This window comes from Xiphophorus hellerii, chromosome 4 (assembly GCF_003331165.1).
Source record: "Xiphophorus hellerii strain 12219 chromosome 4, Xiphophorus_hellerii-4.1, whole genome shotgun sequence".
Lineage (NCBI taxonomy): Eukaryota > Metazoa > Chordata > Actinopteri > Cyprinodontiformes > Poeciliidae > Xiphophorus > Xiphophorus hellerii.
The window spans coordinates 12,481,263-12,552,804 of NC_045675.1; the positions used below are offsets into that span (position 1 = coordinate 12,481,263).

A 71,542-nucleotide genomic window follows, 5' to 3' on the forward strand; every position below is an offset into this window, starting at 1 on the left:
CTGTTGGAAAGAAAGCCACCAATCACAGAACAGACAACCATCTGCGCTGTCATCTGCATACAGAGAAACTTTAACATCTCATCATTCTAAAGAAACTTGAATAAAGTTTTTGTTGCATTGACAGATTATTTCACTACCAAAACATTTCCCCCTCTACTGGGGAAACCAAATCAATGAAACCAAACGTTTTCATCAATATTAAGTAATTGACTCAAAATAAGCAGCTCCTATATTTTGCCTCAAACTTACTTGTATATTAGTTTTGCTTTATCTCAAGTGAACTGAGAGATTTGCAGTAGAAAATAGACTAAAATTGATTGGTAAATTTCTGCTTTTTGCAGTGCACAAGCTTGCAGTGAGTTTTGCTCAAGGGAAAACTTGATTGTAAACTTGATGAAATAAAACTAATTTTCTGAAGAAAGGGCAACTTGTCCTTGTTTTCAGTTTTTGTTTTTAAGAAAAAACTGTTTGGTATCCAATCTACAAGAATTCACATCTGCCTTTGCTCCCAAAAGTAGAATCATTTTGTTTATTGATGAGCTGTGAAAATGACCCTGTACAATCAGATTGTTTTGTTTTGAAAAAGAACAATATTACAGTGTTGGGTGGTGAAGAGCTTTTGCATTTGTTGTAAATGCAAAATTACAACAAAAGATTAAAACTCACAGAAATTCCCCCAATGAAATGAAAACAATTCAGATTTTTAAAACACATTTAAGAGAAACCTATGGTAAAATTTTAACCAATGTGATTCTTTTTATTAAAGACACAGACCTCAAACATCATTCATGATTCTCTGCTTTCACTGTTTTTCTTGATTGCTTTGATACATTTGTGAACACAAGAGGCTGAACAGCAGCACTTAGGGTCAAAGTGACACATTTTGTTAGCAAAAGGCTCAAACTGTGCCACATTTAAAATTTTAAACAAAGCAAATATTACTCTCAATCAGCCTTGAAATAAACATGACATGTTCCAATCAATCATTACACAATAAACGACAAAATACAAAACTTGATTTTCAGAGAAGCCCAGAAGTGTGGGAGATCTAGTCTACATGCTAGTGTTCGTACTAGCCTCTGTGCAAGTCTCCATGCTAGCCATTAATCCATTTTCAAGAGGCCTGCTGGTGCCTATCTCAAGCGAGATATTTTGGGAGAGAGATGGGGTCACCCTGGACAGGTCACCAGTCCATCGCAGGGCAATACAGAGACAGACAGGACAAACAACCATGCACACAAACTCACACTCACACCAAAGGAGAATTTAGAGAGACCAGTTAACCTAACAGTCATGTTTTGTGGCTGTGGGACGAAGTCAGAGTACCTAGAGAGAACCCATGCAAGCAAAGGGAGAAAATGCAAACTCCATGCAGAAAGACCCCGGGAATCAAACCCAGGACCTTCTTGCTGCAAGGTAACAGCGCTACCAACTGCGCCACTGTGCAGCCCAATCCTAGCCATTATGCAAGTCTCCCTCCTAGTCTCCTTGCTAGTGTCTGTGCTAGCCTCCATGATAATCTCCATGCTAGTCACAAACTTCTGCACCACTGAGGCTCCAAATATATTTCATGACTGAGAAACACCAGAAACACCACCCTGTTAGTATCTCAGTGCATCCATTATATATATAACCCATTTCATGGGCAGTGGACAGCTGTCTAAAAGCCATTTTCTTTTGTTTATATGGGTTTTTATTTTGCTAATGCACAGGGACCACTAACGTGGTCACTAGTGCATCATACAATACACTGCCAACTACTGGCCATCCACTGCAAGTGCAAGAAAATTTTGTTAAATAAAATATGGCCGACAGATAAAAAAGCATGCTGACCAACTCAGGAATATCCAGTCCCTCCTTCTACTGTAGAAACTCTTGCAGGTAAAAATATATATTGTGACATGAAGCAACCCCTAAAGACTAGAGCTACAGATATAGTTTCCAAATGGAAACTATATAATAGATATACAATAAGCACCAATTCCAGCAAATATTTTGGCTATAATAACATTTTTATATTTTAGTTCTTAACTTGAAGATTTAAGGGAAAAAGTCCATTGTTGCCATTTTATTTTGTAACAAAGTTAGATTTTATTGTGGTTCTTAAAAAACTATTTATATTCATATTTAAATGTTTCCATTACATATATTCATTCCACACTGACCATGATGGACAGAGTGGCTTTAAAGTCCAATGCATTACCACCGTCTGTCATGATGTGTGTGGCTGAAGTGTGAATCCAAATGCAGCAGGCAGGAGATGTAAAAGTTCTGTTGTAGATTTAATTAAAAATCAAATCAAAATTTACAAAAAAAGTACAAGGGACAAAAATAAATCCAAACCAGAGACATGAAGAGACCATGAGGAAACCAGGGAGAAGGGATGAGGATCAGTGGCGTGGAGAAACAAGCTGAACCGGCGAGTAACAGTCTGAGATTTAAATAATTAGAGACGTGATTATATATTAATCTGCTAATCAAAAAAAACAAAAATACATCTGTTTTATGTGGCTAAAAGTTAGTTTGGTGTAAAGTGGAGCTAATGCGCTAACAAAGATCAAGTTAAGGACAATCATGAATACAAAAATAAAAAAATACCCTGATGCTACATTGTGAAAAACAAAAAGACGAATGTAACTAAAATGTCCTTTGTAAAAGAAACTATGAATCTTGTGAATTTATAGACAAGAAATGTTACAATAAATTCATAAGGAACACTCTGTTATGGACAAAAGGACTCTTTGTCTTTTCTCTGTTTTATCTGCTCACATGCACTCAGCTGCACGCTGACACAACTATAACATTTAAGAGTGACGACAGTCACACATAAACAAAAACTGATTAAGGCAGGAAAACCTTAGAGAGGGAGCAGAATGAGGAGAAAATAAAGCAGAACTCGCTCTACAATCTTTGCTTCACTTGCTGTTTATCCTAAGGTGAGCTGAGTGGAGCCCAGCGCTGGACGGTGAAAGTCACTCTGTATCTGTTCCAATTGGATGATGTGAAACATTTGAACATTTTCTGCATTAAAGCCTGTTTTATATTTAACCAAAGCTCATTATTTCTCAAGGTAATGACACTAGGATTTTAGTCGGGTCTTAAACTGGTAAACGGACCTTGGTGGTGCACAGAGGGGAAAATGAGTGAACTACAACAACTTGTGTCTTGGTTAATGATTCTTACAAACTTTATTCACACAACTTGTCTTTATTGATACCAATAATTGATACCTTTATACTTTGTGTTCAACTGCCTGTTTTATCGAGATTTGAGATAAATACAGATTTAAAAAAGAACACATGATCTATAATTTATATTTAACATATAATTGCAACAGGGTTTTTAAAAAAAGACACAAAAGACTTGAAATTCCATGTTTCAGACTTGACACTTGACTCGGGGTTTAAGGATAAAGACTTGAGACTTGGAAAACCCTGACTTGGTACCACTGCTGTATTGAAATAATCTTGAATATGTTTGATAGTCCTTGACCTGCAGTGGGCTGCTGCATGAATGTGACTTAAACATAGAGTGTATAAAAACATTTTATTTGTTTTACTGTCTGCAGCCTTGCTGTAGGATTCATTACTATATGCCACATGAAATCATTTTTCATTACATATTTCAAATATGTCCTGAAGTTACACATTTTGTTTGACAACAAAACTCACAGGAACTAAGTTCACTCTGAGTCTCACAGGTAGGATATTGACTTCACAAACTTCTGCACAACTGAGGCTCCAAATATATTTCATGACTGAGAAACACCAGAAACACCACCCTGTTAGTATTTCAGACCTTGCATTATATATATAACCAATTTCATGCATTGCGGACAATCCACAGCTATCCAAAAGCCATTTTCTTGTGTTTATATGGGTTTTTATTTTGTAAATGCTGTGAGAGCACTAAAGTGGTCACCAGTGCATCATACAATACACTGCAACACATTACATATGCTCATTCCAACTGACCATGATGGACAGAGTGCCTTTAAAGTCCAATGCATTAACACCGTCTGTCATGATGTGTGTAGTTGAAGTGTGAACCCAAATGGCAGGAGACATAAAACTTCTGTTGTAGATTTAATTAAAAATCAAACTTACAAAAAAATAAAAAAATTCAAGGAACAAAAATAAACCCAAACCAGAGACATGAAGAGACCATCAGGAAGCCAGAGAGAAGGGATGAGGATCAGTGGCGTGGAGAAACAAGCTGAACCGGCGAGTAACAGTCTGAGATTTGACTAATTAGAGACGTGATTACATATTTATCTGCTAACTGAAAAAAAATATATATATCTGTTTAATGTGGCTAAAAGTTAGTGTGGTGTAAAGTGGAGCTAATGTGCTAACAAAGATTAAGTTAAGGACAAACATAAATACAAAAATAGAAAAAAGCCCTGATGCTACATTATGAAAAACAAAAAGACTAATGTGACTAAAATGTTCTTTGTAAAAGAAACTATGAATCTTGTGAATTCATAGACAAGAAATTCATAAGGAACACTCTGTTATGGACAAAAGGACTCTTTGTCTTTGTTTTATCTGCTCATATGCACACAGCTGCATGCATTCTGCTACTCACCTATGCTGTCTGGATTTCTGTGATTCACTTTGTTAAATCACCATTAATCATCATAATTTTTGTCCACATCGTCTACCTCTTGGGGTTTCAAGCAACTCGACTGTCACCTGGTCGACAGGTAGCACGGCTGATGGCGTGGCCGGTTTCCAGACTCCAGGCTACTCAGCCGTCTCCAGAGCTTTCAGTTGTTCCCCAGTCCTCTGAACTTTATGCTGGCCTTCACCCATCTTTTCCCCAGTTGCCTCCAGCCACCGCAGCAAGTGGGTTCTAAACTCCAGTAAGTGGGCCCCCGTCTCCTCCCAGTGCTCCCTTCGAAGGGCCCTGAATGTCTGCAGGGGCCCTGCCAGCAGTTTTCTTTGCCTTGATATCTCAGTCTTATAATTCTAGATCTCAGAGCTGCTAACATAGAAATATGACATGAAGTTAACCCCTTTGAGCTTTTTTGATCTTTAAAGCAGTCTGCAGCCAAGTTGGTATAGAGGTTAAACAGTGAAATATTATTAGGGTTTAATTAGTAAAATAGCAGCAGATTTACTTATTTCATAACTTCATAACCAGAGATCTTCTCTCCTCTGGTCTGTTTAACAACTTCAGTCTCAGATCAACTCAGCCCTCCAGGACTGTCAGCAGCAGAAACAGCAACATTAAACCTATCAGGGAAACATAAACTACATTTGATTTGCATTGTCCCCACATGATGACAATGATACACTATAATACGATTAAATATTAGATTCTTGACCAATACGGGTTTTTGCTATGTTGTTGTACGATTTTTTAAGATCTTGTTCAGTGTGCCCCTTTTTAACTATGAGCCCCTGCCCCTTCAAAGGTCCCTGCACGGCACTGCTGGAAGACTCTGTTCATCTCACCTGCTCAGCCAAGAATGTCGTCATGCACCTCGATTCCAACCTAGCAGTGATGGTCTCCTCCTCCAATCATCAGGCGTCGCTCCCTTGATAAGGTCCAGCTGTTCATCGGCTTCTGCTCGTTGGCTGACCTTCAACCTTCCTCCACCCCTCCTCCGCCTTCAGCTCATGGTTTCTTCAATGTCCATTCAGTCTTCAGCATCCTCTCCTCCACCAGTGTCAGGGCCCAAGGGAGGAAGACGTCTTTAACCTTCTTACAAAACAGCTCATTTTCTCTGATAGCGGTTACCAGCGCAATGTCTTTCTCCTGGGTCCGAGCGCCAAAGACTTTCATTTGTCAATCAAACTTTCTAATACCGCTCTCTCTCTCTCTCTCTGTGTGTGTGTGTGTGTGTGTATGTGTGTGTGTGTGTGTGTGTGTGGGCGTGTGTGTGTGTGTGTGTCTGGGTTGAAATTACTGTTAAACTCAAAGGGACTAAATCATATAAAGTTGATTGACAAATATGTAAAATCAGTAAATGTGGTTCAATTCCCTTTTGTGTTTTCATTTATTTTATAGAAATTAGATACATAGGAATTTTCTCAGCATTGTAGTGTCAGGTAAAGGTAGGTCTCTCTGATTATGATCACCTAATTGTAGTTTGTAAGTGTTTGACAGATAATTATTGTAGATTTCTTATAAACATTTCTTAAACTGTAAGGGATGCTGGATCTTGGTCTGTGGGACCAAACAGACACATTTAACATTTTCTTGTACAATAAGTAAATAAATACTGTACTTTATTTTCATCACACTTATAAAAAAAAATCTGAACAAACATCAAACAATTCATTTCTGAGAATCATGTCATATAACAATTTCTTTAGATTAGAGTACTGTGATAAAAGAAAGGCCTGTTTTTGATTGGCTAGTAGTGTGCTTCTTTTTACATACATTATGAATCTGCCAATCACAAGCAGGAGGATCTGCTTAGTTAGAGGAGGTGTAAAACTGAGAGTAGATCCCCTCCCAGAAAAACTTTCAATATATATTTTCAATTGAGAAAATTATCACTCAATTTGTAATCCATCAGCAAAATGTTCCTCTTCACTTTGGTGCTCGTGGTGCTGTTTCTACCGGAAGGCAAGTTTTTGATTACGATTAATATTATTCTAACATTTTAATATTTAGTGTGATTTCATTAAACTTTGCTGTTCTCATTCTCTCCCATTAAAAACTACAATAATAATCTAATTTCTACTTTTCTTGTTAAACCTTTTAAACTTTTTCTTCCCTCTCTGTATTTTGTGCTGATGTGATTCAGCCATTTTGTCTTGGTTAGGAAGAGGGTTTTGTTATTTAGAAAAAATGTAATAATGTTCATTTTCTCTTTGTTTTAATTAGCTGACACCCTGAAATGTGAATGTGTACCTGGCCCCTATGTAAATTGCTATGCAGAAACAATTGAATGTTCCTCACAGAACTATAGTTGTTTAGTAGCAACAGAAGTCAAAGTTAAAGGTACGTATTTGTGAGGTTTCCAGTTGATGACATTTAGTTTGGGAACTCATCACTTTAAAATTTATGTTCTTTAATTACAGATGGTGCAAACATTACTGAGTGGAACTACAAAGGTTGCATTATGTCTGAACTGTGTCTTAATTACTCTGTCAACTATGGAGCTTACAGAATTGTACAAAACAGCAGGTGCTGCAGTGAAGATCTCTGCAACGCCCAGATTAACTACACAAAACCTGGTAATTAATTCATTGATGGTATTTTTCAATACTTTGAACAATTTGAATTTACAGTGCTCACAAACTTTTTTAACCCATTAGAGATTTGGGTTAAAAAATAGAATACACTTAGTTTGGTGATTCCATATTCATATACATGTTTTAGGAGAAACAAGTTGGTGACAAAAGATGAAAGCTTTTTAAAGAAAATTATAATAATTCTTCATATCTTTTCAGTAGAATAACTATCTCTGTATCTTAGAGTACAATTCCACTCCAAATGGAAAAAAGTGCTTCAGCTGTGATGGAGAAAACCGCATGAAAACCCTTAACTGTGCAGGAAATCAAAACTACTGCGTTAAAGTAACAGGTAAGAGGCCAACATGTTTGCATGCTTCATATTTATCATCACAAGAACATTAAGACCAGATCCAAATGTGTTTATGACATCATAACTATTTTCTCATTTTCACAGAAAATGTAGATGGAACAAGTCTGACGCTGAAGGGATGTGCCTCTGAGTTGGTGTGCTCAGATCATTTCTCTTCACGGGTGAATCAGTTCACTGAAGCGAAGATTAGCTTCTGCCAGGGCAACTATTGCAGCAGCACCAGCAGCACCAGCAGCGCCAGCAGCACCAGTCCCACCCTGCTGCTCCTGTTGGTGTCTCTGTTGTTTTCTAACTTATTTTCTTAGCTCACAGAAGCTACTGCATTTTATAAATACTCTGTCTAATTCAATTTATATTTTTGTCATTTTGTCTTGGTTCCCCTTGTAAAAGAGTCCAGAATAATCAGCATCTCATTGTGTTCATCTTTACTTCATCTGCATGTGACACATATATAAAGTTCTTGCCAGTGAGGAGAAAAAAAAAAGAATAAATGAATTACTTCTGGTGTTCCTCTTCATGTGATTTAAAACTCGTCACGTTTTTAGACTGAGTTCAGGGAAAATATCAACTGAACAAACTGAACCATGAATGTAAAGACAATCAGCCAGGAAATGTTTCTTTTTCATGCATTTATTGATTTATTTTTCATTTCTGAGGCAGAGAAAGCTCCATTAGGCAGGTCAAGATCAGGTGAGAAAAATACAACAAAACAATTAATTTATTCTAATTCTACAAACATGTGCATCAAAAAGATGAAGATACAATTATAAAATTATATGTGAGAATAAATTTGATGAGAATTTTATTTCATGATAGTTTATGCTTAAATAAGCCCAACTGTAAATTTTATCCACCCCAGATATTCACACACATCCACGACTGCAGCGTGACTCTGACATGTGTAGTATGGTTGACCAAGAGAAATCACACCATAAATCATGCCGTCGTACACCACTGCTCCACCATCGTCGCCCTGTAGAAAAATTTTATTGATATATTTATTAATGTTGTAAAACAGAAAAGTCTTCTAATCGCTGTAGAGAGATATTGAAGAAACAAACTTACATAGCATACATCCTTGTTCGGTGTTTTAACATAGAATAAAATGCCAAACGTCGGCATGACAACGGAAACCTGATCAACTTTCATGTCGACACACTGAAGATGTGCTGGAATAGGAGCACCGGGGGGCACTGTAGGGAAACAAGAGAATCATAAACATGTTCTTCACTCGACCTTCTCTGTAGAGACAGAAACAAAGATTTATTCTCATGAATTCAATATTTCTCTCACATTGCTCATTATTGGGGCTGACTGTCGTTTCTCCCTCTCCTGCCAGCTGAACAACATCGCCTCTAAAAAACAATAAGAATAAAATGTAACAATTCTAGATAACAATGTAGAAAATTAATAGTTAAGAAGAACAATGAAAGAACAGAAAATAAATCTGAACTTCATCCACTGACACAGGAGTGTCCACCTCCAGTCCTCAGTGTGTCCTGTGTCCTTTACATGTGTCTCTGGTCCAACACACCTGAGCTAAACAGGTTCTGGTTCTGCTGGTGGCCTGATTACCTGACTCAGGTGTGCTGAAGCAGAGGCAGCAGGACTGGAGGAGTGGAGACAGAAAACCTGAAGACAAGTTTTTGATCAGAGAAAGACTTACCTTCTAAGACGATACCTGCGGTGTGGTAGCCGAGCAAGTGGAACATCTGTTACTGGTGTCTCAAGCTTCAGCAACATGATGTCATGGTGCTGGCCGAAACGCGTATAAATCTTAGGAGCTTGTAGGATTACCAGTCTCTGCTGCTCAGCAGTCTGTGGATGAACTTTTAAAGTTGCTACATTAGTCCTGCACAAAATATTAGATTATAATGAGCAGACAGAAAACCTGATCATCTGCAGATAAAACTGTCTTCATGTTTCTTTCCTACCATCCTGGCTCCGACTTCCAGCAGTGAGCTGCAGTCAGGATCCACTCAGGGTGGATCAGAGATCCTCCACAGAGGGTCGTATAAATACCATTGCTGCTCTCCAGCCGAACATGATAAAGACGCTCCGTGTGATGACAGTCATAACCTCCAATGATTCTCTTCTGCAGAGAAACATCTGAGTTCACTGAAGCACCTGAAGAAGAAAAAGGAGGACTTTACTCAGAAATCAGGAGCAAACATGGCAGCAAGAACAGAAAAAGGATAAACAGTTAAAGATTAAAAAGCGTCACAGTTTATATGCAAAAAAGTTTCAGTCTAAAACAGAATCAGAGGGAAGTTTGAGAGTCACAGAGAGCAGCAGCCTCACTGGAACCAGTGGAAGTGTTTCCAGTGTTTCCAGTGTTTCCAGTGTTTCCGACTCACCCAGCCCCAGCAGCAGCAGAACCTTCAGCAGAGCCATTGCTTGTCCAGCTTCCTCTGAATGTCTGCAGTCCTGCAGCAGCTTTTAAACTTTGTTCACAACTTCCTGTTGGAAAGAAAGCCACCAATCACAGGACAGACACTGATCTATGCTGTCATCTGCATACAGAGAAACTTTAACATCTCATTGTTCTAAAGAAACTTGAATAAAGTTCTTGTTGCATTGACAGATTATTTCACTATCAAAACATTTCTCCCTCTACTGGCTGGATAATCAATGAAACTAGAACTTTTTCATGGATATTAAGGAATTGACTCAAAACAAGCAGCTCCTATATTTTGCCTCAAAGTACCTTGTAAGTTAGTTTTGCTTTATCTCAAGTGAACTGAGAGATTTGCAGTAGAAAACAGACTAAAATTGATTGGTCAATTTTGGTTTTTGCAGTGCACAACATTGCAGTGAGTTTTGCTCAAGGGAAAACTTGATTGTAAACTTGATGAAATAGAACTGATTTTCTGAAGAAAGAACGACTAGTCCTTGTTTTCAGTTTTTGTTTTTAAGAAAAAACTGTTTGGTTTCCAATTTACAAGAATTCACATCTGCCTTTGCTCCCGAAACTAGAATAATTTTGTTTACTGATGAGCTGTGAAAATGACCCTCTATAAACAGATTCTTCCATCCATCCATCCATTTTCTGTTCACCCTTTGTCCCTAATGGGGTCGGGAGGGTTGCTGGTGCCAATCTCCAGCTATGTTCCAAGCGAGAGGCGGGGTTCACCCTGGACAGGTCACCAGTCTGTCGCAGGGCAACACAGAGACATACAGGACAAACAACCATGCACACGCACACACAGGGAGAATTTAAAGAGACCAATTAACCTGACAGTCATGTTTTTGGACTGTGGGAGGAAGCCGGAGTACCCGGAGAGAACCCACGCATGCACAGGGAGAACATGCAAACTCCATGCAGAAAGACCCCAGCCGGGAATCGAACCCAGGACCTTCTTGCTGCAAGGCAACAGTGCTACCAACTTCGCCACTGTGCAGCCCTAAACAGATTCTTTTATTTTGAAAAAGAACAATATTACAGTGTTGGGTGGTGAAGAGCGTTTGCATTTGTTGTAAATGCAAAATTACAACAAAAGATTAAAACTAACAGAAATTCACCCAATTAAATGAAAACAATTCAGATTTTTAAAACACATTTAAAAGAAACCTATGGTAAAATTTTAACTTAAGTTATTCTTTATATTAAAGACACAGACCTCTTTCATCACCCATGATTCTTTGCTTTTACTGTTTTTCTTGATTGCTTTGATACATTTGTGAACACAAGAGGCTGAACAGCAGCACTTAAAGTCAAAGTGACACATTTTGTTAGCAAAAGGCTCAAGCTGTGCTACAACATTTAAAATATTAAACAAAGCAAATATTACTCTCACTCAGCCTTGAAATAAACATGACATGTTCCAATCAATCATTACATAATAAACGACAAAATACAAAACTTGATCTTCAGTGAAGCCCAGAGGTTTTCAAAATGTGGGAGATCTAGCCTCCATGCTAGGCTCCATGCTAACCTCCTTTCTAGTCTCCATGGTAGCCTCAATTACAGCTTCCATGCTAGTTACATGCTAGGCTCCATGCTAACCTCCTTTCTAGTCTCCATGGTAGCCTCAATTATAGCTCCCATGCTAGTTACATGCTAGGCTCCATGCTAGCTTCAATGTTAGTCTCCAAGCTAGCATCTGTGCTAGCTTCCATCCTAGAATCAGGCTTGTTGAAGTTATCTAAATGCAAAAACTGTCGACACAGGTTTTGCCAAATTGTCCTGGAAATGAAATGGGTCCAGAATTAGAAATACTGTGATCCAGATTTTGACTGGATCACACTCCAGTCACATTTACTGTGAAAAAAATACTGTAAATGTAAACCAAACCTTCCTGAACTTACACACTTGTCTGACAAACCGGCGAGTAACAGTCTGCGATTTGACTAATTAGAGACGTGATTACATATTCATCTACTAATCTGGAAAAAAAACATCTGTTTTATGTGGCTAAAAGTTAGTTTGGTGTAAAGTGAAGTTAATGTGCTAACAAAGATCAAGTTAAGGACAAACAAAAATACAAAAAAATATTTTAAAAAGCCCTGATGTCACAATGTAAAAAACAAAAAGACTAATGGAACCAAATGTCCTTCGTAAAAGAAACTATGAATCTTGTGAATTTATAGACAAGAAATGTTACAATAAATTCATAAGGAACACTCTGTTATGGACAAAAGGACTCTTTGTCTTTTCTCTGTTTTATCTGCTCACATGCACTCAGCTGCACGCTGACACAGCTATAACATTTAAGACTGATCACAGTCACACATAAACAAAAACTGATTAAAGCAGGAAAACCTTAGAGAGGGAGCAGAATGAGGAGAAAATAAAGCAGAACTCGCTCTACAATCTTTGCTTCACTTGGTGTTTATCCTAAGGTGAGCTGAGTGGAGCCCAGCGCTGGACGGTGAAAGTCACTCTGTATCTGTTCCAATTGGATGATGTGAAACATTTGAACATTTTCTGCATTAAACCCTGTTTTATATTTAACCAAAGCTCATTATTTCTCAAGGTAATGATACTAGGATTTTAGTTGGGTCTTAAACTGGTAAACGGACCTCGGTGGTGCACAGAGGGGAAAATGGGTGAACTACAACAACTTGTGTCTTGGTTAATGATTCTTTTTTTTTTAAAGGTTTTTATTGGCTCTAGTGGCCTTTATTTGATAGTTAATTGACAGGAAAGTGGGAAGACATGCGGCAAAGGTTGTCAGGCCGGGAATCGAACCTGTAACAGCCGCGTCGAGGACTAAGGCCTCCTTTGTGTGGGTTGTGCTTAACCCCTGCGCCACCACAGCAAATCCCGGTTAATGATTCTTAGAAGCTTTATTCACACAACTTGTCTTTATTGATACCAATAATTGATACCTTTATACTTTGTGTTCAACTGCCTGTTTTATCGAGATTTGAGATAAATACAGATTTAAAAAAGAACACATGATCTATAATTTCTATTTAACATATAATTGCAACAGGGTTTTTAAAAAAAGACACAAAAGACTTGAAATTCCATGTTTCAGACTTGACACTTGACTCGGGGTTTAAGGATAAAGACTTGAGACTTGGAAAACCCTGACTTGGTACCACTGCTGTATTGAAATAATCTTGAACATGTTTGATAGTCCTTGACCTGCAGTGGGCTGCTGCATGAATGTGACTTAAACATAGAGTGTATAAAAACATTTTATTTGTTTTACTGTCTGCAGCCTTGCTGTAGGATTCATTACTATATGCCACATGAAATCATTTTTTGTTACATATTTCAAATATGTCCTGAAGTTACACATTTTGTTTGACAACAAAACTCACAGGAACTAAGTTCACTCTGTGTCTCACAGGTAGGATATTGACTTCACAAACTTCTGCACAACTGAGGCTCCAAATATATTTCATGACTGAGAAACACCAGAAACACCGCCCTGTTAGTATTTCAGACCATGCATAATGTATATTACAAATTTCATGCATTGCGGACAATCCACAGCTATCCAAAAGCCATTTTCTTGTGTTAATATGGGTCTTTATTTTGTAAATGCACACAAACCACTAAAGTGGTCACCAGTGCATCATACAATACACTGCAACACATTACATATGCTCATTCCAACTGACCATGATGGACAGAGTGCCTTTAAAGTCCAATGCATTAACACCGTCTGTCATGATGTGTGAAGTCTGTCAAGATCAGGTGAGAAAAAACTTAACTACTGATTTATTCTAATTCTACAAACATGTGGATCAAACTGATGAAGATACAATTATAAAATTATATGGGAGAGTAAATTTGATGAGATTTTTATTTCATGATAGTTTATGTTTTATTGAAGCTCAGGTAGTGCGTTTATCCACCACAGGGATTCACACATATCCAAGATTACAACTGGAATCTGACATGCATATCCTCCACTAAAAGAAATCACACCATAAATCATGTCGTTGTGCACCGCCGCTCCACCAGTGTCGCCCTGTAGAAAAATGTATATCAATACATAAATGTATATCATATATATATTTATGTTATAAACAGAAAAGTCTTCTAATCACTGTAGGGAGATATTGAAGACGCAAACTCACACGACATATATCCCTGTTCGGTGCTGAAGCATAGAATATATACCCAGTTGACCACAGGGAGACGGAAGCACCAACAATTCTCATGTCGACACACTGCAGATGTGATGAAATAGCAGCACCGATTACTGTAGAGAAACATGAGAATCATAATCATGTTCTTCACTCGACCTTCTCTGTAGAGACAGAAACAAATATTTTATTCTCATAACTTCAATATTTCTCTCACATCGTTCATTATTGGGGCCGGTTGTCGTTGCTCCCTCTCCTGCCAGCTGAACAACATCGCCTCTAAAACACAATAAGAATAAAATGTAAAAATACAAGATAACAATGTAGAAAATTAATTATTATGAAGAACAATGAAAGAACAGAAAATAAATCCATGAAGGACTTCATCCACTGACACAGGAGTGTCCACCTCCAGTCCTCAGTGTGTCCTACGTCCTTTACATGTGTCTCTGGTCCAACACACCTGAGCTAAGAGGGTTCTGGTTCTGCTGGTGGCCTGATTACCTGACTCAGGTGTGCTGAAGCAGAGGCAGCAGGACTGGAGGAGTGGAGACAGAAAACCTGAAGTCATGTTTTTGATCAGAGAAAGACTTACGCTTTAAGACGATAACTGCAGTCTGGAAGCTGAGCAAGTAGGACATCTGTTACTGGTGTCTGAAGCTTCAGCAACATGATGTCATGGTGCTGGTCATAAATCACAGGATCTTGTTGGATTACATGATTCTGCTGCCCAGCAGTCCGTGGATGAACTTTTAAAGTTGCTACGTTAGTCCTGCATAAAATATCAGATTATAATGAACAGACAGAAAACCTGATCATCTGCAGATAAAACTGTCTTCATGTTTCTTTCCTACCATCCTGGCCCAAACTGCCAGCAGCGAGCTGCAGTCAGGATCCACTGAGGACGGATCAGAGATCCTCCACAGACTAATTAGAGACGTGATTACATATTCATCTACTAATTGGGGAAAAAAACATCTGTTTTATGTGGCTAAAAGTTAGTTTGGTGTAAAGTGAAGTTAATGTGCTAACAAAGATCAAGTTAAGGACTAACAAAAATACAAAAAAATATTTTAAAAAGCCCTGATGTCACAATGTAAAAAACAAAAAGACTAATGGAACCAAATGTCCTTCGTAAAAGAAACTATGAATCTTGTGAATTTATAGACAAGAAATGTTGCAAGAAGTTCATAAGGAACACTCTGTTATGGACAAAAGGACTCTTTGTCTTTTCTCTGTTTTATCTGCTCACATGCACTCAGCTGCACGCTGACACAACCATAACATTTAAGACTGATCACAGTCACACATAAACAAAAACTGATTAAAGCAGGAAAACCTTAGAGAGGGAGCAGAATGAGGAGAAAATAAAGCAGAACTCGACTTGAACTCTGCATTTTCACACTTTCTAAAAACTTTATGACCCCCCCCAAAGTCCCTATCCTGGTCTCTGATCTCTAGTGAAAAAAATAAAAAAGGAAAGATCACAGCCAAAGGTGTTTAAAACCCACTTGACCCCCGACCAGCCCCGGCTCCAGACGAATTTAACAGGGGGGGCATCGGTTTATTTGGGGGACAATACTGAGGTGGATGCTCCAACCACCGCCACATTGTGTTAGTATTTATATTGTCTTTATATTAGTCACAGCTTATAGTCTGTTTAAGCTAGTTATTTAATTTACTGCACTCTTTTTTGCTTCTCAAGACTAAAAAACTTTCTTTGGAATATTCTGTGAAATAAGAACAAATACTAAATATGTTGTCCATCACTTTAAAGCTCAAATAGAACTGTTTTTGTTCAAAAATAAAGTCAAGCCAAGTACATTTAAATGTAACAAATAGAGCCTAGGCGAAAATTCAAGCTGGGAGACTCTACCCAGCTTATCCTCATCATCCACTCACCACGCCCCGCCGCTGCCAACCAGGACCGGAGCGCCGCGCCGCGCCGCGCCGCTCCAGCCAATCGTCGTTCAAGGATTCCTTCAAAAGGACAGGCCACCTTGGGTCTACCTGCTCATCAGCCGCGCTCGAATCTACGTGTTTGCTTCTCCTACCGCTCCGTCATTCAGTCAGCTGGTTTCAGTTGCCTCCCCTCCTCCGATCGTCTTTCTCCTCTTTCAAGGCCCAAATCCAGGAAATGTCCCTCGCCTGCCGGCTGCGCTCCCGTTGACTTCCAGCTACTCCTCACCGATCTAACCGCCCCCATCACGCCTCCCTTCGGCCTCCATCGGCGGCGGCAAAGCTGGATTTTTTCCGTCTTTCCCTCATTCATGTCGCAGGCGTCCACCGATATCCGCCCGGTTCCCCGCTCCGGCTCGCCATCGTCGGCTGCTGCGGCTCACTGGCGCTGTTCCCTGCAGCCAAGCGCTGGCTGTGTCCACGACCCGCCGCGGGCGGGAGCTGGGTGTCAGCTTCACTCAGCTCCGAGAAACGCGTGCCCTGTCGCGGGAGCGCGCATCGCTCTAAACTTTCGCATATTGATGAGAAAACGGACTGAAATATGACCGAAGAGGAAACTTTTAAAGATATTCGTAACATTATCACGTTTCTTAACCATGAAAGCCATAAAACGGTGGGTTTTATTTCGCAGACTAATTGAAATAAATACGGTTTTTATAGCTTTATTGAAACATATGAGTCGAACGTTTTTCAGTCAGTGTCTGATGAAAATGTTCTCCGCAGATGGTTTGAAATTCCCCGATTTTTCTTTTAACACAATAATGGTTTAAAGCATTACAAAGCAGAAGCCCGTTATGTAGAACATTTTATATCATCCTTAACTGTCTAGTCTATTAATGTAGGGGGGATGCGTTTTAATTTCTGAGCCTGCCAATATTTGGTAATACTGGCGCTCCCGCGACAGGGCATGCGTTTCTCCGCATAACACCTGCACCAGGTGACGGTCGGCGTCGTTGGCCAGCTGAAAAAGGAACAAAGCCGAGGCTTCCACTTCCTGTATTATTGGGTTTTTGAATTTGATCGCGAATCAGCAGAGAGCATTTGTCTTCAGCAGTGGCCGAAATAAAATGAACCTTTTATAGTTCATGTGTTTTAACGATTTTGATGATGGCACTCATCAAAATGTAATGTTTGTTTCCGGTTTTCTCAATTGTTGATTAAGGTATATTTTGTGAATTTATATTGTGTGTTTTTTATTATGTAAAACACTTTGAAACTGCATTGTTGCTGAAATGTGCTACACAAATAAACTTGATTGAAATGGAGCCAGCGAGAAGAAAGAATCTGACATCTGGGAAGATTTTGAAATGATCGCTCACAAGATTCTTAAATAAAAATAATTAATCTCTTCACCTCTAAAAGTCTCACCTTCATGAAATTTCCACTATTTCTTTGTTCTGCAAAAATATATCAGTCTTGCAGAAACAAACTTAAAGCTGTTGGAAGATTAAAATTCTGGCCTGATGAGTAAAAATATAAAGGATCAGATCAGAGGGTGAAACTAGGAATCCAAGGAAATGAGATTTTTTGAAGAATTTTAGTTTTTCAGGAGGCAAATCAAATCTCAAAGAATACTGTCTGCCCCAACAAGCACTGCACTCCGAATACACTAAAACAAATGTCTTTATTGTCAAATCAGTCGATGACCAAAGAAAACAACCACTGACAACATATATCAGAATATGCTACAAATAATTTTAATACCTAAAAAAAGATTAAATAGGATTTAATTGACTCTCTTGTTACTAAACATAAGTTTGACAAAATCTTTGTGACAATATTGTATTTACTAATTTTTTAAGTATGTTTATCAGAGTGACAAGACTGCCACAGTTTCAACAGCAGATGTCACTAGTGAAAAATAAATGAAGCACCAAGTAATGAACCTTTGGGCAAAGCAATGGGCTGGGAAGCTTCATTGCTTCACCAGGCTTCATTTGGTCATCGCTACCTGCCACACACACTTGCTTTCCAACTCCATTTTGTATAAAACAAAACAGAAATACATTTCAGAGAAGCTTCTTGTTTTCAAACGACACAAATGGGCTGAACACTAGAAGAGGTGAGAAAGTTCTACACAAGTGATGAATAATCATAAATTACTAGTTCATACAATATACATTTATATACATCAAAATGTAAATTGGATGCATAATTTAAAACTATGAAACAACAAAAATATGAAGAGAAAACAATATTGCAAGGGACCTGCGTTAAGCATTTATGCTCAAGCACAACCATTGAAATACTGTTCTAAAATATGTAAAAGGTTATAAACATTATAGTCTGGTTGATACAGATAAGACTTAAAGTGGAAACTATCAGAGTTGCTGCTCTCTCCTCTTCCTCCTCCTGCAGGATGATGCTGCCTCCCCCTGATTCAAAAAGGTTCCCTAGTGATAAAAGATAAGATGTGCTGTTCATATTATTAATTTTTACTCGCATAATATCGCCTTAAAAGTAGAGAGGGCCTCAGTAGCCTGATGTGTTTGCAGTACTGTAGTGTGTATGAAGCATGTAATGTACAAAGTGGCAAAGCAGAATAATAAGAAATTAAGTTACTAAAAAGTACTACTTCATTAGCAATTATAATAAACCAAAAGTGTAATTGTAGCATACTGTAATCACACTACTAATATATAAAATATGTAATGCCAATATACTTAAAATACATTGTAAGTATATTTTACACCAGGGTATCCATAAATTAAGAAAAGAAACATTTAAAATCATAAATCAGAGAGCTTAAAATCATCATACTGAACTCTGTCCGTCTTGTCAACAAACTGTAAGTGGGGAATTATTTGACCAGCTCATTATGCTAACCGGTGCAGCCATCTCATTGGACACTTAAGCAAGAAGCTTGCTGAACAGCGTACAATGATTGGTCGGCAGGTGCTGTAAGCTTTTCCTGGCTCTTTTACTAAAATATATGTGTGAAGGATGATGCTGTAGTAAAAATGTACCAGAGCAGAGATATGAAGAAATGTAGAGAGGGTTTATTTGAGTTAAATAGTGTGAAAATGCAAGAGTCTTTAGTGCCCTCTGGCGGTGGTGAAGGATTAAAGCACCTGGTATAGCACCAGGTGCCACCGCCAGGGGGCACTAACAACTCTGGACCTCAACATATTCTCACTTTGTAACTCAGCACGGATTAAAACTAAATATATTCATACACCTGACACCTGTTGGTTTAGTTCTATCACAATACCAAATATAGTTTTGCTAATTTTGTTGTTTCAAAAAATAAACATTTAGTATCAGAAAGGTACTGGTTTCTTTATTTGTCAACAATAATGTAACATTGTGGATCTTGTTAATTACAAACAGTTTGCTTGGTTTTAGGTTTTTACAGTTTATAGAGAAAAAGCTCAAAGAAAAAGAGCAAATTTCTGAAATGAAATATGGTTAAAAAGAAAACATGGCAGCAATGCAATAGTTTATATGAGCAAAGACAATAAAACAGACACGGATAAAAAGCCGTTTGCCTGTTTCCTGACATTTTCTTTTTCCAGGTTGCAGGTGTGTTGCAGACAAAACATGAAGGATGTTATAAATTAAATTGAAAACTAAAAAAAATAATGAAACCAAAATATCATACCTGGGCTCTACTCTCTGTAAAAATTATTTTTGCAGCTTGCTTTTACGGTTTTACGTTGTATATGCAAAAATCAGCAAAATGTTTTAATTTTAGCTAATTTTTTAGGGTAAGTACTTGCTGGCAATATTACAGTACTTTCTATGAATTTTACAACTTCTAATATTTCCACAGTGAATTTTTGTGGTTTCAACATTTCATAAAAGTAAAACTGACGTAAAATTTATATTTCTTGAGTTATGATAATTAAATGTTTTTTTACGGTAACGTAATGCTTTGGATTCTGTAACTGTTAGCATTTTACAATTTTTTATCGTAAATTTTACAGATTTTTTTTTTAAATTACAGTTTAGGAAGGCATTGGATAGGCTACTAAAATGCACATGGTATTTGATTTAATCATGTTTTTGAGATTAATAAAGAGGTGATTGACTGAGCAGGTGAAAAGAAAAGCATCTTCCAGTTTGAATTTACACCAAGGTTCATCACAGTGCATTTTATGCTTTATGTTTTAATTTTAAAGACTGATGATTACAGCTCACAGATTTTTAAATGAACATAATTCATTGTTGGTCCTTTAGTCTTACAGAAGAGGAAATTTTATGTCCAGTGAAACCAGTTTCCTGCAATTTGCTGCAGTTAGAGAGTAAAACAGAGGTGTGAGCCAAGAGCCATTTCAAGAAATTTGTGAGCTTTAAGCACAAATACTCTGTTTGATCCACAAAATAACAAAAAGATCTGACTTTACAGGAAAAATAAATATAGTTTTGAATATTTATTAGCACAGTTCCATGATTACATCTTGGCATGTTGTCTGGTTGTTTACCTTTACAGATTTAGTTTGAACCTTGAATTATCCAAAAAGTATAGAAACAGCAAGTTATTCATAATATAATATTATTTTATTTTGTTTAATAAAAGAGATCAAGCAGAAAATGATAACAGTTTTTACATATTTCAACGTCAATTTACAAGGAATGAATGGCATATTATTTAAAAATCAAATCAGAAGAACATTCAAAATCCACCTGTTTCCACATGTACTTTCTAGAACTATTTTGTTTTTGGGACTAAAAGGAAGTGAATAGTTGCAATAAGAATAATTTTACATTTTGATCAAGCACATACAAATACTCATTTCAAGTTTTTTTTTTGCTTCTTAAATTTGCATAAAAAACTCATAAAATAAACAAGAGCTTATTTGTTTACTATAACAAATTTGCGTGTGACAAACTAAACAGAGGTTTTCTGTTAGATATTAGGCACAGAGACATTTGTAGACATGTGGTTTTAACCTTATTTTCCCCATGTGGAAAATCATTTCCATATAGAGGAAATTATGTTCCACATCAAGGAAATGGTTTTAAATTTTGAATAATTTAATACGTACAGTTACAACCAGATATTTACAAACAACAACATATATTTTTTATCACATCTGAAGTTAAATCAGACAAAAACTTTTGTTTTATGTCAGAATTACTGAAGTTATTTCTATTTGCTAAATGCCAGAAAACTTGGCGAAAACATTTTTTAGAAATTGTTTTGTAACTTTCCTCCTATTCAAAAGTTTACATACATTTGGTCAGTATCACAGATAACTGTCTCTGACTTGGGTAAAAACATTTTGGGTTTCCTTCCACAAACCTCAGATTGATCGACTGACACATTTCAGTTAATTGGAGTCACACCTGTTAATTTAAGGCCACATCTAAAACACACTGATTTCTAGTTTGACACGATGAGAAGCTCAGAAGAAATCAGTCAAAGTATCAGGAAGAGAAATGTGCAGCTGCATAAGTCTGGTTCATCCTTGGAAACAATTAACTGATACTTGAAAGAGCCACGTTCATCTGTTCAAATAATTATGCAGGTATATTTATTATGGGAACGTTGAACCATCATAACGTTGAAGACGACTGAAGACTCATTCTAATCCTGGCAGTCTTTGGAAAGCTGTAAAGGTCATTAAAAAGTTAATGTCACCTGTGGACAAATGTCTCAGTGTGTCATGAGCTGCAGTTGTAGGTGGTGAGGTAAACGCAGTAGACCCAGGTTGAAGCAAGAGAATGATGATGTTTTTATGAAGAATCACACAATATACAATCCAGGCAGCACAGACGAGCAGTAGCAAAGATTCTCACACTGGTAGCAACTGGACAAAGACATAAGACACGACAAACGAGAGCTGAGACAAGGACCCAGCAAGGAACAAGGAACACAGGTGGGATTAAACACACAACTAGGCTGATCAGAAAGACAACTGGGAACAATCAAGGGGTAGACAGGACAACATGGAGACAAAACCTCACACAGAAACCTAAATAAACACAGAAAAAAACAAAACCTCACTCAGTGCCTAATATCTAACAAGACAAGTCAGTTTAATTTGTAACAAATGGGACCCTTGCTGGTCTAAGCCTAAATTAATTTAAAATCCTGAAAGAGGTTCATGTTGTTTCCCAAGAGCATACAGGATTTATTACAATGTTCTGTACCTTCATCATCCTCGCCATGTTGTCTGGTTGTTTGTCTTTGCAATAGTTTGAAACTTGAATATATCCAATAGTTATAGAAACAGCAAGTTATTCATAAAGAAAAATCTTATTTCATGTTGAACAACATGAATATCTTGTTTTGTTTAATAGAAGAGATCAAATAACAACAGTTTTTACATATTTCAACATAAAATGCTTCACAAATGAAATAAATATTTTGCATCATCAGAAACTCCTCTGATTCTGTGTATCAGTGTAACGATGTATCCTGGCTGCTTCGCCTCATCAATGTTTATTAAAATTGTAATTTCCTTGTCTACAATATTCACAAGCAACATGATGGGTAAAAATCCTCAACACAGTCTTGAAAATATGCTGATAAATGTTGATATATTTGTCTCAATGTTCAAGAGACCAAAGAGACGTTTAGGGAGGACGCGGCCTCTAGAGCCTGAGTCCATTAGAAAACTTGTTATAATGGTGAATTTCAAGGTGTGAGATTTGTTTCAGTATATTTCTGGAAATATATTGGCCATCTTTATCAATTTACAAGAAATGAATGGCATGTATTATTTAAAAATCAAATCAGAAGAGCATTAAAAATCCATCAGTTTCCACATGTTGTTTCTAATAGTATTTTGTTTTTGGGACTAAAAGGAAGTGAATAGTTTTCTATAAGAATAATTTTACATTTTGATCCAGCACATTAAAAATACTCATTTCAAGTTTGTTTTTTCTTGCTTCTTAAATTTGCATAAAAAACTCATAAAATAAACAAGAGCTTATTTGTTTAATATAACAAATTTGCGTGTGACAAACTAAACAGAGGTTTTCTGTTAGATAATAGGCACAGAGACATTTGTAGACATGTGGTTTTAACCTTATTTCCTCCATGTGGAAAATCATTTCCATATAGAGGAAATTATGTTCCACATCAAGGAAATGGTTTTAAATTTTGAATAATTTAACACGTAAGGTTACAACCAGATATTTACAAACAACAACAACATTTTTTATGACATCTGAAGTTAAATCAGACAAAAACTTTTGTTTTATGTCAGAATTACTGAAGTTATTTCTATTTGCTAAATGCCAGAAAACGTGGCGAAAACATTTTTTAGAAATTGTTTTGTAACTTTCCTCCTATTCAAAAGTTTACATACATTTGGTCAGTATCACAGATAACTGTCTCTGACTTGGGTAAAAACGTTTTGGGTTTCCTTCCACAAACCTCAGATTGATCGACTGACACATTTCAGTTAATTGGAGTCACACCTGTTAATTTAAGGCCACATCTAAAACACACTGATTTCTAGTTTGACATGATGAGAAGCTCAGAAGAAATCAGTCAAAGTATCAGGAAGAGAAATGTGCAGCTGCATAAGTCTGGTTCATCCATGGGAACAATTAACTGATACTTGAAAGAGCCAAGTTCATCATTATGCAGGTATATTTATTATGGGAACGTTAAACCATCATAACTTTGAAGATGACTGAAGACTCATTCTAATCCTGGCAGTCTTTGGAAAGCTGTAAAGGTCATTAAAAAGTTAATGTCACCTGTGGACAAATGTCTCAGGGCCTGATATCTAACAAAAAGTCAGTTTAATTTGTAACAAATGGGACCTTTGCTGGTCAAAGCCTAAATTACTTTCAAATTATGAAAGAGGTAAGGTAAGGTAATTTTATTTATATATAACATTTTCAGCAACAAGGCAATTCAAAGTCTTTTACATGAATTAAAAGGAAATGCAAACAAAATAACAATCCAAAGGAAAGAGAAAAAGAAGAAAAAGAATTTAATAATGTTAATCCAAAGTATACAAACTAGATACTCCAGTTCAGGCTAGATAAGTATAAGTAAGTATTCTGTGGAATAATTCTTTTCAGGTTCATGTTGTTTTTAAAAGCATACAGGATTTATTACAATGTTCTGTACCTTCATCGTCCTCGCCATAGTAGCCTAGTTTGAAACTTGAATTATCCAAAAGCTATAGAAGCAGCAAGTTATTCATAAAGAAATCTTATTTCATATTAAACAATATGAATATCCTGTTGCTGTTTTGCTTAATAAAAGAGATCAAACATAAAATGTATTTCTGACATGGATTGGATGGTGGGAACGCCAAGATGAAGTTTGTAAATTTGGTGAAAGACGAACCAAAAGGCTGACAGACTGCAGCTTAATGTTAGCTCTAGTGATCAGAAACATGTTGGTGACAGTGAAAGAAGACACAATAAAACATTAAAGCTTGTTTTATTCTTAACCAAATCTCATTATTTCTGAAGGTACTGACACTGAGAGGTTTTGGTCGGGTCCTGGTGACCAGACCTGGGTGGTGCAAAGAAGGGAAAATGGGTGAACCAGGAGTCTCATTCTCTACATTTAAGAATTACATTGTCATCAGATTATTCATCATGGCGGGGCGAGTTTTAAAGAGTGACATCACGTGTTAAAGTGCTCTTTTCAGGTTACCTGCACTAAGCTTGCACAGATTTAGAACCACTGTCCTATGATGAATTTAACTCAATATATAATAATGAAAGATTTTTGCTGATTGTTTTTTAGCTGTAGGGTTCTATTAATTTAGATAAATTTGGAAATTTGAACCACAGGTAGTTTTATGCAATGTACATGCACTGTTTAATGCGTTCTGTCATGCCATTAAAATGCCAAAAATATGTGTTTTTTCTCCTGTCAGAAAGTGTTTGAGGCCCATTTTCTGCTTAATGAAATGCAATTACTGCCTGAAATGAAGCCTAGGCGTAAATTCAACCTGGAAGACTCTGTTCATCTCACCTGCTCAGCCACGAATGTCGTCATGCGCCTCGATTCCAACCTAGCAGTGATGGTCTCCTCCTCCAATCATCAGGCGTCGCTCCTTTGATAAGGTCCAGCTGTTCATCGGCTTCTGCTCGTTGGCTGACCTTCAACCTTCCTCCACCCCTCCTCCGCCTTCAGCTCATGGTTTCTTCAATGTCCATTCAGTCTTCAGCATCCTCTCCTCCACCAGTGTCAGGGCCCAAGGGAGGAAGACGTCTTTAATCTTCTTATAAAACAGCTCATTTTCTCTGACAGCGGTTACCAGCGCAATTTCTTTCTCCTGGGTCCGAGCGCCAAAGACTTTCATTTGTCAATCAAACTTTCTAATACCGCTCTCTCTCTCTCTGTGTGTGTGTGTGTGTGTGTGTGTGTGTGTGTGTCCAGTTTGAAATTACTGTTAAACTCAAAGGAACTAAATCATATAAAGTTGATTGACAAATATGTAAAATCAGTAAATGTGGTTCAATTCCCTTTTGTGTTTTCATTTATTTTATAGAAATTAGATACATAGGAATTTTCTCAGCATTGTAGTGTCAGGTAAAGGTAGGTCTCTCTGATTATGAACACCTAATTGTAGTTTGTAAGTGTTTGACAGATAGTTATTGTAGATTTCTTAGAAACATTTCTTAAACTGTAAGGGATGCTGGATCTTGGTCTGTGGGACCAAACAGACACATTTAACATTTTCTTGTACAATAAGTAAATAAATACTGTAGTTTATTTTCGTCACACTTATAAAAAAAATCTGAACAAACATCAAACAATTCATTTCTGAGAATCATGTCATATAACAATTTCTTTAGATTAGAGTACTGTGATAAAAGAAAGGCCTGTTTTTGATTGGCTAGTAGTGTGCTTCTTTTTACATACATTATGAATCTGCCAATCACAAGCAGGAGGATCTGCTTAGTTAGAGGAGGTGTAAAACTGAGAGTAGATCCCCTCCCAGAAAAACTTTCAATATATACTTTCAACTGAGAAAATTATCACTCACTTTGTGATCCATCAGCAAAATGTTCCTCTTCACTTTGGTGCTCGTGGTGCTGTTTCTACCGGAAGGCAAGTTTTTGATTATGATTAATATTATTCTAACATTTTAATATTTAGTATGATTTCATTAAACTTTGCTGTTCTCCTTTTCTCCCATTGAAAACTACAATAATAATCTAATTTCTGTTTGTCTTGTTAAACCTTTTAAACTTTTTCTTCCCTCTCTGTATTTTGTGATGATGTGATTCAGCCATTTTGTCTTGGTTAGGAAGAGGGTTTTGTTATTTAGAAAAATTTAATATCACGATTTCCTTCATACTTTGTTGACAATAAAAGTTCATTTTCTCTTTGTTTTAATTAGCTGACAACCTGAAATGTAAATGTGAACCTGGCCGCTATGGAACTTGCGCTCAGGAAACAACTGAATGTTCCTCACAGAACTATAGTTGTTTAGTAGCAACAGAAGTCACACTTGTAGGTACGTATTTGTGAGGTTTCCTGTTGATGATTCTTAGTTTGGGAACTCATCATTTTAAAATTTGTGTTCTTTAATTACAGGTGGTGCAAAGTCTGAGCACAACTCCAAAGGTTGCATTATGTCTGAACTGTGTCTTAATTACTCTGTCAACATTGGAGCTCACAGAATTGTACAAAACAGCAAATGCTGCAGTGAAGATCTCTGCAACGCCCAGATTAACTACACAAAACCTGGTAATTAATTAATTGATGGTATTTTTCAATACTTTGCACAATTTGAATTTGCAGTGCTCACAAACTTTTTTTAACTAACTATATATTTGGATTAAAAAACAGAATACACTTAGTTTGGTAATTCCAGCTTCATATACATGTTTTAGAAGAAACAAGTTGGTGACAAAAAATTAAAGCTTTTAAGAAAAAACTTATAATAATTCTTCATTTTTTTTAAAAACTGAATAACTATCTTTGTATCTTAGATTCCACTATAAATGGAAAAAAGTGCTACAGCTGTGATGAAGAAAACTGCATGAAAACCATTAACTGTGCAGGGGATGAAAACTACTGCATTAAAGTAACAGGTAAGAGGCCAACATGTTTGCATGCTTCATATTTATCATCACAAGAACATTAAGACCAGATCCAAATGTGTTTATGACATCATAACTATTTTCATTTTCACAGGACATAAACAAGGAGTAAGTTTCATGACGAAGGGATGTGGCTCTCAGTCGGCGTGCTCAGATAATTTTTCTTCAATGTTGAATCAGTTAACTTTACGGTTAACTGGATTCTTCACTCGAGCAAAGATTAGCTGCTGCCAGGGCAACTACTGCAACAGCGCCAGCAGCACCAGTCCCACCCTGCTGCTCCTGTTGGTGCCTCTGTTGTTTTCTAACTTTTTTTCTTAGCTCACAGAAGCTACTGAATTGCTGCCATGTTTTCCTTTTCATCACAATTCATTTTATAAACCTGTTCTTTTTATTTGATTCTATAGCTTGGTTAGCTAAGCAACATGTTATAATCAACAACATCCTCTATACTTTGTTGTTCTATACTAAAATAATCTTCCTCAATAAACACAATTTTTTTTTATTCTGGGTCCAGTACCGATCTGATTCTAAATGTTTAGTTTTGAAAAAATAAAATGACTTGAAGTTATAGATGTGGAATAAACATGTTTCATTTTCTTTGATTTAATATTAAAACTTGTTTTAATTAAAAGCTTTCAGAGCCCAAGATTGTAGAGTTTGAATGGAAAACTAACCAACATGAATGTAAAATTAAACCTGGAGAGACTCATACAGAGAGAAAGTAGCTGTCTTACTTTCTTAGCTGATAGAAATAATTGCATTGCTACCAGGTTTTCTTTTTATGCATAATTCATTTAATAAATCTGTTCTTTTTCTTTTCATTGATTCTCTATAAATTCACTAAGATAAGACCAAGCACAATTCTGTAAACATCCTCAATACTTCACTGCTGTTGTGCTCTAAAAACAAATCCTGCTGAATAAATGCATTAAAAAATAATTCTGTGTACTTTTCTGATTCTAAATGTTTATTTTTGAAACTGATGCAACTGAGGAAGATTGACTGAAATGATTTAAAATCGTGAACTGAAAGGCTGGGGGTAAAAGGAGAGAGGGAATAAAATTAGGTGTGAGTGAAGGATTTTTTTAAGATAACTGAATGGCTGTTGCCACATGAATAATTTGCTTTGTCAAAAAATGCATCCCTCCTCAAACATGAAGAAATAAAGAGTTAAGAGTGAAATAGCTTTTCCTACATAATCACCTGTTCTCTGTGCTAAAGGTATGAGTTTCATACCAACAGGACGATATTTGGGGAATATCGTCCAGTGTTAACCTTTTACAATCTAAAATTCTCACCACTTTCAAATACATAATGTTTTACATTTACTCAATTTAAATAGATTAATTTATCAAACATGTTTTATCCAAATGTTCAGAGGATCTTTGGACACTAATCCTGTCATTAGTGCATAAGTCCTCTATTTGTGCCAGACATAATCTAATTCAATGCAAACTTGTTTATTGCACTTATTATACTAAACACGTCTGGCCAAGTTTTACACCAACGTTTCTCCTGCCTGTGATAGAGGCCAACATTCTCCAGGCAAGTTGATCCACACTATCTGGCTTTGTCCTCAGCTTATTGGTCCAAAGATTCTGATGATGCACATTTATTTAATTTGTGAAGCATTTTATGTTAAAATATGTAAAAACTATTATCATTTTCTGTTTGATCTCTTTAATTAAACAGAATATTGAATAACTTGCTGTTTCTATACGTTTTGGATAATTCAAGGTTCAAACTACTAACCTTGAGCTATCAAGGTTAGTAGTTTGTTATAAACAACCAGACTACATGGCAAGATGTAATCATGGAACTGTGCTAATAAATATTCAAACTATATCAGTTTTTCCTGTAAAATCAGATCGTTTTGTTATTTTGGGGATCAAACAGATTATTTGTGCTTAAAGCTCACAAATGTCTTGAAATGGCTCTTGGCTCACACCTCTGCTTTATTCTCTAACTGCAGCAAAGTGCTGGAAACTGGTTTCATTGGACACAAGATTTCCTCTTCTGCAAGACTAAAGGACCAACAATGAATCATGTTCATTTAAAAATCTGTGAGCTGTAATCATCAGTCTTTAAAATTAAAGCATAAAGCATAAAATCCACTGTGATGAACCTTGGTGTAAATTCAAACTGGAAGATGCTTTTCTTTTCATCTGCTCAGTCAATCACCTCATCATGCGCCTCCTTCCCATCTACGCCGATCTCGTCTGGGTCGGGCCTGGTTAATACTTGAATGGGAGACTGCCTGGGAATACCAGGTGCTGGAAGCTTTTACTGGCTCTTTTGCTAAAATGTGAAAGATGATACTAAAGCAAAAATGTATCACAGCAGAGGTAAGAATACATGTAGAAGTGGTCAGTGGTTAGTTAAAGAGTGTGAAAATGCAAAAGTCTTTAGTGCCCCCTGGTGGTGGCAAAAGCACCTGATATAGTAATACCAGGTGCGGTAAGATGTAGCCACCACCAGGGGGCACTAACAACTCTTTAACTCCACATTTTCACACTTTATAAATTCGGCACGGATCAGAAACTTCTGCATTTATTCATACCTCTGACACATGTTGCTTCAATGTTATCTTTCACAAAATATATTTTTGCTAATAAACATTTAGAATCAGATTTTTTTATATATTTTGGTCTTTGTTTACTAAATTTATAGAGAATCAGCTCAAAGAAAAAGAGCAGACTTATTAAATTAAATATGCTTAAAAAGAAAACATGGCAGCAATGCTGTTGTTTCTATAAGCTACGAACATGAGACAGAAAATAACAGTGACAGCAACAGGACCAGCAGGGGGCGTACTGGCACTGCTGGTCCTGTTGCAGTAGTCGTCCTGGCAACAGCTAAACTGATCTGCATCTAACAGATCCATCTCCTGCTGCATTCACTGTGAAGATGAAAATAAAGTTTTGTTGTCAGTAACATGTTTGTTTCTGGTCTTAGCAGGATAAATACTCATTATGTAAAAACATGATATTCTCTTTCCTGATACTGTGATGCAGGAGTTTTCATTCCCTTCACAGTTGAGGGATTTCATGCAGTTTTCTCCTTCACAGCTGAAGAACTTTTATCCATTTGGGTTGAACTTCTAGTCTAAAGAACTGCAGAATCATAACAATTTTTTCTTCAAAGCTCTCACTTTTTTTTATTGTCACCAGCTCGTTTCACCCAAATATCTGCATAGGTATGGAGCTAAATTGGTGCCACAAAGGTTCTTCAGAAGAAAAAAAAATGAAACTGGGAAAAACGTTTGAAATTAAAAAATAACATTTGAAACTAAGAAAATATTCAAAACTACTTTTCAGATTTAAGGTATTTTTGAGCTTCAGATATGTCCATTTTTTTCAGATTCAAACTTCTGGCCCTGTTTTGGCCTGGGTGGCTGGACCTCGGATGACAAGGACATGGACTCATGACTGACAGCTGGACAACTGCAGTCATTGTGTTTGAATCTGTAAAAAATAACAATAATAAATCTCTGGAATCAAAAAAAACATTAAATCTGAAAAGTAGTTTGGAGTATTTCTGTCAGGTTCAAATCTTTTTCTCCTATTGAACAAACTTTATGGCCCCAATTTAACTTCATACTAGAATCACAACACTAAGTGTATTATACATTTTCCAGTACTGCCAATTGACCAAGGTAAAAAAATAATTATAAAACATGGGTTACATATTAAATATTTATTTCATACAGAAACAAATCAGACAAAACTAGAGTTATTAATCAGTTAAAGCCATCTTTATAAAGTCAAATATGTACATCACATATACTAGTGCATGATGATTGCTCTGCTGGTCACTGTCATCGTCTCTCTACATCTAACAGCTGCCTAAAATATAGGCTGTGTTCACACTGCAGTCTGAAGTGACCCAATTCTGATTTTTTGTCAAATCAGATTTTTTTGCTGTGACCTTTTACATTTCCCAATTAATGCGACCTGTATGTGATCTACTGTGAACGGCAATAGACCTGAAAGTGTCCCGTATGCCCAGTAGAGGGCGCAATAAGGTCACACATAGAAAGCTGGCTCATTGTTTTGCCAACCGCCATAAAGAAGAAGAAGAAGCGCTCAGTGTTTGTGGAGGTAAACATGGATGCTAACAATGGAGCAAAGCTTATGATTTTGAAGTTGTTGACTGACAGGAGCAACATATTAACAACTTAATCCTCATTATTGTTCATCATGGTTGTTGTTTTTCTTCCCGCTTACGAAGACTAGTGAGATTTGTTGAGTATCAGTGACGTTAACGTCTGATGAACACGGCCTTTAAGATTCAGGTCACATTTGAAAAGATCGGATACGAATCAAATACACAAGTTGCCTGGGTCGCTTTCGAAAAAATGCGACCTGTATTCAGACTATCAGCTATAGGTCGCATTACGGCAAAAAAAAAAAAAAAAAAAAAACAGGAAGTGGAAACTGCAGTGCTTATGATGAGCGTAATATGCTTCACTTAGCACCTTGATATGAAAAATAGGAACTTGAACTTTGGGTTTAAATTCAAGTTCCTATCGCTATGCAAACCCTCCACACCTTCTGACCTCCTGTATGCAAAAATCTACATATAATTGCTTTGAATTATACTATTATACTCAAAAGCAATCATTGCATGTACACATGCACATACTCACACAAAGAACCGTTGTTCACTTGGAGTTTTCAGGATTTCAACAGGTGATTGTTTTAACTGAGTTAAATATGAACAAACTGTCTTCAAAAACTCAATAAAGTTCACAGTTTCCTAACGTTGAAGTCCAGAATGAACGTGTTCAAAGCATCCAAGTTTATAGAAAGCCATCAAGCTCACATATACATAAAATATGACTTTTAGCACCTAAACAGCTCTTTATCTGTGAGCTGCACATGTGGTTTTTGTGTTCAACGTCTGCAGGCTGTTCTTGAGAAAACATCTCAACTCATTATCGTTTCTTCCCGTGTGAAGAACTACAGCTAAGCTCCCTCAGCACATTCAGGCTAGCTTGGCTCCGCTTAACCGATCCTAGGAAGACGCCGCTGACCGCAGTACCAGGACAGGCCTGCGCTGGGCTCGGTAAGTGCTTGGAAAGAAACATTTCTTCAGTTAAACAGGCGTTTGAAGCAGCTACCGCGTAAAGGCGGGCTGCTTTTATAGCTACTTTGTTTTAATTAACGGAGCAACTAGCATTTGTGTTGCCTAAGCTAACGCGTTAAGGCGGGCTTGGGCACATTTAATATTTTTTGCTGCAATAATTAAATACTCAGACTTATAAAAAACAATCTAGACAAACATCAAGGATTTTACCAGATAATTATTTTTTGAGAAGAGCTCATATCATACAGCAATTTCCTTGTATTCAATTAGAGCGCTGTGATTGGATAAAAAAATGGCCTGTTTTTCAGTGGGCTTCTTTTTGCATCCACTACAAATCTGCCAGTCACAAACAGGAAGATCTGCTTATTTAGGGGAGGTGTAAAACTGGGAGTAGATCCCCTCCAAGGAAATCCTGTAATCCACCAGCAAAATGTTCCTCTTCACTTTGGTGCTCGTGGTGCTGTTTCTACCGGAAGGCAAGTTTTTGATTACGATTAATATTATTCTAACATTGCATTATTTAGTGTGATTTCATTAAATTTAGATTTTCTCCCATTAAAAATTACAATAATAATCTCTTTTCTACTTTTCTTGTTAAACCTTTCAAACTTTTTCTTCCCTCTCTCTATTTTGTGCTGATGTGATTCAGCCATTTTGTCTTTGTTAAGAAGAGGATTTTGGCATTTAGAAATAATTTTATATAATTATTTCCTTCATACTTTTCTTGACAATAAATGTTCATTTTCTCTTTGTTTTAATTAGCTGACAACCTGAAATGTAAATGTGAACCTGACCCCTATGGAACCTGCGCTAATGAAACAATTGAATGTCCCTCAAAGTACGATCGTTGTTCAGCAACAACAAAAGGCTATTATTTTGGTACGTATTTGTGAGGTTTCCTGTTGATGATTCTTAGTTTGGGAACTCATCATTTTAAAATTTGTGTTCTTTAATTACAGGTGGTGCAAAGTCTGAGCGGAACTCCAAAGGTTGCTTTACGTCTGAACTGTGTATTAACTTCTCTGTCAACTATGGAGTTTACAGAATTGTACAAAACATCAGGTGCTGCAGTGAAGATCTCTGCAACGCCCACATTGTCTACACAAAACTTGGTAATTAATTCATTGATTATGTTTTTCAATACTTTGCACAATTTGAATTTGCAGTGCTCACAAACTTTTTTAACTAACTATAGATTTGGATTAAAAAACAGAATACACTTAGTTTGGTAATTCCAGCTTCATATACATGTTTTAGAAGAAACAAGTTGGTGACAAAAAAATTAAAGCTTTTAAGAAAAAATTATAATAATTCTTACTTTCTTTTAAACTGAATAACTATCTCTGTATTTTAGTCTCCACTCCAAATAGAAAAAAGTGCTTCAGCTGTGATGAAGAAAACTGCATGAAAACCGTTAAATGTGCAAGGAATGAAAACTACTGCGTTAATGTAACAGGTAAGAGGCCAACATGTTTGCATGCTTCATATTTATCATCACAAGAACATTAAGACCAGATACAAATGTGTTACTTGCATCATAACTATTTTCATTTTCACAGGACATGCAGTAGGAGTAAGTTTCATGATGAAGGGATGTGTCTCTAAGTCGGTGTGCTCAGATCATTTTTCTTCAGTGATGAGTCAGTTAACTTCACAGCACCCTGGAGCAAAGGTTAGCTGCTGCCGGGGCAACTACTGCAACGGCGCCAGCAGCACCAGCAGCCCAAGCAGCAAAAGCAGCGCCAGCAGCACCAGTCCCACCCTGCTGCTCCTGTTGGTGCCTCTGTTGTTTTCTAACTTATTTTCTTAGCTCACAGAAGCTACTGAATTGCTGCCATGTTTTCTTTTTAATCACAATTCATTTTCTAAACCTGTTCTTTTTATTTGATTCTATAGCTTGGTTAGCTAAGCAACATGTTATAATCAACAACATCCTCTATACTTTGTTGTTCTATACTAAAATAATCTTCCTCAATAAACACATTTTTTTCTTATTCTGGGTCCAGTACCGATCTGATTCTAAATGTTTAGTTTTGAAAAAATAAATTGACTTGAAGTTACAGATGTGGACTAAACATGTTTCATTTTCTTTGATTTAATATTAAAACTTTTTATTAATCAAAGAAAAGTTCAAAGCTTTCAGAGCCCAAGATTGTAAAGTTTGAATGGAAAACTAACCAACATGAATGTAAAATTCAACCTGGAGAGACTCATACAGAGAGAAAGTAGCTGTCTTACTTTCTTAGCTGATAGAAATAATTGCATTGCTACCAGGTTTTCTTTTTATGCATAATTCATTTAATAAATCTGTTTTTTCTTTTCATTGATTCTCTATAAATTCACTAAGATAAAACCAAGCACAATTCTGTAAACATCCTCAATACTTCACTGCTGTTGTGCTCTAAAAACAAATCCTGCTGAATAAATGCATTAAAAAATAATTCTGTGTACTTTTCTGATTCTAAATGTTTATTTTTGAATCTGATGCAACTGAGGAAGATTGACTGAAATGATTTAAAAACATGAACTGAAAGGCTGGGGGTAAAAGGAGAGAGGGAATAAAATTAGGTGTGAGTGAAGGATTTTTTAAGATAACTGAATGGCTGTTGCCACATGAATAATTTGCTTTGTCAAAAAATGCATCCCTCCTCAAACATGAAGAAATAAAGAGTTAAGAGTGAAATAGCTTTTCCTACATAATCACCTGTTCTCTGAGCTAAAGGTATGAGTTTCATAACAACAGGACAATATTTGGGGAATATCGTCCAGCTTTAACCTTTTACGATCTAAAACTCTCACCACTTTCAAATACATAATGTTTTACATTTACTCAATTTAAATAGATTAATTTATCAAACATGTTTTATCCAAATGTTCAGAGGATCTTTGGACACTAATCCTGTCATTAGTGCATAAGTCCTCTATTTGTGCCAGACATAATCTAATTCAATGCAAACTTGTTTATTGCACTTATTATACTAAACACGTCTGGCCAAGTTTTACACCAACGTTTCTCCTGCCTGTGATGGAGGCCAACATTCTCCAGGCAAGTTGATCCACACTATCTGGCTTTGTCCTCAGCTTATTGGTCCAAAGATTCTGATGATGCACATTTATTTAATTTGTGAAGCATTTTATGTTAAAATGTGTAAAAACTATTATCATTTTCTGTTTGATCTCTTTAATTAAACAGAATATTGAATAACTTGCTGTTTCTATACGTTTTGGTTAATTCAAGGTTCAAACTACTAACCTTGAGCTATCAAGGTTAGTAGTTTGTTATAAACAACCAGACTACATGGCAAGATGTAATCATGGAACTGTGCTAATAAATATTCAAACTATATCAGTTTTTCCTGTAAAATCAGATCGTTTTGTTATTTTGGGGATCAAACAGATTATTTGTGCTTAAAGCTCACAAATGTCTTGAAATGGCTCTTGGCTCACACCTCTGCTTTATTCTCTAACTGCAGCAAAGTGCTGGAAACTGGTTTCATTGGACACAAGATTTCCTCTTCTGCAAGACTAAAGGACCAACAATGAATTATGTTCATTTAAAAATCTGTGAGCTGTAATCATCAGTCTTTAAAATTAAAGCATAAAGCATAAAGTGCACTGTGATGAACCTTGGTGTAAATTCAAACTGGAAGATGCTTTTCTTTTCATCTGCTCAGTCAATCACCTCATCATGCGCCTCCTTCCCATCTACGCCGATCTCGTCTGGGTCGGGCCTGGTTAATACTTGAATGGGAGACTGCCTGGGAATACCAGGTGCTGGAAGCTTTTACTGGCTCTTTTGCTAAAATGTGAAAGATGATACTAAAGCAAAAATGTATCACAGCAGAGGTAAGAATACATGTAGAAGTGGTCAGTGGTGAGTTAAAGAGTGTGAAAATGCAAAAGTCTTTAGTGCCCCCTGGTGGTGACAAAAGCACCTGATATAGTAATACCAGGTGCGGTAAGATGTAGCCACCACCAGGGGGCACTAACAACTCTTTAACTCCACATTTTCACACTTTATAAATTCGGCACAGATCAAAAACTTCTGCGTTTATTCATACCTCTGACACATGTTGCTTCAATGTTATCTTTCACAAAATATATTTTTGCTAATAAACATTTAGAATCAGAATTTTTTATATATTTTGGTCTTTGTTTACTAAATTTATAGAGAATCAGCTACAAAAAAGAGCAGACTTATTAAATGAAATATGCTTAAAAAGAAAACATGGCAGCAATGCTGTTGTTTCTATAAGCTACGAACATGAGACAGAAAATAACAGTGACAGCAACAGGACCAGCAGGGGGCGTACTGGCACTGCTGGTCCTGTTGCAGTAGTCGTCCTGGCAACAGCTAAACTATTCTGCATCTAACAGATCCATCTCCTGCTGCATTCACTGTGAAGATGAAAATAAAGTTATGTTGTCAGTAACGTGTTTGTTTCTGGTCTTAGCAGGATAAATACTCATTATGTAAAAACATGATATTCTCTTTCCTGATACTGTGATGCAGGAGTTTTCATTCCCTTCACAGTTGAGGGATTTCATGCAGTTTTCTCCTTCACAGCTGAAGAACTTTTTTCCATTTGGGTTGAACTTCAAGTCTAAAGAACTGCAGAATCATAACAATTTTTTCTTCAAAGCTCTCACTTTTTTTTATTGTCACCAGTTCCTTTCACCCAAAATATCTGCATAGGTATGGAGCTAAATTGGGACCACAAAGGTTCTTCAGAAGAAAAAAAAATGAAACTGGGAAAAACGTTTGAAATTAAAAAATAACATTTGAAACTAAGAAAATATTCAAAACTACTTTTCAGATTTAAGGTATTTTTGAGCTTATGTCCATTTTTTTCAGATTCAAACTTCTGGCCCTGTTTTGGCCTGGGTGGCTGGACCTCGGATGACAAGGACATGGACTCATGACTGACAGCTGGACAACTGCAGTCATTGTGTTTGAATCTGTAAAAAATAATAATAATAAATCTCTGGAATCAAAAAAAACATTAAATCTGAAAAGTAGTTTGGAGTATTTCTGTCAGGTTCAAATCTTTTTCTCCTATTGAACAAACTTTATGGCCCCAATTTAACTTCATACTAGAATCACAACACTAAGTGTATTATACATTTTCCAGTACTGCCAATTGACCAAGGTAAAAAAATAACAATAAAACATGGGTTACATATTAAATATTTATTTCATACAGAAACAAATCAGACAAAAGTAGAGTTATTAATCAGTTAAAGCCATCTTTATAAAGTCAAATATGTACATCACATAGTGCATGATGATTGCTCTGCTGGTCACTGTCATCGTCTCTCTACATCTAACAGCTGCCTAAAATATAGGCTGTGTTCACACTGCAGTCTGAAGTGACCCAATTCTGATTTTTTGTCAAATCAGATTTTTTTGCTGTGACCTTTTACATTTCCCAATTAATGCGACCTGTATGTGATCTACTGTGAACGGCAATAGACCTGAAAGTGTCCCGTATGCCCAGTAGAGGGCGCAATAAGGTCACACATAGAGAGAGAGCTCATTGTTTTGCCAACCGCCATAAAGAAGAAGAAGAAGCGCTCAGTGTTTGTGGAGGTAAACATGGATGCTAACAGTGGAGCAAAGCTTATTATTTTGAAGTTGTTGACCGACAGGAGCAACATATTAACAACTTAATCCTCATTATTGTCCATCATGGTTGTTGTTTTTCTTCCCGCTTACGAAGACTAGTGAGATTTGTTGAGTATCAGTGAAATTAACGTCTGATGAACACGGCCTTTAAGATTCAGGTCACATTTGAAAAGATCGGATACGAATCAAATACACAAGTTGCCTGGGTCGCTTTCGAAAAAATGCGACCTGTGTTCAGACTATCAGCTATAGGTCGCATTACGGCAAAAAAAAAAAAAAAAAAAAACAGGAAGTGGAAACTGCAGTGCTTATGATGAGCGTAATATGCTTCACTTAGCACCTTGATATGAAAAATAGGAACTTGAATTTTGGGTTTAAATTCAAGTTCCTATCGCTATGCAAACCCTCCACACCTTCTGACCTCCTGTATGCAAAAATCTACATATAATTGCTTTGAATTGTACTATTATACTCAAAAGCAATCATTGCATGTACACATGCACATACTCACACAAAGACCCGTTGTTCACTTGGAGTTTTCAGGATTTCAACAGGTGATTGTTTTAACTGCAGTTAAATATGAACAAACTGTCTTCAAAAACTCAATAAAGTTCACAGTTTCCTAACGTTGAAGTCCAGAATGAACGTGTTCAAAGCATCCAAGTTTATAGAAAGCCATCAAGCTCACATATACATAAAATATGACTTTTAGCACCTAAACAGCTCTTTATCTGTGAGCTGCACATGTGGTTTTTGTGTTCAACGTCTGCAGGCTGTTCTTGAGAAAACATCTCAACTCATTATCGTTTCTTCCCGTGTGAAGAACTACAGCTAAGCTCCCTCAGCACATTCAGGCTAGCTTGGCTCCGCTTAACCGATCCTAGGAAGACGCCGCTGACCGCAGTACCAGGACAGGCCTGCGCTGGGCTCGGTAAGTGCTTGGAAAGAAACATTTCTTCAGTTAAACAGGCGTTTGAAGCAGCTACCGCGTAAAGGCGGGCTGCTTTTATAGCTACTTTGTTTTAATTAACGGAGCAACTAGCATTTGTGTTTGCTAAGCTAACGCGTTAAGGCGGGCTTGGGCACATTTAATATTTTTTGCTGCAATAATTAAATACTCAGACTTATAAAAACAATCTAGACAAACATCAAGGATTTTACTAGATAATTATTTTTTCAGAAGAGCTCATATCATACAGCAATTTCCTTGTATTCATTTAGAGCGCTGTGATTGGATAAAAAAAAATGGCCTGTTTTTCATTGGGCTTCTTTTTGCATCCACTACAAATCTGCCAGTCACAAACAGGAGGATCTGCTTATTTAGGGGAGGTGTAAAACTGGGAGTAGATCCCCTCCAAGGAAATCATGTGATCCATCAGCAAAATGTTCCTCTTCCCTTTGATGCTCGTGGTGCTGTTTCTACCGGAAGGCAAGTTTTTGATTATGATTAATATTATTCTAACATTGCATTATTTAGTGTGATTTCATTAAATTTAGATTTTCTCCCATTAAAAACAACAATAATAATCTCTTTTCTACTTTTCTTGTTAAACCTTTCAAACTTTTTCTTCCCTCTCTGTATTTTGTGCTGATGTGATTCAGCCATTTTGTCTTGGTTAAGAAGAGGATTTTGGCATTTAGAAATAATTTTATATAATAGTTTCCTTCAAACTTTTGTTGACAATAAAAGTTCATTTTCTCTTTGTTTTAATTAGCTGACAACCTGAAATGTAAATGTGAATCTGGCCTCTATGGATCCTGCGCTAAGGAAACAACTGAATGTCCCTCAAAGTACGATCGTTGTTCAGCAGCAACACAAGGCTATTTTTCAGGTACGTATTTGTGAGGTTTCCTGTTGATGATTCTTAGTTTGGGAACTCATCATTTTAAAATTTGTGTTCTTTAATTACAGATGATAAGGTTTCTGAGCGGAACTACAAAGGTTGCATTATGTCTGAACTGTGTCTTAACTACTCTGTCAACTATGGAGTTTACAGAATTGTACAAAACAGCAGGTGCTGCAGTGAAGATCTCTGCAACGCCCAGATTAACTACACAAAACCTGGTAATTAATTCCCTGATTATGTTTTTCAATACTTTGCACAAATTGAATTTGCAGTGCTCACAAACTTTTTTTAACTAACTATAGATTTGGATTAAAAAACAGAATACACTTAGTTTGGTAATTCCAGCTTCATATACATGTTTTAGGAGAAACAAGTTGGTGACAAAAAATGTAAGCTTTTAAGAAAAAATTATAATAATTCTTAATTTCTTTTAAACTGAATAACTATCTCTGTATCTTAGTCTCCACTCCAAATGGAAAAAAGTGCTTGAGCTGTGACGGAAAAAACTGCATGAAAACCCTTAACTGTGCAGGGGATGAAAACTACTGCATTAAAGTAACAGGTAAGAGGCCAACATGTTTGCATGCTTCATATTTATCATCACAAGAACATTATGACCAGATCCATGTGTTTATGACATCATAACTTTATTTTCATTTTCACAGGACATGCACAAGGAGTAAGTCTGGTAGTGAAGGGATGTGGCTCTGAGTTGGTGTGCTCAGATCATTTTTCTTCAATGTTGAATCAGTTAACTTCACAGGCCTCTGGAGCAAAGATTAGCTGCTGCCAGGGCAACTACTGCAACGGCGCCAGCAGCACCAGTCCCACCCTGCTGCTCCTGTTGGTGCCTCTGTTGTTTTCTAACTTATTTTCTTAGCTCACAGAAGCTACTGAATTGCTGCCATGTTTTCCTTTTCATCACAATTCATTTTCTAAACCTGTTCTTTTTATTTGATTCTATAGCTTGGTTAGCTAAGCAACATGTTATAATCAACAACATCCTCTATACTTTGTTGTTCTATACTAAAAAAATCTTCCTCAATAAACACAATTTTTTTTTATTCTGGGTCCAGTACCGATCTGATTCTAAATGTTTAGTTTTGAAAAAATAAAATGACTTGACGTTATAGATGTGGAATAAACATGTTTCATTTTCTTTGATTTAATATTAAAACTTGTTTTAATCAAAGAAAAGTTAAAAGCTTTCAGAGCCCAAGATTGTAGAGTTTGAATGGAAAACTAACCAACATGAATGTAAAATTCAACCTGGAGAGACTCAGAGAGAAAGTAGCTGTCTTACTTTCTTAGCTGATAGAAATAATTGCATTGCTACCAGGTTTTCTTTTTATGCATAATTCATTTAATAAATCTGTTATTTTTCTTTTCATTGATTCTCTATAAATTCACTAAGATAAAACCAAGCAAAATTCTGTAAACATCGTCAATACTTCACTGCTGTTGTGCTCTAAAAACAAATCCTGCTGAATAAATGCATTAAAAAATAATTCTGTGTACTTTTCTGATTCTAAATGTTTATTTTTGAAACTGATGCAACTGAGGAAGATTGACTGAAATGATTTAAAAACATGAACTGAAAGGCTGGGGGTAAAAGGAGAGAGGGAATAAAATTAGGTGTGAGTGAAGGATTTTTTTAAGATAACTGAATGGCTGTTGCCACATGAATAATTTGCTTTGTCAAAAAATGCATCCCTCCTCAAACATGAAGAAATAAAGAGTTAAGAGTGAAATAGCTTTTCCTACATAATCACCTGTTCTCTGAGCTAAAGGTGTGAGTTTCATACCAACAGGACAATATTTGGGGAAAATAAATAGGGCAAGCAAATATCGGCAGGCTAATAATTTGCTTTGGGAAAAAATGCATCCCCCTGCTAACATGGAGAAATTAATAGTTAAGAGGGATTTCAATAAGCTTCTGCAGTGTCACAAGATTTATTTCCACCCAGTGTTGCATTAATCTTTCACCAAGATCTTGTATTGATGATGGGAGAGTCTGACCACTGCGCAAAGCCTTCTCCAGCACATCCCAAAGATTCTCAATGGGGTTAAGGTCTGGACTCTGTGGTGGCCAATCCATGTGTGAAAAAGATGTCTCATGCTCCCTGAACCACTCTTTCACAATGTGAGCCCGATGAATCCTGGCATTGTCATCTTGGAATTTGCCTGTTCCATTTGGGAAGACAAAATCCATTGATGGAATAACCTGGTCATTCAGTATATTCAGGTAGTCAGCTGACCTCATTCTTTGGGCACACAATGTTGCTGAACCTAGACCGGACCAACTGCAGCAACCCCAGATCATAGCACTGCCCCCACAGGCTTGTACAGTAGGCACTAGGCATGATGGGTGCATCACTTCACCTGCCTCTCTTCTTACCCTGATGCGCCCATCACTCTGGAACAGGGTAAATCTGGACTCATCAGACCACATGACCCTCTTCCATTCCTCCAGAGTCCAATCTTTATGCTCCCTAGCAAACTGAAGCCTTTTTTTCTGGTTAGCCTTACTGATTAGAGGTTTTCTTACGGCTACACAGCTGTTCAATCCCAACCCCTTGAGTTCCCTTCGCATTGTGCGTGTGGAAATGCTTTTGCGTTCACAATTAAACATACTCCTGAGTTCTGCTGTTGTTTTTCTTCGATTTGACCAAACGTTTAAGTAATCGCCGATCACGATCATTCAGGATTTTTTTCCGACCACATTTCTTCCTGGAAAACGATGGTTCCCCACCATCCTTCCAGTTTTTAATGATGCGTTGGACAGTTCTTAACCCAATTCTAGTAGTTTCTGCAATCTCCTTAGATGTTTTCTCTGCTTGATGCATGCCAATGATTTGACCCTTCTTAAACAGACTAACATCTTTTCCACAACCACAGGATGTGTCTTTTGCCATGGTTGTTTAAGAAATGAGGAGTTACTCATTGCATCAGCTGTGGTTAAATATCTTGTTGCCAGCTGAAAGATAATCGCCTATGCAGTACTTATCCAATAGGAGGCTTGTACCTATTTGCTTAGTTAAATCCAGGTGGCGACTTTTTTTTTGGCCAGGAAGTGTATGTTTAATTATAATTACATTTCAGAGCAAATGCATTTCAGAAAGTGTACCAAAAATACATATTTAAAAAGAGCATAGAAGCATGTTTTTAAAATGTATTTATTTTACAGTTAACAGGTTTGATTGAGCAGAAATGGTGCATCATCTGGGCATTTCCGAATCGTACAGTGTTAACCCTTTACAATCTAAAATTCTCACCACTTTCAAATACATAATGTTTTGCATTTACTCAATTTAAATAGATTAATTTATCAAACATGTTTTATCCAAATGTTCAGAGGATCTTTGGACACTAATCCTGTCAATAGTGCATAAGTCCTCTATTTGTGCCAGACATAATCTAATTCAATGCAAACTTGTTTATTGCACTTATTATACTAAACACGTCTGGCCAAGTTTTACACCAACGTTTCTCCTGCCTGTGATGGAGGCCAACATTCTCCAGGCAAGTTGATCCACACTATCTGGCTTTGTCCTCAGCTTATTGGTCCAAAGATTCTGATGATGCACATTTATTTAATTTTGAAGCATTTTATGTTAAAATGTGTAAAAACTATTATCATTTTCTGTTTGATCTCTTTAATTAAACAGAATATTGAATAACTTGCTGTTTCTATACGTTTTGGATAATTCAAGGTTCAAACTACTAACCTTGAGCTATCAAGGTTAGTAGTTTGTTATAAACAACCAGACTACATGGCAAGATGTAATCATGGAACTGTGCTAATAAATATTCAAAACTATATCAGTTTTTCCTGTAAAATCAGATCGTTTTGTTATTTTGGGGATCAAACAGATTATTTGTGCTTAAAGCTCACAAATGTCTTGAAATGGCTCTTGGCTCACACCTCTGCTTTATTCTCTAACTGCAGCAAAGTGCTGGAAACTGGTTTCATTGGACACAAGATTTCCTCTTCTGCAAGACTAAAGGACCAACAATGAATCATGTTCATTTAAAAATCTGTGAGCTGTAATCATCAGTCTTTAAAATTAAAGCATAAAGCATAAAATGCACTGTGATGAACCTTGGTGTAAATTCAAACTGGAAGATGCTTTTCTTTTCATCTGCTCAGTCAATCACCTCATCATGCGCCTCCTTCCCATCTACGCCGATCTCGTCTGGGTCGGGCCTGGTTAATACTTGAATGGGAGACTGCCTGGGAATACCAGGTGCTGGAAGCTTTTACTGGCTCTTTTGCTAAAATGTGAAAGATGATACTAAAGCAAAAATGTATCACAGCAGAGGTAAGAATACATGTAGAAGTGGTCAGTGGTGAGTTAAAGAGTGTGAAAATGCAAAAGTCTTTAGTGCCCCCTGGTGGTGACAAAAGCACCTGATATAGTAATACCAGGTGCGGTAAGATGTAGCCACCACCAGGGGGCACTAACAACTCTTTAACTCCACATTTTCACACTTTATAAATTCGGCACAGATCAAAAACTTCTGCGTTTATTCATACCTCTGACACATGTTGCTTCAATGTTATCTTTCACAAAATATATTTTTGCTAATAAACATTTAGAATCAGAATTTTTTATATATTTTGGTCTTTGTTTACTAAATTTATAGAGAATCAGCTACAAAAAAGAGCAGACTTATTAAATGAAATATGCTTAAAAAGAAAACATGGCAGCAATGCTGTTGTTTCTTTAAGCTACGAACATGAGACAGAAAATAACAGTGACAGCAACAGGACCAGCAGGGGGCGTACTGGCACTGCTGGTCCTGTTGCAGTAGTCGTCCTGGCAACAGCTAAACTATTCTGCATCTAACAGATCCATCTCCTGCTGCATTCACTGTGAAGATGAAAATAAAGTTATGTTGTCAGTAACGTGTTTGTTTCTGGTCTTAGCAGGATAAATATTCATTATGTAAAAACATGATATTCTCTTTCCTGATACTGTGATGCAGGAGTTTTCATTCCCTTCACAGTTGAGGGATTTCATGCAGTTTTCTCCTTCACAGCTGAAGAACTTTTTTCCATTTGGGTTGAACTTCAAGTCTAAAGAACTGCAGAATCATAACAATTTTTTCTTCAAAGCTCTCACTTTTTTTTATTGTCACCAGTTCCTTTCACCCAAAATATCTGCATAGGTATGGAGCTAAATTGGGACCACAAAGGTTCTTCAGAAGAAAAAAAAATGAAACTGGGAAAAACGTTTGAAATTAAAAAATAACATTTGAAACTAAGAAAATATTCAAAACTACTTTTCAGATTTAAGGTATTTTTGAGCTTATGTCCATTTTTTTCAGATTCAAACTTCTGGCCCTGTTTTGGCCTGGGTGGCTGGACCTCGGATGACAAGGACATGGACTCATGACTGACAGCTGGACAACTGTAGTCATTGTGTTTGAATCTGTAAAAAATAATAATAATAAATCTCTGGAATCAAAAAAAACATTAAATCTGAAAAGTAGTTTGGAGTATTTCTGTCAGGTTCAAATCTTTTTCTCCTATTGAACAAACTTTATGGCCCCAATTTAATTTCATACTAGAATCACAACACTAAGTGTATTATACATTTTCCAGTACTGCCAATTGACCAAGGTAAAAAAATAACAATAAAACATGGGTTACATATTAAATATTTATTTCATACAGAAACAAATCAGACAAAAGTAGAGTTATTAATCAGTTAAAGCCATCTTTATAAAGTCAAATATGTACATCACATAGTGCATGATGATTGCTCTGCTGGTCACTGTCATCGTCTCTCTACATCTAACAGCTGCCTAAAATATAGGCTGTGTTCACACTGCAGTCTGAAGTGACCCAATTCTGATTTTTTGTCAAATCAGATTTTTTTGCTGTGACCTTTTACATTTCCCAATTAATGCGACCTGTATGTGATCTACTGTGAACGGCAATAGACCTGAAAGTGTCCCGTATGCCCAGTAGAGGGCGCAATAAGGTCACACATAGAGAGAGAGCTCATTGTTTTGCCAACCGCCATAAAGAAGAAGAAGAAGCGCTCAGTGTTTGTGGAGGTAAACATGGACGCTAACAGTGGAGCAAAGCTTATTATTTTGAAGTTGTTGACCGACAGGAGCAACATATTAACAACTTAATCCTCATTATTGTCCATCATGGTTGTTGTTTTTCTTCCCGCTTACGAAGACTAGTGAGATTTGTTGAGTATCAGTGAAATTAACGTCTGATGAACACGGCCTTTAAGATTCAGGTCACATTTGAAAAGATCGGATACGAATCAAATACACAAGTTGCCTGGGTCGCTTTCGAAAAAATGCGACCTGTATTCAGACTATCAGCTATAGGTCGCATTACGGCAAAAAAAAAAAAAAAAAAAAAACAGGAAGTGGAAACTGCAGTGCTTATGATGAGCGTAATATGCTTCACTTAGCACCTTGATATGAAAAATAGGAACTTGAATTTTGGGTTTAAATTCAAGTTCCTATCGCTATGCAAACCCTCCACACCTTCTGACCTCCTGTATGCAAAAATCTACATAGAATTGCTTTGAATTGTACTATTATACTCAAAAGCAATCATTGCATGTACACATGCACATACTCACACAAAGACCCGTTGTTCACTTGGAGTTTTCAGGATTTCAACAGGTGATTGTTTTAACTGCAGTTAAATATGAACAAACTGTCTTCAAAAACTCAATAAAGTTCACAGTTTCCTAACGTTGAAGTCCAGAATGAACGTGTTCAAAGCATCCAAGTTTATAGAAAGCCATCAAGCTCACATATACATAAAATATGACTTTTAGCACCTAAACAACTCTTTATCTGTGAGCTGCACATGTGGTTTTTGTGTTCAACGTCTGCAGGCTGTTCTTGAGAAAACATCTCAACTCATTATCGTTTCTTCCCGTGTGAAGAACTACAGCTAAGCTCCCTCAGCACATTCAGGCTAGCTTGGCTCCGCTTAACCGATCCTAGGAAGACGCCGCTGACCGCAGTACCAGGACAGGCCTGCGCTGGGCTCGGTAAGTGCTTGGAAAGAAACATTTTTTCAGTTAAACAGGCGTTTGAAGCAGCTACCGCGTAAAGGCGGGCTGCTTTTATAGCTACTTTGTTTTAATTAACGGAGCAACTAGCATTTGTGTTGGCTAAGCTAACGCGTTAAGGCGGGCTTGGGCACATTTAATATTTTTTGCTGCAATAATTAAATACTCAGACTTATAAAAACAATCTAGACAAACATCAAGGATTTTACTAGATAATTATTTTTTCAGAAGAGCTCATATCATACAGCAATTTCCTTGTATTCATTTAGAGCGCTGTGATTGGATAAAAAAAAATGGCCTGTTTTTCATTGTGCGTCTTTTTGCATCCACTACAAATCTGCCAGTCACAAACAGGAGGATCTGCTTATTTAGGGGAGGTATAAAACTGGGAGTAGATCCCCTCCAAGGAAATCCTGTAATCCACCAGCAAAATGTTCCTCTTCACTTTGATGCTCGTGGTGCTGTTTCTACCGGAAGGCAAGTTTTTGATTACGATTAATATTATTCTAACATTGCATTATTTAGTGTGATTTCATTAAACTTTGCTGTTCTCCTTTTCTCCCATTGAAAACTACAATAATAATCTCTTTTCTACTTTTCTTGTTAAACCTTTCAAACTTTTTCTTCCCTCTCTGTATTTTGTGCTGATGTGATTCAGCCATTTTGTCTTGGTTAAGAAGAGGATTTTGGCATTTAGAAATAATTTTATATAATAGTTTCCTTCAAACTTTTGTTGACAATAAAAGTTCATTTTCTCTTTGTTTTAATTAGCTGACAACCTGAAATGTAAATGTGAATCTGGCCTCTATGGATCCTGCGCTAAGGAAACAACTGAATGTCCCTCAAAGTACGATCGTTGTTCAGCAGCAACACAAGGCTATTTTTCAGGTACGTATTTGTGAGGTTTCCTGTTGATGATTCTTAGTTTGGGAACTCATCATTTTAAAATTTGTGTTCTTTAATTACAGATGATAAGGTTTCTGAGCGGAACTACAAAGGTTGCATTATGTCTGAACTGTGTCTTAACTACTCTGTCAACTATGGAGTTTACAGAATTGTACAAAACAGCAGGTGCTGCAGTGAAGATCTCTGCAACGCCCAGATTAACTACACAAAACCTGGTAATTAATTCCCTGATTATGTTTTTCAATACTTTGCACAAATTGAATTTGCAGTGCTCACAAACTTTTTTTAACTAACTATAGATTTGGATTAAAAAACAGAATACACTTAGTTTGGTAATTCCAGCTTCATATACATGTTTTAGGAGAAACAAGTTGGTGACAAAAAATGTAAGCTTTTAAGAAAAAATTATAATAATTCTTAATTTCTTTTAAACTGAATAACTATCTCTGTATCTTAGTCTCCACTCCAAATGGAAAAAAGTGCTTGAGCTGTGACGGAAAAAACTGCATGAAAACCCTTAACTGTGCAGGGGATGAAAACTACTGCATTAAAGTAACAGGTAAGAGGCCAACATGTTTGCATGCTTCATATTTATCATCACAAGAACATTATGACCAGATCCATGTGTTTATGACATCATAACTTTATTTTCATTTTCACAGGACATGCACAAGGAGTAAGTCTGGTAGTGAAGGGATGTGGCTCTGAGTTGGTGTGCTCAGATCATTTTTCTTCAATGTTGAATCAGTTAACTTCACAGGCCTCTGGAGCAAAGATTAGCTGCTGCCGGGGCAACTACTGCAACAGCGCCAGCAGCACCAATCCCACCCTGCTGCTCCTGTTGGTGCCTCTGTTGTTTTCTAACTTATTTTCTTAGCTCACAGAAGCTACTGAATTGCTGCCATGTTTTCCTTTTCATCACAATTCATTTTCTAAACCTGTTCTTTTTATTTGATTCTATAGCTTGGTTAGCTAAGCAACATGTTATAATCAACAACATCCTCTATACTTTGTTGTTCTATACTAAAAAAATCTTCCTCAATAAACACAATTTTTTTTTATTCTGGGTCCAGTACCGATCTGATTCTAAATGTTTAGTTTTGAAAAAATAAAATGACTTGACGTTATAGATGTGGAATAAACATGTTTCATTTTCTTTGATTTAATATTAAAACTTGTTTTAATCAAAGAAAAGTTCAAAGCTTTCAGAGCCCAAGATTGTAGAGTTTGAATGGAAAACTAACCAACATGAATGTAAAATTCAACCTGGAGAGACTCAGAGAGAAAGTAGCTGTCTTACTTTCTTAGCTGATAGAAATAATTGCATTGCTACCAGGTTTTCTTTTTATGCATAATTCATTTAATAAATCTGTTATTTTTCTTTTCATTGATTCTCTATAAATTCACTAAGATAAAACCAAGCAAAATTCTGTAAACATCCTCAATACTTCACTGCTGTTGTGCTCTAAAAACAAATCCTGCTGAATAAATGCATTAAAAAATAATTCTGTGTACTTTTCTGATTCTAAATGTTTATTTTTGAAACTGATGCAACTGAGGAAGATTGACTGAAATGATTTAAAAACGTGAACTGAAAGGCTGGGGGTAAAAGGAGAGAGGGAATAAAATTAGGTGTGAGTGAAGGATTTTTTTAAGATAACTGAATGGCTGTTGCCACATGAATAATTTGCTTTGTCAAAAAATGCATCCCTCCTCAAACATGAAGAAATAAAGAGTTAAGAGTGAAATAGCTTTTTCTACATAATCACCTGTTCTCTGAGCTAAAGGTATGAGTTTCATACCAACAGGACAATATTTGGGGAAAATAAATAGGGCAAGCAAATATCGGCAGGCTAATAATTTGCTTTGGGAAAAAATGCATCCCCCTGCAAACTTGGAGAAATTAATAGTTAAGAGGGATTTCAATAAGCTTCTGCAGTGTCACAAGATTTATTTCCACCCAGTGTTGCATTAATCTTTCACCAAGATCTTGTATTGATGATGGGAGAGTCTGACCACTGCGCAAAGCCTTCTCCAGCACATCCCAAAGATTCTCAATGGGGTTAAGGTCTGGACTCTGTGGTGGCCAATCCATGTGTGAAAAAGATGTCTCATGCTCCCTGAACCACTCTTTCACAATGTGAGCCCGATGAATCCTGGCATTGTCATCTTGGAATATGCCTGTTCCATTTGGGAAGACAAAATCCATTGATGGAATAACCTGGTCATTCAGTATATTCAGGTAGTCAGCTGACCTCATTCTTTGGGCACACAATGTTGCTGAACCTAGACCTGACCAACTGCAGCAACCCCAGATCATAGCACTGCCCCCACAGGCTTGTACAGTAGGCACTAGGCATGATGGGTGCATCACTTCACCTGCCTCTCTTCTTACCCTGATGCGCCCATCACTCTGGAACAGGGTAAATCTGGACTCATCAGACCACATGACCCTCTTCCATTCCTCCAGAGTCCAATCTTTATGCTCCCTAGCAAACTGAAGCCTTTTTTTCTGGTTAGCCTTACTGATTAGAGGTTTTCTTACGGCTACACAGCTGTTCAATCCCAACCCCTTGAGTTCCCTTCACATTGTGGGTGTGGAAATGCTTTTGCGTTCACAATTAAACATACTCCTGAGTTCTGCTGTTGTTTTTCTTCGATTTGACCAAACGTTTAAGTAATCGCCGATCACGATCATTCAGGATTTTTTTCCGACCACATTTCTTCCTGGAAAACGATGGTTCCCCACCATCCTTCCAGTTTTTAATGATGCGTTGGACAGTTCTTAACCCAATTCTAGTAGTTTCTGCAATCTCCTTAGATGTTTTCTCTGCTTGATGCATGCCAATGATTTGACCCTTCTTAAACAGACTAACATCTTTTCCACAACCACAGGATGTGTCTTTTGCCATGGTTGTTTAAGAAATGAGGAGTTACTCATTGCATCAGCTGTGGTTAAATATCTTGTTGCCAGCTGAAAGATAATCGCCTATGCAGTACTTATCCAATAGGAGGCTTGTACCTATTTGCTTAGTTAAATCCAGGTGGCGACTTTTTTTTTGGCCAGGAAGTGTATGTTTAATTATAATTACATTTCAGAGCAAATGCATTTCAGAAAGTGTACCAAAAATACATATTTAAAAAGAGCATAGAAGCATGTTTTTAAAATGTATTTATTTTACAGTTAACAGGTTTGATTGAGCAGAAATGGTGCATCATCTGGGCATTTCCGAATCGTACAGTGTTAACCCTTTACAATCTAAAATTCTCACCACTTTCAAATACATAATGTTTTGCATTTACTCAATTTAAATAGATTAATTTATCAAACATGTTTTATCCAAATGTTCAGAGGATCTTTGGACACTAATCCTGTCAATAGTGCATAAGTCCTCTATTTGTGCCAGACATAATCTAATTCAATGCAAACTTGTTTATTGCACTTATTACACTAAACACGTCTGGCCAAGTTTTACACCAACGTTTCTCCTGCCTGTGATAGAGGCCAACATTCTCCAGGCAAGTTGATCCACACTATCTGGCTTTGTCCTCAGCTTATTGGTCCAAAGATTCTGATGATGCACATTTATTTAATTTTGAAGCATTTTATGTTAAAATGTGTAAAAACTATTATCATTTTCTGTTTGATCTCTTTAATTAAACAGAATATTGAATAACTTGCTGTTTCTATACGTTTTGGATAATTCAAGGTTCAAACTACTAACCTTGAGCTATCAAGGTTAGTAGTTTGTTATAAACAACCAGACTACATGGCAAGATGTAATCATGGAACTGTGCTAATAAATATTCAAAACTATATCAGTTTTTCCTGTAAAATCAGATCGTTTTGTTATTTTGGGGATCAAACAGATTATTTGTGCTTAAAGCTCACAAATGTCTTGAAATGGCTCTTGGCTCACACCTCTGCTTTATTCTCTAACTGCAGCAAAGTGCTGGAAACTGGTTTCACTGGACACAAGATTTCCTCTTCTGCAAGACTAAAGGACCAACAATGAATCATGTTCATTTAAAAATCTGTGAGCTGTAATCATCAGTCTTTAAAATTAAAGCATAAAGCATAAATGCACTGTGATGAACCTTGGTGTAAATTCAAACTGGAAGATGCTTTTCTTTTCATCTGCTCAGTCAATCACCTCATCATGCGCCTCCTTCCCATCTACGCCGATCTCGTCTGGGTCGGGCCTGGTTAATACTTGAATGGGAGACTGCCTGGGAATACCAGGTGCTGGAAGCTTTTACTGGCTCTTTCGCTAAAATGTGAAAGATGATACTAAAGCAAAAATGTATCACAGCAGAGGTAAGAATACATGTAGAAGTGGTCAATGGTGAGTTAAAGAGTGTGAAAATGCAAAAGTCTTTAGTGCCCCCTGGTGGTGACAAAAGCACCTGATATAGTAATACCAGGTGCGGTAAGATTTAGCCACCACCAGGGGGCACTAACAACTCTTTAACTCCACATTTTCACACTTTATAAATTCGGCACAGATCAAAAACTTCTGCATTTATTCATACCTCTGACACATGTTGCTTCAATGTTATCTTTCACAAAATATATTTTTGCTAATAAACATTTAGAATCAGATTTTTTTTATATATTTTGGTCTTTGTTTACTAAATTTATAGAGAATCAGCTCAAAGAAAAAGAGCAGACTTATTAAATTAAATATGCTTAAAAAGAAAACATGGCAGCAATTCTGTTGTTTCTATAAGCTACGAGCATGAGACAGAAAATAACAGTGACAGCAACAGGACCAGCAGGGGGCGTACTGGCACTGCTGGTCCTGTTGCAGTAGTCGTCCTGGCAACAGCTAAACTGTTCTGCATCTAACAGATCCATCTCCTGCTGCATTCACTGTGAAGATGAAAATAAAGTTATGTTGTCAGTAACATGTTTGTTTCTGGTCTTAGCAGGATAAATACTCATTATGTAAAAACATGATATTCTCTTTCCTGATACTGTGATGCAGGAGTTTTCATTCCCTTCACAGTTGAGGGATTTCATGCAGTTTTCTCCTTCACAGCTGAAGAACTTTTTTCCATTTGGGTTGAACTTCTAGTCTAAAGAACTGCAGAATCATAAAAAAATTTTCTTCAAAGCTCTCACTTTTTTTATTGTCACCAGCTCCTTTCACCCAAAATATCTGCATAGGTATGGAGCTAAATTGGTGCCACAAAGGTTCTTCAGAAGAAAAAAAAATGAAACTGGGAAAAACGTTTGAAATTTAAAAAAAAACATTTGAAACTAAGAAAATATTCAAAACTACTTTTCAGATTTAAGGTATTTTTGAGCTTCAGATATGTCCATTTTTTTCAGATTCAAACTTCTGGCCCTGTTTTGGCCTGGGTGGCTGGACCTCGGATGACAAGGACATGGACTCATGACTGACAGCTGGACAACTGCAGTCATTGTGTTTGAATCTGTAAAAAATAATAATGATAAATCTCTGGAATAAAAAAAAACCTTTAAATCTGAAAAGTAGTTTGGAGTATTTCTGTCAGGTTCAAATCTTTTTCTTCTATTGAACAAACGTTATGGCCCCAATTTAACTTCATACTAGAATCACAACACTAAGTGTATTATACATTTTCCAGTACTGCCAATTGACCAAGGTAAAAAAAATAATAATAAAACATGGGTTACATTTTGCTGTGACCTTTCACATTTCCAATTAATGCGACCTGTATGTGATCTACTATGAACGCAATAGACCTGAAAGTGTCCCGTATGCCCAGTAGAGGGCGCAATAAGGTCACACATAGAGAGAGAGCTCATTGTTTTGCCAACCGCCATAAAGAAGAAGAAGAAGCGCTCAGTGTTTGTGGAGGTAAACATGGACGCTAACAGTGGAGCAAAGCTTATGATTTTGAAGTTGTTGACCGACAGGAGCAACATATTAACAACTTAATCCTCATTATTGTCCATCATGGTTGTTGTTTTTCTTCCCGCTTACGAAGACTAGTGAGATTTGTTGAGTATCAGTGACGTTAACGTCTGATGAACACGGCCTTTAAGATTCAGGTCACATTTGAAAAGATCGGATACGAATCAAATACACAAGTTGCCTGGGTCGCTTTCGAAAAAATCCGACCTGTGTTCAGACTATCAGCTATAGGTCGCATTACGGCAAAAAAAAAAAAAAAAAAACAGGAAGTGGAAACTGCAGTGCTTATGATGAGCGTAATATGCTTCACTTAGCACCTTGATATGAAAAATAGGAACTTGAATTTTGGGTTTAAATTCAAGTTCCTATCGCTATGCAAACCCTCCACACCTTCTGACCTCCTGTATGCAAAAATCTACATAGAATTGCTTTGAATTATACTATTATACTCAAAAGCAATCATTGCATGTACACATGCACATACTCACACAAAGAACCGTTGTTCACTTGGAGTTTTCAGGATTTCAACAGGTGATTGTTTTAACTGAGTTAAATATGAACAAACTGTCTTCAAAAACTCAATAAAGTTCACAGTTTCCTAACGTTGAAGTCCAGAATGAACGTGTTCAAAGCATCCAAGTTTATAGAAAGCCATCAAGCTCACATATACATAAAATATGACTTTTAGCACCTAAACAGCTCTTTATCTGTGAGCTGCACATGTGGTTTTTGTGTTCAACGTCTGCAGGCTGTTCTTGAGAAAACATCTCAACTCATTATCGTTTCTTCCCGTGTGAAGAACTACAGCTAAGCTCCCTCAGCACATTCAGGCTAGCTTGGCTCCGCTTAACCGATCCTAGGAAGACGCCGCTGACCGCAGTACCAGGACAGGCCTGCGCTGGGCTCGGTAAGTGCTTGGAAAGAAACATTTTTTCAGTTAAACAGGCGTTTGAAGCAGCTATCGCGTAAAGGCGGGCTGCTTTTATAGCTACTTTGTTTTAATTAACGGAGCAACTAGCATTTGTGTTGCCTAAGCTAACGCGTTAAGGCGGGCTTGGGCACATTTAATATTTTTTGCTGCAATAATTAAATACTCAGACTTATAAAAAACAATCTAGACAAACATCAAGGATTTTACCAGATAATTTTTTTTTGAGAAGAGCTCATATCATACAGCAATTTCCTTGTATTCAATTAGAGCGCTGTGATTGGATAAAAAAATGGCCTGTTTTTCATTGTGCTTCTTTTTGCATCCACTACAAATCTGCCAGTCACAAACAGGAGGATCTGCTTATTTAGGGGAGGTGTAAAACTGAGAGTAGATCCCCTCCAAGGAAATCCTGTAATCCACCAGCAAAATGTTCCTCTTCACTTTGGTGCTCGTGGTGCTGTTTCTACCGGAAGGCAAGTTTTTGATTACGATTAATATTATTCTAACATTGCATTATTTAGTGTGATTTCATTAAATTTAGATTTTCTCCCATTAAAAACTACAATAATAATCTCTTTTCTACTTTTCTTGTTAAACCTTTCAAACTTTTTCTTCCCTCTCTCTATTTTGTGCTGATGTGATTCAGCCATTTTGTCTTGGTTAAGAAGAGGATTTTGGCATTTAGAAATAATTTAATATCATAGTTTCCTTCATACTTTTGTTGACAATAAATGTTCATTTTCTCTTTGTTTTAATTAGCTGACAACCTGAAATGTAAATGTGAACCTAGCCGCTATGAAAAATGCCCTAAGGAAACACCTGAATGTTCCTCACAGTACGATCGTTGTGCAGTAACAACAAAAGGCTATTATTTTGGTACGTATTTGTGAGGTTTCCTGTTGTTGATTCTTAGTTTGGGAACTCATCATTTTAAAATTTGTGTTCTTTAATTACAGGTGGTGCAAAGTCTGAGCACAACTCCAAAGGTTGCATTACGTCTGAACTGTGTCTTAACTACTCTATCAGCTATGGAGTTTACAGAATTGTACAAAACAGCAAGTGCTGCAGTGAAGATTTCTGCAATGCCCAGATTAACTACACAAAACTTGGTAATTAATTCATTGATGGTATTTTTCAATACTTTGCACAATTTGAATTTGCAGTGCTCACAAACATTTTTTAACTAACTATAGATTTGGATTAAAAAACAGAATACACTTAGTTTGGTAATTCCAGCTTCATATACATGTTTTAGAAGAAACAAGTTGGTGACAAAAAATTAAAGCTTTTAAGAAAAAATTATAATAATTCTTAATTTCTTTTAAACTGAATAACTATCTCTGTATCTTAGTCTCCACTCCAAATAGAAAAAAGTGCTTCAACTGTGATGAAGAAAACTGCATGAAAACCGTTAAATGTGCAGGGGATGAAAACTACTGCCTTAAAGTAAGAGGTAAGACACCAACATGTTTGCATGCTTCATATTTATCATCACTAGAACATTAAGACCAGATCCAAATGTGTTACTTGCATCATAACTATTTTCATTTTCACAGGATATACACAAGGAGAACGTTTCATGTTGAAGGGATGTGCCTCTAAGTTGGTGTGCTCAGATCAGTTTTCTTTAGTGATGAGTCAGTTTACTACACGGCCCCCTGGAGCAAAGGTTAGCTGCTGCCGGGGCAACTACTGCAACGGCGCCAGCAGCCCAAACAGCACCAGCAGCACCAGCAGCACCAGCAGCACCAGCAGCACCAGTCCCACCCTGCTGCTCCTGTTGGTGCCTCTGTTGTTTTCTATCTTATTTTCTTAGCTCACAGAAGCTACTGAATTGCTGCCATGTTTTCTTTTTAATCACAATTCATTTTCTAAACCTGTTCTTTTTATTTGATTCTATAGCTTGGTTAGCTAAGCAACATTTTATAATCAACAACATCCTCTATACTTTGTTGTTCTATACTAAAATAATCTTCCTCAATAAACAATTTTTTTTTATTCTGGGTCCAGTACCGATCTGATTCTAAATGTTTAGTTTTGAAAAAACAAAATGACTTGATGTTATAGATGTGGAATAAACATGTTTCATTTTCTTTGATTTAATATTAAAACTTGTTTTAATCAAAGTTAAAAGCTTTCAGAGCCCAAGATTGTAGAGTTTGAATGGAAAACTAACCAACATGAATGTAAAATTCAACCTGGAGAGACTCATACAGAGAGAAAGTAGCTGTCTTACTTTGTTAGTTGATAGAAATAATTGCATTGCTACCAGGTTTTCTTTTTATGCATAATTCATTTAATAAATCTGTTCTTTTTCTTTTCATTGATTCTCTATAAATTCACTAAGATAAGACCAAGCAAAATTCTGTAAACATCCTCAATACTTCACTGCTGTTGTGCTCTAAAAACAAATCCTGCTGAATAAATGCATTAAAAAATAATTCTGTGTACTTTTCTGATTCTAAATGTTTATTTTTGAAACTGATGCAACTGAGGAAGATTGACTGAAATGATTTAAAAACATGAACTGAAAGGCTGGGGGTAAAAGGAGAGAGGGAATAAAATTAGGTGTGAGTGAAGGATTTTTTAAGATAACTGAATGGCTGTTGCCACATGAATAATTTGCTTTGTCAAAAAATGCATCCCTCCTCAAACATGAAGAAATAAAGAGTTAAGAGTGAAATAGCTTTTTCTACATAGTCACCTGTTCTCTGAGCTAAAGGTATGAGTTTCATACCAACAGGACAATATTTGGGGAAAATAAATAGGGCAAGCAAATATCCACAGGCTAATAATTTGATTTGGGAAAAAATGCATCCCCCTGCAAACTTGGAGAAATTAAGAGTTAAGAGGGATTTCACCTTTTCTTCATAATCACACTTGTTCTAAGATCTTCTGCTAGAAGTTTCATATCAACAGGACAATAGATAGGGGATGAACATATTGGCAAGCGCAGAAATTAAAATGCATTCCCTCCTATATTAATAGACAGGACAGTTAAGGGTGATATCAAAGTTTCTACATAATGGGCCTTTGTTTTCTCATTTGTTAAGATATTATGGCGTTAAAAGAAAAACCGGGGTACAACTTCAGAAAAGCATTTTGTATATATTTTTAAAATGTATGTTTAAAATATATATTTTTGCAAATAAATGCAAAGTGTATTTTTTAACGGTATTATCCAAAGTATAATTTTAGTAATATTGTTCTGAAGGCCATGTTGTAGTTCCTAGCTTCGTCACCAGGTGGCGCGGCCGTTTGTGAGTAGCAGTTCTTTTTTCATACCAAAACATTGTTTGAGAAGCCGTGCAGGTCAGCGGACGTGGTGTTTGAAGGTGGTTTTGTTATTTTGTTCGAGTGTGCGTCCATATGAATGGTAGGTTGCAGTGTATTTATGTTTAAGCGGCATTATATGTGCATTTTAGTACTTAGAACATTTCCTGTTGTTAGATTTTCTTTTAGAATAAGCGAAGGCTAGGCTAAGCTAATTTCTGTGCTAAAATGGTAAGCTATATTATGTTTAGTTGCTTTCTTTTGCTTTATTTAACTTTAATATTAATGAAACAGACAAATAATATGATTAAAATATGTTTGTTAATGAGTATCTGCATTCATAGTGGATTGTAATTTGTATTTATTAATTTCTTTGTAGAACCACACACAAATGTCTACAAACTTCAATCCATGCACATCCTGCCTGTAAACCAGTTGTCACCGGCTGATTAAAGAGTCAAACCATCACCTGGCTTCGTTATTGGCTCGGGGTCATCTGGGCATCTAAACCGTGCACATTCTGCGATCACAATTTTCATTCCGAACCCCAGACGTATAGCAGCGTTATAACATAGTGGTCCTTCCAGCCGGAGTGGTGATTACAGAGTGAATATGGATTATGACCCCGAGCGAGCAGGTGCACGTCCACGGAGGGCTGTGCGACCGCCAGGATGGATGGCTGATTATGATGGATATACACTGCCATCAAACACCACGGTGGAACAGCACCAGACTACAGAGGGATACGCCGAGACGACGCCCTTCACCCAGACTTCTGGTTTTGCTGGAGCTGTCGGACAGACGCCAGTGTTACCCAGCATCTCACACGAGGTCATGACCATTGTGCAGCAACTGCAAGAGGATAATAATCGACTTCAGCTGATGGTTAAAGACATGAGGAGGCAGATCAACTAGCCTACAATTCGCACAGCAGCCAGATAGTTACATTTCAGCTGATGACACTTGGATCTCCACACGTCAAACTACGCACCCTCTTTCCTGCAGCAGGAGCAGCTCAATGTATCCTCTACACAGAATGTAGCTGAGGAGTGGCCAATACCACCCCCTCCAATCCCCTTTCTGGGTGACTATCCAGATAATCAGGAAGTACAGTTGGCTCCACCCCCTCCACCTCCACCAGCCATTGTACAAGAGCTTAGCCAACGTTTACAAGAGCTACATGTACGACAACAAACCGCAGCTGCAGTCAGCAGAGCTCCTGACTTTCAATCCCGAGTGCCACAGTCCACGCCTTTATCTCAACCACGAGCTGGACTTAGCTTGGATAACAACATGCCCTCTCCTGCCCAAACATTGGATCCCACAATGGCCATAGCTACAAGGGAGAAGATCTACAGAGGACCATTGCCATCAATACCAGAGTTCACAAAGGATGATCCCAGGCAATTTGCCAGATTAAGACTCGCCCTTGATAATATTCTCCCAGCCGACGCAACAGAGAGGTTCAAATATCAGGTACTATGTGACCACCTTAAATTTGAAGAAGCTCTTTTAATTGCTGACTCGTACAGTAATTCACTCCGCCCCTACTCTGATACGATGGCTTCACTCACTAAACATTACGGCCAGCCTCACCAACTGTCACTTCAGAGAATAGCAGAGCTTATGGATGAGCCCAATATTCGTACAAGTGACACAACCGGATTCAGGAGATTTGCTCTACGAGTGCGTGCTTTGGTTGGCATGTTAGAGCAACTTGGGGAAGATGGACACATAAAGCTACAATGCGGATCTCATGCAGCAAGACTCACACGGAAGCTACCCCAAGACTTGCGTGCTGCTTTCCGCCGCTACCTCTACCCACAGAAAAGTGGAATACCATCATTGAGAGACTTTGCAGAGTGGCTGGAGTATGAGTTGATTATTCAAGAGGGTGGAGATCGCTCTGTCAAGGTGGAAGAAAGGCCGAGAGACAGAAATGGCATCAAAAGAGATAAGAGAGCCACTAAAGGGACTACTACTGTGCTACATGGCTCAACACACGATGCTACCTCTCAGAGGTCCTCAGCCACAACCCCCTCCACTTCTGAGGCCCAAGGCAAGCCCACAGCCTTTTGCCCTTATTGTAATAATACTCTCCACTTTCTAGATAGTGGAGCAAAGCTTATTATTTTGAAGTTGTTGACCGACAGGAGCAACATATTAACAACTTAATCCTCATTATTGTTCATCATGGTTGTTGTTTTCCTTCCCGCTTACGAAGACTAGTGAGATTTGTTGAGTATCAGTGACGTTAACGTCTGATGAACACGGCCTTTAAGATTCAGGTCACATTTGAAAAGATCGGATACGAATTAAATACTCAAGTTGCCTGGGTCGCATTTGGAAAAAATCCGACCTGTATATACATATATACATGCTGAATATAAAGTGACAAGCGTGAGTCTGGTACAAGAAGGAAGTAAATGGAGGAAGGGAGTGATTTGGGGGATCCCGATTGAGGTTTCAAATGAGGAAATAAAATCAAATCTCAGAGGAGGAAGAGTTAAAGAAGTAAGAAGGCTTCAGACCTTTAAAAATGGAGAGAAAATGAATAGCGAAAGTGTTTTGATAAAGTTTGATGAAGAAAGACTTCCAGAGAGAGTCTATTTAGGATATTTGACCTACAATGTAAGAGAGTATGTCCCACGACCGATTAGATGCTTTAAATGTCGAAGATTTTCCCATACAGCACAGATGTGTAAAGAAAAAAGAAGATGCGCACGATGTGGAGAGGATCATGAATATGAACAGTGCAACAAGAGCAGGCAGCCAAAATGTTGTAATTGTGGTGGAAGTCACAGTGTGGCATATGGGGGCTGTGAAGTAATGAAGAGGGAGGTTCAGGTTCAACAAATTAGAATTACGCAACATTGCAGAGGCTGTTAAAGTGGTAAAGCAAATGATGATGGGGTGGAAAACAGGATGAATACAGAGGTAAACCAAACAAAAGAAAATAAAGTGTATGTGGATTTAAAAAAGCTAGTGATATTCATTGCAGGGGTAATGAATGCAACTATGGAAATTAAGTCAAAAACCGAAAGAATTCAAGTAATTGTGAAAGCAGCAGCAAATCATCTTAACATTAATGAATTAACATGGGAGGAAGTGAGGGATGATCTCAGTGCTCAGGCTAGCCAGGAGGCAGCTTGGATAGGATAGTTACGCTATGGTCTTGCTTCTTCAATGGAATGCAAGAAGTTTGATAGCAAATGGACAGGAATTAAAACATTTTATTTATAAATTAGAAGAAGCTCCAGAGGTCATTTGTATTCAAGAAACTTGGTTAAAACCCCAATTAGAATTTAAAATCTTAAATTATTCTGCTATTAGATTTGATCGGATTGAAGGTAATGGTGGGGGATGTGCCATCTTTATTAGGGAGGGGCTGTCGTTTAGAGTGGTTACGACAGGGAAAGAAGATGAGTTTGTAATTGTAGAGATTTGGATAAATGCGGATCCATATATTATAATAAATTATTATAATCCATGTGAAAGATTAGAGTTGGATAAATTAAAAGAAATTCAGGGACAAAATAGAAATAAAGTTATTTGGTGTGCAGATTTTAATGCCCGTAGCAATTTATGGGGAGGGCAGGGAACTGATACAAATGGAGATATTTTAGAACAGCTGTTGGAAGATAATCAAATAGTGTGTATGAATGATGGGAGGGGAACAAGAATAGATGTGCACACAGGAAATTGCTCATCTATAGATTTAACTCTGGTGTCCAGAGATTTAGCTGGATTATGTGAGTGGGAAATAGAGCAAGAAACAACAATAGGTAGTGATCATTTTCCAATTTTTTGTAAAATCTTTATTTCTAAAGAGAAGAGGGTGGTAGGAAGGCAAGAAAGATGGATATTTGGTAAGGCAAAATGGAATATATTTAAAGATATATGTGAGAAATACATGGATGAAGTCAATTTAAATCTAGATATAGAAAGTATAGAGGGAAAGATTAGGGAAGTTATATTGAAAGCAGCAAAAATAGCAATTCCTGTAAGTAAAGGTCAGAGCAGAAAGAAAGGGGTCCCTTGGTGGACACAAGAATGCAGTGAAGCAATAAGGAAAAGAAATAAAGCTTTTAGAATATTGAAAAGAACACATAATTTTAAAAATTTAATTGAATATAAAAAAGATCAAGCAGCAGCAAAGTTATTAAGAAAGCAAAGAAGACAAAATGGAGAGAATATTGTGATTCAATAGGCAGAACAACTCCTATAGCTAATGTATGGAGAATGATTAAGAAAATGAGGGGAAACATACAGGAGAGAACATAAACAATCCTAAAACAGGAAGAAAGAACAGCAGTAACAAGTGAAGAGAAAGTAGACGTAATGGCAAGAACATTTACAAAGATTCATGGTCCAGATAATTTAACAGAACAGGGGAAATTTAGGAGGGAGCAGACAAGAAGGGCAAATGATTTTATTTTAGAAGGTGAAACAACTCCAGGTAATGTCATGGATGTTTCTTTTTCTATGCAAGAAATGAAGAGAGCAATATCTAGAACAGGATTAACAGCACCAGGAAAAGATCAGATATGCTATATTATGTTAAAACACTTAGGGAATCAAGCTGAAGAAAAACTTTTAGGTTTATATAATAAGATCTGGAAAGAAGGAAGATTACCCTCTAATTGGAAGGAAGCAATTATTGTGCCAATTATTAAACCGGGAAAGGATCCAACAAACCCTTCTAGTTATAGACTAATTGCACTAACTTTGTGTTTAGGAAAGATTATGGAAAGAATGATAACGGAAAGGATTACGTATTATGTAGAAAGTACAGGACTTTTGTCTTCATGTCAAAGTGGATTCAGAAGAGGAAGGAGTACAATGGATCCAGTTGTGTGTTTGGAGTCAGATATTAGAAAAGCTCAAATTAATAGGGAAGTAGTAGTAGCAGTATTTTTTGATATTGAGAAAGCATATGACATGGTATGGAAGGATGGGTTGCTTATAAAATTATATAAAATGGGGATAACAGGAAGGGCTTATAATTGGATTAAGGATTTTTTGTTGAATAGAGTTATACAGGTACAGATGGGAGTAACAAGAGCCGATAAATATAAAATTGATAATGGAACTCCACAGGGAAGTATTATCAGTCCTTTATTATTTTCAATCATGATTAATGATGTTTTTACAGAAGTAGATCAGGATGACATGCAGTCATTATTTGCTGATGACGGCGCTTTGTGGAGGAAAGGGAAAAATGTAAGATTAGTGTACGAGAAAATACAGAATGCTGTTAAATCTGTTGAAAATTGGGGTTATAATTGGGGAGTTAAATTCTCAGTAGGTAAAACAAAGACTGTTGTATTCAGTAGGAAGTAAATTTTGTTTTTTAGGAATCATGTTTGATTCCAAGCTTTTATGGGGTGAGCATGTAAAGCATATTGAAGGGAAATGTAAAAAAGTTATAAATATAATAAGGTGTTTAACAGGATTAGATTGGGGCGCAAATAAAAGTAATTTAAAAAAGATGTATATTGCTTTGATTAGATCAGTGTTGGATTACGGATGTGTAGTTTATAGGCAGGCTGCGAAAACAGTGATTAGTAAGTTAGAAGTAATTCAAAATCAAGCTTTGAGATTATGCTGTGGAGCTTTGAAGACATCTCCATCTTTGGCAGTGCAGGTTGAAATGGGAGAGATTCCTTTATATTTAAACATAAGCAAATTATGCTAAATTATTGGGTGAGTTTGCAGGGACATAAGGAGGAGAATAATCCAACAGTAAGAATCCTGAGACCTTGTTGGGAGAGTGGAAAAGCTAAAATAGACTGTTTTGCATGGGCAGCAGATAAATCCTCTAGGGAAATGGGGATACAGGGAAAGAGGTACTGCGCTGCGGTGCCTTATCCAAGTACTCCTTTTTGGTTGTTTCCATATGCAAATGTTGATCTAGAAGTTTATAACAAAATGCAGGTTAATAAAGATAATAACTGGGTAAGTTTTGTAAATGATAGAATTAAGAATATGTATAAATCCTTTATAATTATATATACAGATGGTTCAAAAGATCGAGTTTCAAATAAAACAGGATTTGCTTATGCTATTCCTGAACTAGGTATATTTATGAAACAAAGAACATCTGACCATTTAGCTGTTTACACAGTGGAAATGTTAGCAATACTGATGGCCTTACAGTGGGTAGAGCAAAATAAAATTGGAAAAGTTCTTATATGTTCAGATTCATTATCAGCACTAATGTCTATTTTAAATATCTCATCTGAAAGTCGTATGGAGTTAGTATAAAAAAGTTATGAAGTTATATTTAGAATGACACAAACTCAAATAGAGATTAGGTTTATGTGGATACCAGCTCATAAAGATATAGAAGGAAATGAAATGGCAGATCATTTAGCTAATGTGTCCTTAAAACAAAGTATAATTATGGACATAACGTATTGTAAGTCTGAGATAAAATCAATTATTAAGAGCAAAATTAAATCTGAATGGCAACAATTGTGGGAAGAAGGAACTAAAGGTCGTCATTTATTTCATATACAAAAGAAAGTAGGGAATATGGAAATAATAGGAGAAAATCGAAAAGAGCAAGTAGTAATGACAAGATTGCGCCTTGGACATACTGGATTAAATAAAACTTTACATTTGATGGGTAAACATCCAGCAGGTAGATGTGAGTATGGTATGGATATGGAAACAGTAGAACATGTAATAATTAATTGTGGAAAATATAAAGCAAGTAGAGAGAAGCTAAAACAAGAAATTGGGAAATATGATATAGAGACATTAAAACTTAATAAGATATTAATTAAACATAAAATAAATAAAGCGGTTATTAAATTTTTGAAGGTAACAGGATTATATGTAAGAATTTAGATTGGGGGAGATGCTCCGGTCCACAGTAGATGGCGATAATACAGCTTAACGTTAGATGTCACCCGCCACTAAAAATCACAAAGAAGAAGAAGAAGAAGGCAGAGAGCCGGTGATCAGCAGCAACATGTGCACAGACTCTCCTTCCAGTGATGGGATTTTCGGCTCCTTTTCAAGATGCGGCTCTAATGGCTCTTCTTACTGTGGAGAGCCGGCTCTTTCGGCTCCCCATATATATTTTTGACATTATTAATTAATTAATAGCTTAAACCTAATTTTATAATATTTTGTTTCATTATTGACATTGTTAAGCACTTATGATGAGTAAAAATGCCGCATAACAATGCTATAGCAATACCGATGCGTGTGATGTCCGCATGTGCCTGTGCAGGTTGTTTGTCGAGCCTGCACGATAGGAAATGCTGACTTTGCACAGTCTGCACGCTGCCCTGGAGTTGATGTAGCATTAAAATGAGTCCAAATCTTGCTCGGTTTTCTGTCACTCATTTATTTTCACCTATTCAGTTCTCACACTGACTCCCCTTCTTTCTGTGCTTCTTGACCGCTGAGTGAGTGTCTGTACATAAACACCTGCCGACGAACGCTATACAGCTTGGCCAATTGCCTGCCGTTTCCACAAAAAAAGTGGAGATAAACTTTTTTTTCAGTGTTTTCCCGCCACATTATTAATTGAAACTATGTGTGATTGGTCAGATGTGTGGAGCACACGCTTGACATGAGGGCAGTGGACCGACCGAGGGAAAAAACTCTCCGCTCTAGCACTGGCAAAAGAGCAAAACGTGCAAGGAGAGGGAGAAGGGGGGAGAGACAGCGAGGCACCGCAGGACAAAAAAAACGATGTGGGGAAAAACTATCAGCTCTGGCACTTGCAGAGCACAAGCACAACGACAGAGAGGCGGAGAGACAGCGATATACTGTAGAAAAAAACCCGGCTCCTATTAAAAAATGAGGATCATTTTATGCTAGCTTTGGACAAAACGTTTGGCTCTTTTCCTCTTTAATCTTGCCCGGGATCTTCCGAGTCCTTGGCGAGTGACGCTCTCCGTGCAGCGACGTGCAGCGACCGCGTGCTGGTAAAACGAAACAACAACAAAACGTGTTGACGTCACAGATCACGGAGTTTAATCTCATACAAAGCAATCGACAACAAAGCTGCAGAGGAACAGAGATATACATTTTATACAGACTACACGAAACAGACAACACGAAACACATAAGACAGACAAAGGCGCCCACGTGGAGGAAAAGATGAAAAAACCTCCCTGTTGGCTTGCTGACTTGTACTTTTAATGAAAGAGGTGTTTCCCTATTTAATATATGCAGTCAAGGCGTTCCGTTCTTTGACCAATTAGAAACTTAGAAACTCCCCTCATCACAGCCCCGATGTCTGGTTTTTGTCTAGACGAAAAGGGGGGACCACTCCGTCTTGGGCCGTGCCAGGTACGGGGAGAGGCGCCAAGAAGTCTCTTCTGCTCTCTCGGAATTGTAAATTTTATTGCTGTGTCTGTCAAAAGGGGGAGGAAAAAAGGCCCTGCTTTGTCTGCTGAATTCCCAACTGCTCAACAGAAACTATTCCAAATTAAAGTGTTGGCTATACCTTTACACATGTCGTGGATTAGCTATATTAAGCACCAAACAATAATTATTTTCTTTACAGTTCCCCCTTTTGAGGTCTTCAAAAAGACCTCAATAAAAATTGATTAAGCCTTCTAATGCAGAACCAAAACTATGTATTAAAAAAATAAAACAAAACAAAAAATAGAAAACAAAAGGTTGACGTAGCCTAATTATATACAGTTCCCCCTTTTCAAACAAAACCCAAGGGTAAAAACGACTTATCCTTACAGAAATATAAAATCATAAAACAAAAACACAGGATAAACAAAACCCAAAGTGCACAATGAAAAATGAAAAAATAAAACAGGGACATACATAGTAAAATTAGTAAGAAATGCTCTGCAACTTAAAAGACCACATTCACCACCCAAGTACAACCTGTCAAATGAGAAAGACACAAAATTACAATCTGTTGCTCGTCTTTTTCTGTTTTTTTTTTTTTTTTAAATGTCCATCGACAGTCTCTCAAAAAATATGAAGTCTTCGTCAAGAAATGTTCAAAAATTGCGCGCAAAAAACGAAACGAAAGTCCTTTCCAGAGTTCTCAACGAACGAAAAACACGCAATAAAGATTAATGTCGATGATGATCCTCTTGTAGCCTGATCTTCTTCGGTCGGAAACCTCAAGTTTCCACCTGAGTGTCCGTTGCTCACTGAAAATGGGATTATTAGGTCAATATTACAGAGAGATTTCAAGGAAAAAATGAAATCTCCTTGTGAGGAAACTAAATCTCGTGAAGCGACCTGTCACCGGTTATTAAACATACATTTTGTTTTCAACATGAATTTCATTAGCCTCAGAAACACAATTACCACATTCTTTAATATCATCTTCATTACAGTCAGCATAATCAAACGATGGTTTCACCTAAAAATAAATTTGTTTTGTTATTTTCCATCCAGGGAAATTATTTTAATCCTTTTTATCAAAGAACGCAGACTTTGAAGGAGACCACATCCGCAGGGCACCAGGAAACCAGCTGCAAAACTATAATGACAAAACAGAGATCAGATTTATCCAAAGGCATCATTCATTTGTGTAATTCAACACAAACATCTTCAATTCACTTTGTGTTCAAGTGAATCCTCCAACGCTCGTGGCTCTGTGGCTGTTATCTTCGAAATAAGTGTGAAGCCGCTTCTCCAAGCAGCCCCACCCCCGCCTCGCATGACACAGCTTGTATGACAGAGTCCAGAGTCCTGGAGCTCCGAGCTCCAGGGCAGTCTGTGTGTAAAACCATGAGCAACACATCACGTGAAACCTTATCTCCTACTCTGTCCAGTTCTGTTCATCAAATGGTGGATGTGATCCCTTCAATTTACGTTTCTATTATAATATACTATAGCTCCTAACCGATGGAAAACACCAAAACCCTGTAATCATTTGCTTCAAAAGACATGTTTCCAAAGTAACGTGTTCCCAGAATGTTAAACATATGCAGATCTTTTCTTAAACCAATCTTGTAAAAATAGGATTAAACAAACGAAACAAAATAATAACAAAAACTTAAAAATGTAGTTGTAAAGCTTACATTTACCATCAAAATGAATAACAATGTGAATTAAACAGTCCAGTTTAAATTACTTTCATAGAACAAACTAGATCTTATTGGTTATCTGTGTAAATCATTTTACATGCGTTCCTTAAACAAAATTCAAAAGTTAGACTTGGAGAAATTATAATGAAACAAATCCAGACATTTTCAAAATACACCAATTGTACCTAGGCTTATACTTGTCGTCGAATTTAAAGTTTTATTCAAAATCGTTTTAAATGGATGTAAATCAAAAAATCAAAATCAAGTTTAGAAAAATCATTATAATCCCGCCTGTGTACTTTTCCTGATTAATGATAACTTTAATCAATGACAGATTCTTCAAAACATTTCTTAAAACATTCATGCTCCATTAAATTAATGCTCTGAAAATGGCTGACACAATAATATTTTAATTTCTATAATTATTTTCCCAAGTTAATTAACCAAAATATGCTTCATTATCACTATAAATTATTCTATTTTCTCAAAATATGTTAGCCCATTATCAGAACATCCTTTAATGGAGAACAACTCAAATCCATTCAAAATAAGCACTTATCAGACATATTCTTCAAAAGTTTTGTTTAAGTAATATAAGTGTTTCAGTAATCTAATTAAGTAATATAAAAATAACCCATAACATATTCTCCCTCTGTATGATACATTACTGGCTAATGTATCATCAGTACCTAATATGTTAACTAACGATGTTGATTAAACGGGGTCATTATTTTACTGAGAAATTCTACCCAATACCGCCCCGTCCTAACAGGCAAACTGTCAAAACAAACAGAACAATTTATTATAGCATGCTTTAAACCTTCAAGATTACTATTTTCAAAAAAACAAAACATTTCACATTACAGTTTTAAAGCTCAGTATTCAATTTCACTCTCATGTTATCAAATAATTCGTCGTAGAAACTTCTCAAAAATTTTCAGCAATGTTTGACAAAACGTGTATACCAATTAAAAACTCAGTGAAGGTTATGCATAAACCAGCCAGAGAGACGTTGAAAGAAAAAAAATATAGTCTTAGTTAAGAAAATCTAAAAATGATAAATTTCGAAAAATACTGGTCAGAATATAACCAAATCTACAAATGAAAGAAATTAAACTAAAGACCAAAGTTCCCTATCCCCTGGTGAACGGGTCCAGAGGAAACTGATAACTCAAAAGAAAGAAAGTAATTCGTTATATTTAACAAAATAAACAAAGAACTGACACAAATAGCCAAATAAAAAATCAGACTAATGTAAAGAAATGTAAAGATTAAAATCCTAAATTACTCACTACTTAATATATAAAGTAATATGAAAGGAAAACAGAAAATCATTACCAAGAGTGTCTGTGTGTGACAGTCGACTCAGTGTTTCGATGCTACAAACTTATATTTAACATTTTCCAGGAGGTAGTTTAAACGATGGGAGAGAAAATTATTTGCCTTACAGTTGTTTGTTCTTTTCTGCTGAGCTGCTGTGAGCAGAGGTTGCTTTGTACTTAAAATTAGTGATATGCAAAAAGGTTTCACATGTTAATTAGTTGAATCTAGTGGGGTAGCAGTTACCGCCCAGCCCTGTGGCCCTCCTGCTGCAAGGGGGGCTGCAAGTCCCCTTACAGCTAGAGCGTGTTTCTCCAAAGATCTTTGTTTTATCTGTATCCTCTACCCATTTTAAAAGTCCTATTGTAACTCATTATTTTTATTCAATTTGTTCAGATGATTTATTTGATCAAGATTCTATCTTTCAATAACCTCCCAATCTTTACACTGCAGGTCACACTTACTGCTGTCATTACCTAATTTGAATATTTTAGTCCAGTTCAACACATAGGGTATTCTAAAAACTGGAAATTTTGCACCACGAGACAGCACTAAAAAATACTCTGTAGAGTAATTTCTACTTCAACTTGGCGTGCCAAGTGAGAAATTCTTGCCTATGGCATCTGCTGACAGAGGTGCTGTTTACCTTCTCGTTGTATTTATATGACACAAAATACCAAATGATATTTTATCTCCAACCACACACTCTGTCAAACCAACATGAATTGTAACACAAACAAAAACACACAACACATTACAGAAAACACAAAACACACACATCTGGCCAGGTCGTATAGTCAGTGAAAGTATCAGTCAGTCATCATTTTATCAAAATTTTACTGTAATTTATATCAAATTTACTGAAGCTTCAGGAATTGTCCAATGTTTTATTAACATATTTTCATGTGTCAATTTAATTAATTTTAAAATCCAATCGTCAGGAACCTTTTAATTCCCCGTGCACGTTTAAAAAGAGAGACATCTCAAAGTTATGTTAAAATCAAACCACAACCAATAATTTTGTTTTCTGGTACCAGTTTTATGTACTGAACTCCTATTTATTTTATTTATTTATTTATGTTTTAAACTAAACGACCACGTTTTCGCCATCGTTGTACTTTCCCCGTTAAAACTGTTCTACGAACCCCGATCATAAAATAGCGTATAGCACGTGTCGCAACTCAGTGTCCATAATAACTTCACAATAAAACGCAGCAAAATCAATGCAAATTCACACACACAGCGCTATCCAAACAACTTAACACTCTGCTGAAACACACAGCCAGCCCGAACACGTGCACGCGCACACACACGGCCACACAGACACACACGCAGACACACATACGCACACACACGTAGATACACACAGACACACACAAAGCTCTGAGGACAAACAGCGCACTTCCACGGCAGCCGGCACACAAAGCAGCACACACAGAGAGAACACAAACACGTTTTCAGACAAACATAACAGACAGACGGGGAAAAATAAAATGCCGGCCAAAAAAATAAAAGATGCACCATATCAAAGCCTACCGCAGGCCATTTATAAAGTCTACCGCAGACTATTTGTCAAAGCCTCCCGCAGGCTTATTTCCAAAGCTTCCCGCAAGCTATTTTTAAAGTGTACCAAACACTAATAAAGTGTACCAAACACTCAATAAACCTACCCCAGGTTATTCTAAATACACAATCGCTAAATTTCTTTCTTTAAGGAGCACAGTCATGGATCTCCCGGGAAAAAGACATAAACTAAGAAAACCCAGCTTTTACGACGGAGGGAGCGCAAAATCCTACGTCTGAATCCGCCACGATTCACTGTAAGTGTATTTTCCAAACAGTGTACCACACACCATTGTCAAAGTCTACCTCAGACAAGCGTTCCAGCCTTTTTAATCCAAATATAAGTCAACAAACTCTTGTAGAAACAACCTATCCTCTCCTGCAGCTTCGAACTCCGAGCAGCTGCAGCTGGCTACGACAAGTCACGCCGGCCCGATCACAGACGACCAAAAAATAATCAAATTGTATCTTACCGCATCAAGCCGTCGAGCCGATCGGGGAGAGACCGCCACCCGCCAAGATTCCAGAACCGGACGAAGCCCCCAATTATTAAAAAATGAGGATCATTTTATGCTAGCTTTGGACAAAACGTTTGGCTCTTTTCCTCTTTAATCTTGCCCGGGATCTTCCGAGTCCTTGGCGAGTGACGCTCTCCGTGCAGCGACGTGCAGCGACCGCGTGCTGGTAAAACGAAACAACAACAAAACGTGTTGACGTCACAGATCACGGAGTTTAATCTCATACAAAGCAATCGACAACAAAGCTGCAGAGGAACAGAGATATACATTTTATACAGACTACACGAAACAGACAACACGAAACACATAAGACAGACAAAGGCGCCCATGGAGGAAAAGATGAAAAAACCTCCCTGTTGGCTTGCTGACTTGTACTTTTAATGAAAGAGGTGTTTCCCTATTTAATATATGCAGTCAAGGCGTTCCGTTCTTTGAC

The 71,542-nt window shown here is 36.9% G+C and overlaps 4 protein-coding genes and 2 long non-coding RNA genes across 10 annotated transcripts; 4 read left to right on the top strand and 2 right to left on the bottom strand.

The window, feature by feature from the left end:
- The first annotated feature begins 6,509 nt into the window (after window positions 1-6,509).
- On the top strand, window positions 6,510-8,156 carry LOC116718773 (urokinase plasminogen activator surface receptor-like). The gene is made up of 5 exons (XM_032560999.1): window positions 6,510-6,579; window positions 6,841-6,957; window positions 7,038-7,193; window positions 7,435-7,542; window positions 7,648-8,156. Exons 1-5 carry the CDS (start codon window positions 6,534-6,536, stop codon window positions 7,866-7,868), a joined length of 648 nt encoding a protein of 215 aa, XP_032416890.1. The 5' UTR covers window positions 6,510-6,533; the 3' UTR covers window positions 7,869-8,156.
- Window positions 8,157-8,177: 21 nt separating this feature from the next.
- On the bottom strand, window positions 8,178-16,130 carry LOC116718749 (anionic trypsin-like). 4 transcript variants are annotated; one of them, XM_032560972.1, is made up of 11 exons: window positions 16,012-16,124; window positions 14,705-14,881; window positions 14,327-14,388; window positions 14,101-14,193; window positions 13,949-13,991; window positions 9,921-10,023; window positions 9,498-9,690; window positions 9,230-9,415; window positions 8,857-8,918; window positions 8,629-8,756; window positions 8,178-8,536 (listed from the first exon to the last, which is right to left on the bottom strand). In XM_032560972.1, the coding sequence occupies exons 6-11, from the start codon at window positions 9,955-9,957 to the stop codon at window positions 8,387-8,389; spliced, it is 756 nt and encodes a 251-aa protein (XP_032416863.1). In that variant the 5' UTR covers window positions 9,958-10,023; window positions 13,949-13,991; window positions 14,101-14,193; window positions 14,327-14,388; window positions 14,705-14,881; window positions 16,012-16,124; the 3' UTR covers window positions 8,178-8,386. The 4 variants fall into 4 exon arrangements, with proteins under 4 accessions (XP_032416863.1, XP_032416861.1, XP_032416862.1 ...); XM_032560970.1 differs by having other exon boundaries at window positions 14,101-14,225; XM_032560971.1 differs by lacking the exon at window positions 16,012-16,124 and adding an exon at window positions 14,964-15,948 and having other exon boundaries at window positions 14,101-14,225.
- A 9,826-nt stretch (window positions 16,131-25,956) lies between these two features.
- On the top strand, window positions 25,957-34,282 carry LOC116718761 (phospholipase A2 inhibitor and Ly6/PLAUR domain-containing protein-like). Of its 2 annotated transcripts, none has more exons than XM_032560986.1 (5): window positions 25,957-26,047; window positions 26,340-26,456; window positions 26,537-26,689; window positions 26,935-27,036; window positions 33,696-34,282. In XM_032560986.1, exons 1-5 carry the CDS (start codon window positions 26,002-26,004, stop codon window positions 33,944-33,946), a joined length of 669 nt encoding a protein of 222 aa, XP_032416877.1. In that variant the 5' UTR covers window positions 25,957-26,001; the 3' UTR covers window positions 33,947-34,282. The 2 variants fall into 2 exon arrangements, with proteins under 2 accessions (XP_032416877.1, XP_032416878.1); XM_032560987.1 differs by lacking the exon at window positions 33,696-34,282 and adding an exon at window positions 27,140-27,987.
- Window positions 34,283-39,481: 5,199 nt separating this feature from the next.
- Window positions 39,482-40,193, top strand: LOC116718787 (uncharacterized). Its single transcript, XR_004338983.1, has 3 exons — window positions 39,482-39,594; window positions 39,675-39,827; window positions 40,070-40,193. It is a non-coding gene; the product is annotated as an uncharacterized LOC116718787 (long non-coding RNA).
- A 90-nt stretch (window positions 40,194-40,283) lies between these two features.
- LOC116718791 (uncharacterized) lies at window positions 40,284-56,240 on the bottom strand. The gene is made up of 3 exons (XR_004338988.1): window positions 56,145-56,240; window positions 51,249-51,251; window positions 40,284-40,410 (listed from the first exon to the last, which is right to left on the bottom strand). It is a non-coding gene; the product is annotated as an uncharacterized LOC116718791 (long non-coding RNA).
- LOC116718781 (urokinase plasminogen activator surface receptor-like) lies at window positions 47,574-56,845 on the top strand. The gene is made up of 3 exons (XM_032561007.1): window positions 47,574-47,785; window positions 48,028-48,129; window positions 55,961-56,845. Exons 1-3 carry the CDS (start codon window positions 47,671-47,673, stop codon window positions 56,218-56,220), a joined length of 477 nt encoding a protein of 158 aa, XP_032416898.1. The 5' UTR covers window positions 47,574-47,670; the 3' UTR covers window positions 56,221-56,845.
- The last annotated feature ends 14,697 nt before the right edge of the window (window positions 56,846-71,542 follow it).

Bases quoted from the DNA above. Each gene is read 5' to 3' on its own strand.
- LOC116718773 (XM_032560999.1), top strand. From the start codon at position 6,534: ATGTTCCTCTTCACTTTGGTGCTCGTGGTGCTGTTTCTACCGGAAG. The intron at 6,958-7,037 runs GTACGTATTTGT...CTTTAATTACAG, and splicing joins AACAGAAGTCAAAGTTAAAG to ATGGTGCAAACATTACTGAG. The intron at 7,543-7,647 runs GTAAGAGGCCAA...TCATTTTCACAG, and splicing joins CTACTGCGTTAAAGTAACAG to AAAATGTAGATGGAACAAGT.
- LOC116718749 (XM_032560973.1), bottom strand. From the start codon at position 9,957: ATGGCTCTGCTGAAGGTTCTGCTGCTGCTGGGGCTGG. The intron at 9,416-9,497 runs GTAGGAAAGAAA...TATTTTGTGCAG, and splicing joins TGGAAGTCGGAGCCAGGATG to GACTAATGTAGCAACTTTAA. The intron at 8,757-8,856 runs GTGAGAGAAATA...GTTTCCCTACAG, and splicing joins CAGCCCCAATAATGAGCAAT to TGCCCCCCGGTGCTCCTATT.
- LOC116718761 (XM_032560986.1), top strand. From the start codon at position 26,002: ATGTTCCTCTTCACTTTGGTGCTCGTGGTGCTGTTTCTACCGGAAG. The intron at 26,048-26,339 runs GCAAGTTTTTGA...TGTTTTAATTAG, and splicing joins GGTGCTGTTTCTACCGGAAG to CTGACAACCTGAAATGTAAA. The intron at 26,690-26,934 runs GTAATTAATTAA...TTTGTATCTTAG, and splicing joins GATTAACTACACAAAACCTG to ATTCCACTATAAATGGAAAA.
- LOC116718781 (XM_032561007.1), top strand. From the start codon at position 47,671: ATGTCTGAACTGTGTCTTAACTACTCTGTCAACTATGGAGTTTACAGA. The intron at 47,786-48,027 runs GTAATTAATTCC...TCTGTATCTTAG, and splicing joins GATTAACTACACAAAACCTG to TCTCCACTCCAAATGGAAAA. The intron at 48,130-55,960 runs GTAAGAGGCCAA...TCATTTTCACAG, and splicing joins CTACTGCATTAAAGTAACAG to GATATACACAAGGAGAACGT.